Below are 72,089 nucleotides of genomic sequence, written 5' to 3'. Positions count from 1 at the left end.
CCATAAATTTTTCTCATGTTACGCAGACGGCACTAAATCTGTTCGAGTTCTGACCGGCCGAACTTGAAGATTTTTTAATTTTAATCAAGCTTATAGCGTGAAGCATTCATAATTCCCGAAAGAAATAAAAGTGCCAAAAAAGGTGCTAGGTGCTAGATCACTTTTTATGGTGCTAAACGTGTTTGAAAAGTGTATTTTTCGTTTAATTGCACATCAAAATTTGCACAATTTTTTGTTTAATTAACTGAGGAACCAATTATACGATACCCGCCTAATTGAACTGTTTGTTCAATTACAGAAATTATTGTGAAATTAATTTCTAATATTATTGTCAAAGAATTTCGCGAAACATAGCACAAATCATTCTAGACTAAATTTAGAAAATATATATGGAGGCTATATCTAAATCTGAACATATTTTCACGAAACTTAGCACACATCATTTTAGACTCAATTCAGTACGCTATTCCAAATTACCTGCAAATCGAAAGATATATAGGGGCTTTGGTGCACCATTTACCTAAAATAGGACGAAAATATATACGGGAGCTATATCTACATTTTAACCGACTTATCTCAATTTGAATAGGGTTCGTCCTTGGGCCGAAAAAATTGGTGTACCACATTTTTTCAATAATAATGTAATTAACCAGTGAAAAATAACAGAAAATTTATTTTCAATGACATGAATTTTGAACCAATTAAACGGGAAAATCAATTAGCAGGGATTAATTATCCGAGGAAATTTACATGTGTTTTCGTATGCAATATTTTGTTGCCCCATCATGTGGTTTAACTAAGCGGGGAAACCAATTAACCGTAGGGTCAATTAACCGAAAAATACTGCAGTTAATGCATTAGAAGGTATTTTAATCAATCACGAGAGAATAGAATCCGTAGAACCAAACACTACCAAATTCCATAATTGTTTTCTTCACAATAAGTTTTAAAAGTTCAGAGACCAGAAACTTCTGAGGAAGTTAAATTGATTTTAAGGGAGCCACATTAGTTATATTCGATAAAAGATGCACGAACACATTTTTATCGGGCGAATCAAGCTACCCCGAATTACGGTACTTCAATTACACACATAATATACGCCGTTTCACTGTAGAAAATCTAGCCGATAGCGACATACTTTTGAATCGAGGACATTCAAAAAGCTGATGGGACTGTTGAGGGAAAATCATACATTCTTAGGAGAAGATTGGGAATTACGATAAGACTGTGTTTGCGAGACGTGGGTTTGGAATTTGTTAATGTTAGATTTTTTGACCGACCGTTTGGCAACCCTGTCGTGATCGTTGATAAATTTTTGTCGTGCTCCTGTTTTTGATTAAAAATGTTTATTTTGTGTGTTTTTTTTTAACTCATTTGTGAATCTTAAAAAGTGTTAACAGTGTTTAAAATCTATTTTTGATTTGTCTGTGCTAATTGGTGTAGTGAGTTTTTGTGATAAATAATAAAAATCAATTTGTTTCCTAATTGGTATTCTGTGTTCCATTCCCTGTTTGTTTCCCTTGTTACATATCTTCATTTGTTTGTTGTAACATTATTCTTGTTTATTTTCTTATTATCTTCTCAAAACAGAGTTGCCAATAAGACTTTTTTGTAGAAATCAAAGGATTACAAATTCCAGCTACTTTTTTGAATTTTATCTTTTTTTTCAAATATTTAAATTAAACATTTTTTACAATGGTCTGTCCGTATGAATTGTGTAACAACTCTAAAGGGCTAAGCAGAATGCTCGCGTTGAGCCATCCGTCGCGTTATATGTTATCGAAAATACAACAACCAAAGGAAACGATATGCGTATATGTTATCGTTTCCTTGTGGTTGTTGTATTTTCGATAACAAATAACGCGACGGATGGCTCAACGCGAGCATTCTGCTTAGCCCTTAACGAAGATGAATTGTGCGTTACATGTTGGTTTTGTTTAAATCAGTGGCATGTTAAGTGTGCTCGTATCAACGCGAAAGTAGTTGATACTATTAGAGACAATGTTTGCGTTCGTTGGTGCTGTGTTCACTGTAGACAAATTTCTGCCGATTTTTATAATTTTGTAAAAGACTTGCAATCGGAGCTTGTATCCATTAAGAAAGACTTTACATCATTAACAAGTCGTTTTGAAAATTTTTCGAATTTGTTTAATAAGTACCAAGAATTTGATGAATTTGTATCGTCGCCGTCCGTTTCTGGGCAGAAACGAAAGCGGTCTTCGAAGAAGGCACCAACTAAAATGATGTCTATTCGTAAAGCCTCTGTTTCTGCTGGGAATACTGCATCACGAACAGCGTCAGATAATATTGATAAAACTGATGCTGTTAATGATCAGACTTATGCCAGTGACGCGTCTCATGCAACCATGGAATCTAGCAAGGATGTATTGGAAGTGACAATACCTCATAACGCTATGAGTATTGATAACAGTAGTCTTAAGAAGACCGCCAAATCTCCGTATTCCGAGGTTGTAGCTGGAAATTCCCCACTACCTACCCAAAGGCCATTATCAATGGCCCCTGTCATGAAAATGGTTTTTGTGTCTAGGTTTGCGCCTGATACCTCGCCTGAGGATATAAATTACTATATCAAATCAAAAATAAATGGTAATTATTTTCTAAGATGCTACAAGCTTCGATCGGCTTACTCTGAAAGTTTGATATCGCAAGATTTTTGGCCTGCTAGAGCGTTTGTTAAAGAATTTCTAGAAATATCAGATAATTTAGCTCATTTACCTCAGAGATCTGAACCAGTATCAAAAAACTCGATATCCTATTTACCATTTGCTATCAGAATGTAAGGGGGTTATACACTAAATTAACTCGTTTATTTACTGATAGCATTGGTTTTGAATTTAGCATTATTGTGTTTACTGAGATTTGGCTCAAAACGTCTGTGTTAAATAGTAAATTATGTGTTCAAAATATCAAATATTTAGAAAAGATCGTACTGGTAAAAAGGTGGCGGCGTCCTTATTGCAGTTAATGCCAAATTTTCCACTAATTAAATTAAATTGCTTTTCTGACATAGAATTTATCTGCATATCAATTGAATTGGGTAAATTTAAACTATTCGTTACGTGCTCATATATACCTCCTTCATCACATCTTGATATTTATAATCAGCATTTAGCAGCACTAAACTCAATTATTAATATTATGAATGATTCCGATAGAATTTTAGTTCTTGGTGCTTTTAGTATGCCATCTGTAAAGTGGCCAGACTCAGAAAGTTTAACGCCGTTGACATCTGAAGCAAATGTAAACCAATATACATTTGATATTGTTAATCGATTTTGTGAAATTAATCTCCTTCAAATAAATAATATTTTAAATTGTAATGATAGAATCCTTGATCTAGTATTTGTAAATGTTACACAATTTTTTGAATTAATCCGAATTCCTGCTATATGTACTCCAGAAGATAATCATCCAACATTATATATAACCATGAGCCATAATTCTACAATTAACGAAAGTTCATGCGACTCATTTAAAAATATTCCTAACTATAAAAAAACAAATTTTCGAAAGCTTAATTCTCTTATTTCATCTGTAAACTGGACAACTGCATGTCAATGTAAGAATCACTCCGATTTTGAATTTATAATAGATAAATTTTATAATACTCTAAATAAATTTATTTCTGAATGAGTTCCAACAGTTAGAATTAAAAATTCTGACAGATATCCATGGATTTCGCGTGAGTTATCAAGTATAAAAAAATTAAAAAATAAACTTTTTCGAAAATATAAGAAGTCAGGCTCATCTATAGACTACGCTAATTATTCTGTTGCTAGGTCTAAATATACCATAGAGTCCCGTAGATTGTATAATAATTACCTCAACCAGATCAAAAATAATTTAAAAACTAATCCGAAGTCATTTTATGAGTTTGTTAACTAAAAAGAAAAGTCTCCTCAAAACCCACAATTTTGAAATGCAACAATAAGGAGTTGGTAAAAAACTCTGAAATAGCAGAATGTTTTGTAAATTTTTTCGCCTCTACTTATTCATCTGCAGTTTGTCCAAATATAAGCTCATGTCCTTATGAGCTATCGAAAATAGATCTAATATATATGCCTTTTTTACAAATTCAAGATGTTGCTAAAAATGTACATACTCTAAAACCAATTAAACTTCCAGGTCCAGATGGTATACCTAGCATAATTCTCAAATATTGTTCTGACACTTTAGCAACGCCTCTTACGTTGCTATTTAATCATTCCTTAAATTTTGGTTATTTTCCCACTATATGGAAGAAATCTTTTATAGTACCGTTGCACAAGACTGGTAGTCTATCAAACTATAGAGGAATTGCAAAATTAAGTGATATCCCAAAATTGTTTGACAAATTAATTACTGCTGTTATTTCTCACAAAATTAAATCCATTTTAAGTCCATATCAACTTGGCTTTCGTAGTGGTCTTTCAACTATAACAAATCTTATAGAGTTTACTTCAATTGTAATAAAGGGATTTGTTCAGCGAAATCAAACTGATACCATTTATACAGATTTTAGTAAAGCTTTTGATAGGGTTAACCATGAACTCTAATAATATAAATTAGATAATATGGGTTTCAGTATAAACTTGGTCAAATGGATATCATCTTACTTACAAAATAGATCACAGCTAGTTTTGTTTGAAGGATGTCTCTCAAAATCGATTAACGTACCTTCAGGTGTTCCACAAGGAAGTCACCTCGAACCGGCTCTTTTTCTATTGTTTATAAATGATTTGCCAACTTCTGTAGTAAATTCTAAATTGTTAATGTATGCAGATGATGTCAAGTTATTCATGACCCATAATTCTGAGAAACAAGCCTATTTACTCCAAAATGATTTAAATAGCCTTTTTCAGTGGTGCAGATTAAATTGTATGGATTTAAATTTGAACAAATGTAAACATATGTGTTTTTCTACAAATTCTTTATTGATGAGGCTATACAATATTAACGGTTCGGTTTTATCAACAGTTGAAACATTCGTGGATCTTGGTATTTTAATGGATCCAAAGTTAAACTTTAACAATCATGTTATTTCTATGGTAAATAAAGCATATGCTGTATTAAGTTTTATAAAACGGTGGGCCAAAGAATTCTCGGATCCTTATACAGTAAAATCCCGATAATTCGTAATGTCAAGGGACCGAATGTTTTATACGAATTAACGAGGTTTTCGAGGAAGAAAGAAAAAATACGAATTAACGAGGTTTTTATTCAATCGTGAGTATACATACATATTTAGGTACGTATATTTTTTTATTTTTTCAAAACAAAATTTCTTAAAAACAATTCATTGTGACAAAAAATCTTAATTCACCATGGCACGTATCACCCTTCAAACACATTGTTTTCCTGAAAGTTATGCCTTTTCTTAAAGCGATCGAGTCATTCTTCGCTGACTTTGAAAGTGTGTAAGCCCAATTTAGCGGCAAACGTTCTAGCCTTTTCTCTCATAAGCACTCCTCCAATTGGGATATTCGATTGACGGCTTTGCCAGGCACATACAAAAACGTATGTATTCCCACTTCAGAGCAGAGAATCACTAGTCAGTGGTTCACCGTTAATGACTTCGATGAGCACAAGAAACTGGGGTTTTCTACAAAGAAAGCGGCGTTCGCTACTTTAAAATGCACGAATGAAGAGAAAGAGATAAACAAACCATTTTATGTTTACGAATTATCGAGGTTTACGAAGAAAAATTACGAATTATAACAGGTATTTAGGCATTTCGTTAGAAAAATTTTACGAATTATCGAGGGGACCGAAATGTATGGGATTTTTACGAATTATCGCGGTTTTTTCAAGGGACCGGCATTTTATTACGAATAAGCGGGGTTTACGAATTAACGGGGTTACGAATTATCGGGATTTTACTGTATAACAAAACAACTATACACGTCTCTTGTTAGACCTATATTACAATACGGTTCTGTTGTATGGGATCCTCAATATGCAATATATTCCGATAAAATCGAATCAGTGCAGAAACAATTCTTCCTCTTTTCACTGAGAGGTTTACATTGGAATAGTGATTTTGTGTTGCCTTCTTACACCAGCAGGTTAAAATTAATTCGGTTACCTACATTAAAAAGTAGACGTGTTATGTTGAACACTATGATGGTACTAAAAATATTAAATGGTAATATACCCTCTGATTTCCTAATTTCATCTATTAGAATAAATGTTCCTTTTCGATCTAGTAGATATTATGAACTATTATATGTAGATTTTCATCGCACAAATTATTCTATGGGAGATCCACTCAGTAAAATTTGTATTGATTTTAATTCTGTGTACTCTAATGTAGATTTTAGCAAGAATGTTGAACTTATAAAATCTAATATAATTGTATTTTGAAATGAGTAGTGCAACTTAATAATAAACTGGCTGTTGGAGTAGATTCTGTAGCTGGTTTTCTATTCCCTTCTAACATTCCACCATGATGCGTATTATGGTGTGTACGCGATCCCTACGAAAGGGGAGGTCGCCCCCTAGGTCGGCAGGGGTGGGAAAGAGAGGCGTGGGAACGTTCGAAAAAAAATCGTTATCTCGCATACCATGGAGACACATGAGTGTTTGAATCCGTTCCGTTAAAAATCCATCGAGGTCTTCCCAAAGCGAAACAGATGACTTGTCTTTAACACTTTGCTCCCACAATGTTTGTGTAATTTTTGGAAGCCTTTGAAGACAAATATAAACTAAGAACGGATCCCAATTATCCGTGCGAACGTCGTAAATGGACATTGCAGACATACAACCATTAATACCACGCTGGATTTGTTTTAGACCCGAACTTGTCTCAACTTGAAGTACCGGAAGAGCGAATAATATTTTAAACTGATTATGAATCAACAACCGAGGATTATCGTATGTGGCTTTTAACGCTTTCCACGCCAGACCCAAACTGCGGTTCGTTAAGGGGAATTTGGAAACAATCTCGCGAGCTTCCCCTCTAGTGTTTCGTGTCAAATGACAAAGACGCTCGATATCACTTAATCGAGAATTGTTTATATAGACCGCGCTAAAAAGATCTCTAAAGGTTGGCCACGAAAGAAAATCACCCTCGAAAATATCAATATCGCAAGGAGGCAACGCTATATTATGAACAATGTCTAAATTGTCTGGCTCACCATTAAAACTCGAATTACCTCTAGCCTGAGTACCCACATTTCGACAAGTGTGGGTGGACGAGTTCGTTTTATTTCAATCAGTATCGCTAGCCTGGACTTCCCTAGAAGGTGAAGACTGTGTCTGGACTTCTTGAGGAATATCAGACGGATCCTGATTTACTAGAACGCTTTCTTGGCGAAGTTTGTGCAAGGCCCGGTTTATCATTGTTAGAGAATCCATATACATGTCATAAACGACCTTCTGTTTCGATTCTACAGATGTTACATGCGCTGTAGCAGGGGGGTCATGTCCATATGGGCTCCGACTAGCTTGGTCGCCTCTCTGGGTGTGGTCCCAACCCTTCACCCCTACTACTGACATGCAGCAATTAAAATGAAGACACAACACTGAATACTACATTAACACAACGATGCATCACCTCCTATACTGGATCCCCAACCGATGACCAATATTCTGCCCACCCAACCATGATCAGTACCTCCTCTTCTTTACCTTACTGACCCCACAAACCGCCCACATCCATCACTTACCTCGTCCTTAATTCCTCTTTAGCTAACTTAACACATCATCTTTTTAATCTTGACAAACATTCAAATAATTTTTTATTATTATTAAAAGAATTACTAATACTAACAAAAGGTCGTTTATGCTTACAACAATAAAAATACAATAAATATCTATATAAAAAATTATCAAATAAAAATTTAAAATGGTTGTTTTTATTTCCTCTTAAAGGGTTGTTAGAAAATTTTTAATTTTAACGGCTATTTGCCAAATTAAATAAAATAATCGAAAGGTCTTTTGACCATAAATTGTTTCCTCAAAAAGGGTTTATTTCATGTCTAATTCCATAAATATTACTAGACAAGAAACACACTCGCAAAGCGATATTTTCCGAATCCACAATGAACGTGGTTTTTTTAACTATATACTTTCAAACCCACCCTAATAACCTCGACAAAAGAGCTCTGTTGCGAAGAAATTTGATGGGGAACAAATAAAAAAAAACTACACTGAAACCTAAGCTTTGAGAATGCTGAAAATTTAGACATGCAACAAACAAATAAACATAAATAATAATACTAATAAATTAAGTCAATACAAATAACTAAATCTAAATATGAATAATATTTTGACAGGAATAATAGGAATAATTTTTGATTTTAAATGTGATAAAAAAAAATTTAATATTAGGTCAATAAAAATTGTTTTTAGATGAAAATTGTAGTTAAGAATAGTGACGCCAGCTTCTTATTCATTAATTTTATTACTTGCGCCACTTATAATTTTGTTTCCAGGCTTTTTCTCCTTTTCTGCACCAATCGTGGTAATAGCAAAAATCTTCCACCTTGGAAACACTGTAAAATTATGACAGTTTGTCAATATATGTGTGGATCCTATTGTGTCTTGGATCATTAACACAGTCAAATTTTTCTTTATAGGAATAAAGTGGTGCTGAACCGAGATCACGTGGAATGCTTGTATAGCCACTGTCCCGTAGATGGCGGTGGAGCAGATATACTGGTGCTATAAAAAGTTGGGAAATTATATTTTCCTACCTTACGCAATACCGGGGTAATGTCTGTGATGTTTGGTCGTCACCCAAGAGATAGCGCTATTTCTTGTCGTTGCGCTGTCGTGTGTAAACGTGGCTGGCCTATCCAAGAAATAATAATTTTAATAATTGGCTTAAAAGAATTTAGCCACTTTAATAATTACCTCAATGGCTTTCGCCTCACACTTATTAATTAATTTATCCACTGGGTTCACAGTAAAGACCAAGAAAATCACACAATCCGCCAAGCAAACCTAATTTTAAAGAATTGGTAATCATTTTTTTCATTTTTCACTAATTTTCACACAATTATCACCTTTTATTTAAATTTCTAGTTCTTATTTTAATTTAATATGTTAATAGTCATGAATATTTTTACATTGAACTTCCAACTTTCAGTATGAACGTTTTTTCTCGTTCCGCACCAATTTTCTAACTATTAACCTCTCTTCATTGGCTACTCTCTTTTATAACCTTTTCAGTGCGCAGTTGTAGCTTTCCACTGATGGACATTTTGTTCTTTAGACACCAGTTATCCTTATCTAAATTAAATAAATGGTCCCTTTCTAGTGAAACTTTCATACTCATATTCGCCCAAAAAAATTAAGAGTCACAATTTTTCTCGCGACTGCTATCTAAGAGTATTTATCTCCATATCGGCAACGCCGCTCTACTTTGCTTAGTTCCCTTATGATACCAATTTCATTTGGGATATCACTTCGTAGTGAATGTCATTCATAGCCATCTGAGGAACAAGTCTAGTTTAGGGGCTCCACTCGGATCGCTTTGAAATTTTTACCGTAAGTAGTCCTCGTTGAGCTGATTACAGTGATATATATTTTATGTGGGGGAAATGCATACTTCCCGAGATATGGGCCTTGAAAGTTCGGAGAATATCTTGATTAAAACGGCCGTTTTAGTAATGCCACAAAGGCAATATGGGTATCATTTTAAAGCTTACAACGAATGCGCATACATGGCTACGCAATCCAAATCCTTTTTTAAGAGCAATTTTTAAATCAAATTTAAGGTTATTTAAGTAGCCGGCCTTCGGCCGGGGCTTAAGACTTTCACCTATGGACAGGCGCATACATGGCTACGCAATCCAAATTCTTTTTTAAGAGCAATTTCCAAATCAAATTTAGGTTTTTTTAAGTAGCCGGCCTTCGGCCGGGGCTTAAGACTTTCACCTATGGACAGGCGCACACATGGCTACGCAATACAAATCCTTTTTTAAGAGCAATTTTCAAATCAAATTTAAGGTTTTTTAAGTAGCCGGCCTTCGGCCAGGGCTTAAGAATTTCAACTATGGACAGACGCATACATGGCTACGCAATCCAAATCCTTTTTTAAGAGCAATTTCTAAACCAAATTTAGGTTTTTTAAGTAGCCGGCCTTCGGCCGGGGCTTAAGACTTTCACCTATGGACAGACGCATACATGGCTACGCAATCCAAATCCTTTTTTAAGAGCAATTTTCAAATCAAATTCAAGGTTTTTTAAGTAGACGGCCTTCGGCCGGGGCTTAAGACTTTCGCCTATGGACAGGCGCATACATGGCTACGCAATCCAAATCCTTTTTTAAGAGCAATTTTCAAATCAAATTTAAGTTTTTTAAGTAGCCGGCCTTCGGCCGGGGCTTAAGACTTTCACCTATGGACAGGCGCACACATGGCTACGCAATACAAATCCTTTTTTAAGAGCAATTTTCAAATCAAATTTAAGGTTTTTTAAGTAGCCGGCCTTCGGCCGGGGCTTAAGACTTTCAACTATGGACAGACGCATACATGGCTACGCAATCCAAATCCTTTTTTAAGAGCAATTTCCAAACCAAATTTAGGTTTTTTTAAGTAGCCGGCCTTCGGCCGGGGCTTAAGACTTTCACCTATGGACAGACGCATACATGGCTACGCAATCCAAATCCTTTTTTAAAAGCAATTTTCAAATCAAATTCACAGTTTTCTAAGTAGCCGGCCTTCGGCCGGGGCTTAAGACTTTCACCTATGGACAGGCGCATACATGGCTACGCAATCCAAATCCTTTTTTAAGAGCAATTTTCAAATCAAATTCAAGGTTTTTTAAGTAGCCGGCCTTCGGCCGGGGCTTAAGACTTTCACCTATGGACAGGCGCATACATGGCTACGCAATTCAAATGTTTTTTCTTTCAATTTTAGTTAATATTATATAATTTACAATGATATACTATATTTATTTTTAAAGCACTATTCAAACCCTTTAAAATGATACCCATATTGCTTTGGTGGCATTAGTAAAACGGCCGTTTTAACCAAGGTATATTCCAAACTTTCAAGGCCCATATCTCGGGAAGTATGCATTTCCCCCAAATAAAATATATATCACTGTAATCAGCACAACGAGGACTACTTACGGCAAAAATTTCAAAGCGATCCGGGTGGAGCCCCTAAACTAGACTTAAGCCCCATCTGACAACTGTCATTGTTTTTGGCATTCGTATTTGGCAGTGGTAGTATAAGCTTGCGTCGTTCCAATTTATTTTATTTCTAAAATTAACCCAATTTATATTTATTATCTTTTATTTTTCTTTTCAGCGGTTTTTCTGGTGGCGGAGTGTCTGAGCTGGCCATATTTCTCGTGAACACACATCACTTTCCTTGGAATGTAATATGGGCTCACTGCAAGAATTTTGGCTGCCCCGGCACTCTCCCACCGGTAATGTATTTGCCGAAATATAAGTCCTGGCCACCATTCCCAGGCAATACTAAACACAACGATCCCCCAAAGAAAATTAAACGTGGCCTCAGATATTTTGCCAGCCACCAATCAACATCACAGGCATTTTAATAGCCTGCATACCAAGAACAATTCTAACATTACTAACAAGGCATGGCTAACAATGAAATGTGTTACCCGCAGCAAGTGCCTACCAAAACCTAAATATTAACCCCCTTGCTAACATCTAGACCACCCTAGCTTCCCCATCTTTAAAGGCACATCGGAAGCTAGGAATAATTTAATTCAACCGTGGTTTTGAGACCGCCACGAAGGCAAAAATGGTCTCCCCTAAAAAACCCTCCACGCAAATTTTTTTTTTGGGTGTCCAGGTGCGGACTTGGGCATTTCGAGGGCCTCGCAACACAGACTCGATATCTTCCTGACACGAATCCTCAGATTCCAAGATTAAAACACATTTTTCAAAATAATTTTCCACGTTTGCCCATTTTTTACTCAATTCCGTACTTCGAATTTCTAAAATAAAGATATCTACATCTTCTTCCTTCAAAGCCCGAAGTTTTTCGCACATTTTCACTAGATCATCCGAAACTCTAATGTAGGTGTTGACAGGAGTGGAAGGCATGTTTACAATTTTTTTTTTTAATCGCACGAACACGAGAAAATATGCAAAGGAACTAATGGTCAAGGAAAAAACTATTTAGTTCGAATTGAAACGAAAGCTTTTCCAATAAAAGCCGAAAACAAATTAAGATCGCTACGAAAATCAATTTCTTCCCAAAAAAAAAAAAAAAAACTGCAAAATTTGCTAAGATTTCTTTAGAAAATCGATAAAAATTCGAAAATTTACCGAAAAATATGAAAATGAAAAACTAGGGATCTTACGCGGGATCTTTGCTGTGCATTTACACACTAATTTATTAATATAGAAAGTAATCCTTAAGAACTAAGTTGTACAATATGACTTAACCTATCTTAGACTAATGTGTAAAAGAGAGGGACAGAGAGAGTGCATCTGCCATAACACATGGAGTGGACACACACAATTCTTTATCTCACATGTGGCAAGCACGCTACACATGCTTATCAGTCTGTAGTGAAGATAACTCCCCGTAATCTCACCCAAACATACCACATGTGGCAATAGAAAACTCCTATCTTATTATTGTGTACAAATATTCAACCAAAATAATCTCTTATCTCAAGTGGACTGTATACAAAAATAGATCCCTGTTTAACTAAATATTCTCTCTTCTACACAAGAGACCCACAGCAAGACATTCACTATCTTTATTATTTAAAAACCATGTTCGCTACGTGAACAGAAAAAGATTCAATAAATTGCAGAAACAAACTTACTTCCTTCTACAAAGTTAAATAAAATTCACCAAAAGTATAAATTTTCGACAAAATCTCAAATTTATTTGTTAACGCGTTGGCATTTTATTATAAAAGTAGTCAAATCATTGATTTTCGAAACGTGATACACTCATTTCTGCTATTGTCTTAGTTATATTTTGTTATGTTTAAGCTTGTAATTGCAGTAACAGGCGGTGTCGTTGGTAGTAGCACATACCTCACAACTGATTTGGATGTTAATGTTTTTAAATCATATTTTACGGAGAACAATAATATTAGTAATGCTTATTTAAATTTACCCGATATCGAGACAGGGGTGTACTTTATCATTTAATTGTGTGTTTGAAATATATGTTTTTAAAGCCTTTCAGGGGACTAAATCCCAATATGTGCTCATATTGATGTTCTCTACCCCATAGTAATAAACATTCTTCTCAAATTATATACAACTGAATTGCATATTCCACTATTTGTAAAGGAAATCTCGCTTATTCTATGCTAATATTGTTAATTTCTTATGGTATAGAAGTTGTGTCTGGTACCACACATGAACATTTTTATAAAATAGAAAAATATGTGTAAGGTACGTTTATAATTTACGTCGATCAGACCATATTTCAGCTTATGCAGCTGACTTTCTAGAAGTACCATTTTGTATTTTTGTAAAACAAAGATTTGTTTCATTTCTATATAAATCTGCCACTTTAGAACTTCACGTGATCGACATCTTTTCTCTAGGTCTACCAAGAACACTCAGTTAATTTTCCAACGCTATTCCACATATTGACGTTCTCTACCCCATAGTAACAAACATTCTTATCAAATTATATTCAACTGAATTCCATATTCCACTATTTGTAAGGGAAATCTCGCTTATTCTATGCTAATATCGCTAATTTCTTATGGTATATAAGTTGTGTCCAGTGTTGCCGAAAGTGGGCATTTATGCCCAAAAGTGGGCATAAATAATGTAAAATTTACGACTTGGGCAGATTTTGGGCATTTGTTCGTTCCCGGCACATTTACATTTTTATACCCTTCACCACACTGTGGTACAGGGTATTATGTCTTTGTGCGATTTATAGTTTCGTACGATTTAATGTAAATAGTGCACCAAACTCCCAATAGTGGACGACTAAAGTAAAATTGTGCACAGAGTACTGAATGTATGTAAAATTTTGTTGTAATCGGTACAGAGTTATATATAGTTTCGTGCCATTTTATGTAAATGAAGCTCCATACTGCCAATATTTATTCGATTGCGACAAAATTTTGCACAGCGTACTATATTAGGTCATTGATGAATGCGAAGTTTAGTTGAAATCGGTTCAGATTTAGATATAGCTCCCATATATAGTTTCGTCCGATTTAAAGTAAATTGTGCACCAAGCTCCCAATATTGTTCGGATTGAAGCAAAATTTTTCACAGAGTACTGAATTAGGTCCCGACTGATGTATAAGAAATTTCTATATCTACAGGATATTGTATATATTAACATATCTTGCATGTACCCATAGTGGTGAAGGGTATCATATAGTCGGCCCCGTCCGACTTTTGATCTTTCCTTACTGGTTTTCTATATTTCTATATGCCCTACATAAATATGTTGTGAGAAATTTTATTGTCCCAAGAGTTTGTAAAACAGCGAAATATTACTAAAAGACTACCGATACATTTCGACTAGCTGATTCGATTTACATATGTTTTTCCCCCGTCTGTCCATTATAATTTGTATTTATGGATTAATAGCCATTTGTATGTGAATTCGGTTCTACTCAAAGACGACTACTACACTGCGTATCATAACTATATATGAACCTTTTATTCAATTGGTATGTTAGTTGATAAATACAATGGACCCATTCAGTTATTGTAAACAATAAAATCATCAAACTCTCCCTTATTTTGAATAAGTTCAAAAAGTCTGTCCATCATACTGTCTATCAAATTTTGTTCGCAAATATTCATCAATTTACCGCCATTCATCAATAATCAATCCTTTGGGTTAAACACAGTTTGGTATTGGCGGTTTTCTGCATCGACAAGAAGAGTCAAGATTCCCCATATGTTCTCAATCGGATTCTGGTAGGAAGTTGGAATATTTTTTGATTTTAACCATTCTTAAGTATGGCGACTTTTATGAACTGACGAATTGCCCTGTTGAAAAACGAGTGTTTCATTGTTACTGCTTTCCCAACGTAAAAACGTACTCCATTGAATTCATTCGACAACAAGGAAATGTCAAATCAAAATGCTCCCATGACCATTAAAGAACCCCCACTGAAATGTTGTTGTAAGGAATATCGTGATTCCTTCCGTAGATCTCTCCAATAACAATTTAAATCATCTGGGCCATCAAGATTGAATTTTTTCTCATGTTCAGTCGTATTTGTGAAGGGTGTTGTATGGTCAGTCCCGGTTTACTGGGGTCTATGAAACTACTCTAGTGCCAAGGTGGAAAATTGATTATTATATTGTGACCGATAATTGCCCAAAATTTATATTAAGAATAAGTATTAAGGCCTTTCATTTTTAGACCACACAGTATTTACCATTCTCTTTATATAAGGTATATGCTTTTTTCAAAGAGTTATGCCCTAGAGGCCACATATTCGGGTTTAATTCAGATTTGGTAAGATATTACGATGTGCAATCAATGCATGAAATCAAAATTTACAACCTTCGAACTTGATATAGTTTTGGTAAAAGTAGGTGGAAAGATTAAATCAGACATTCCGTTCAACAGATATTGGATGGAAAAAAAAATAAAAATTTCGACGTTTTGTGGGGTGGTACTGGAAGGAGTGGTTCCATGTTCTCCATCTCCGATCTTGATTTAAACATTAATATGTGCTAAGTTTGGATGAAATATGTTACTTATTTTGAAAGATATCGTGCGCACCAGTCATCCAGACAGACAGAGAGAGGGTCATTTGTAAATGGACTCCAAATTGTCGAATCGGATTTGGTCCAAAGACACATGGAGTCTAAACAAATATTTCGATTAGGGAATTTTGCCGCAACAAAGTACAAATTTTTAAATCAAATACATCAAAAAAACTAAAAATCAATTTTTCCATACTTCCATGCTGCAAAACAGTGTACTTTTCAGCCTTTAAAAAAATATAGAACAAAAAGGACCCGCTCTTTTAATATTTGTATCTTTTCTTTAACGCTTAAATTTTTGGGCATAAATTATTGATTTTGGCACTTTTTAGGGGGAATTTTGGGCGGAAATAAAATTTTCAAACGGCAACACTGGTTGTGTCTGGTACCACACATGAACATTTTTACAAAATAGAAAAATATGTGTAAGGTACGTTTATAATTTACGTCGATCAGACCATATTTCAGCTTATGCAGCTGATTTTCTAGAAGTACCATTTTGTATTTTTGTAAAACAAAGATTTGTTTCATTTCTATATAAATCTGCCACTTTAGAACTTCACGTGATCGACATCTTTTCTCTAGGTCTACCAAGAACACTCAGTTAATTTTCCAACGCTTTTCTACATCTTTATACGTAGCTTTTCTTGTTCAATATAAAAAAAAAAATAAAATTTTTGCTTCGATTTTGTAACCGACAAAGGGAAAAATATATTACAAAATTTTACGTAGTCCTAAATTTTATATAATACCGTCAAAAACGACAACGTCTACGACAGTTGGCGTACTACTAAAGAGTTAAAATCAGCACATAAGTGATTCTAAAGTCAATTTCTGAGCGTAAGAAGCAAACATCTACTCGCGAATTCTTTCAATGATCTTAATAACAAAGTGTATAATGTGAACAGGCCTCGCAAAATTACTTTACTACATCCATACATGACTGTATATGAAATTACTACATCCATACATGACTGTATATTAAATATGAAATTGTAATATATACAGCCCCTGAAGGTTACAAGGCTGGGCATCATTGTTAAATATATTTACTTCATACAAACCTTAATATTGAAGTCAACCAGTAAAACTATATTTTATGTGTTTTTCAAATTGTTAGAATATAATTTCAATTTTACACATTTTGTATAAACAAATGCTCTTTATTAAAACTAATACACAATATAATTACAAATTGTACGGTAAATACTTTTTTTCAAGAGACATTCAGAAAATGTATAAGTAGTTTCGCGGTAATTTCTCTATAAGTTTGCTGTATGTATTTGCTTTCATATACTGCTTAATTTTCAAAAGAAAAATACATTAAATACTAAAAAAAAATTGTGTGGTGGCTTGCGAATTTATTAAGTGCGTTTTGGGAATGTTTCGCACCATTTCATTTTGTATAGGTTATATAATGTGTACATGGCTGCATAAATGTATAGGGTTTAATGGGACTTTCAGTCCGTAAATGTACAAAAATATGTCCATAATCCAATTGAAAATACAACTTACATATGTTTTTCCCCCGTCTGTCCATTATAATTTGTATTTATGGATTAATAGCCATTTGTATGTGAATTCGGTTCTACTCAAAGACGACTACTACACTGCGTATCATAACTATATATGAACCTTTTATTCAATTGGTATGTTAGTTGATAAATACAATGGACCCATTCAGTTATTGTAAACAATAAAATCATCAAACTCTCCCTTATTTTGAATAAGTTCAAAAAGTCTGTCCATCATACTGTCTATCAAATTTTGTTCGCAAATATTCATCAATTTACCGCCATTCATCAATAATCAATCCTTTGGGTTAAACACAGTTTGGTATTGGCGGTTTTCTGCATCGACAAGAAGAGTCAAGATTCCCCATATGTTCTCAATCGGATTCTGGTAGGAAGTTGGAATATTTTTTGATTTTAACCATTCTTAAGTATGGCGACTTTTATGAACTGACGAATTGCCCTGTTGAAAAACGAGTGTTTCATTGTTACTGCTTTCCCAACGTAAAAACGTACTCCATTGAATTCATTCGACAACAAGGAAATGTCAAATCAAAATGCTCCCATGACCATTAAAGAACCCCCACTGAAATGTTGTTGTAAGGAATATCGTGATTCCTTCCGTAGATCTCTCCAATAACAATTTAAATCATCTGGGCCATCAAGATTGAATTTTTTCTCATGTTCAGTCGTATTTGTGAAGGGTGTTGTATGGTCAGTCCCGGTTTACTGGGGTCTATGAAACTACTCTAGTGCCAAGGTGGAAAATTGATTATTATATTGTGACCGATAATTGCCCAAAATTTATATTAAGAATAAGTATTAAGGCCTTTCATTTTTAGACCACACAGTATTTACCATTCTCTTTATATAAGGTATATGCTTTTTTCAAAGAGTTATGCCCTAGAGGCCACATATTCGGGTTTAATTCAGATTTGGTAAGATATTACGATGTGCAATCAATGCATGAAATCAAAATTTACAACCTTCGAACTTGATATAGTTTTGGTAAAAGTAGGTGGAAAGATTAAATCAGACATTCCGTTCAACAGATATTGGATGGAAAAAAAAATAAAAATTTCGACGTTTTGTGGGGTGGTACTGGAAGGAGTGGTTCCATGTTCTCCATCTCCGATCTTGATTTAAACATTAATATGTGCTAAGTTTGGATGAAATATGTTACTTATTTTGAAAGATATCGTGCGCACCAGTCATCCAGACAGACAGAGAGAGGGTCATTTGTAAATGGACTCCAAATTGTCGAATCGGATTTGGTCCAAAGACACATGGAGTCTAAACAAATATTTCGATTAGGGAATTTTGCCGCAACAAAGTACAAATTTTTAAATCAAATACATCAAAAAAACTAAAAATCAATTTTTCCATACTTCCATGCTGCAAAACAGTGTACTTTTCAGCCTTTAAAAAAATATAGAACAAAAAGGACCCGCTCTTTTAATATTTGTATCTTTTCTTTAACGCTTAAATTTTTGGGCATAAATTATTGATTTTGGCACTTTTTAGGGGGAATTTTGGGCGGAAATAAAATTTTCAAACGGCAACACTGGTTGTGTCTGGTACCACACATGAACATTTTTACAAAATAGAAAAATATGTGTAAGGTACGTTTATAATTTACGTCGATCAGACCATATTTCAGCTTATGCAGCTGATTTTCTAGAAGTACCATTTTGTATTTTTGTAAAACAAAGATTTGTTTCATTTCTATATAAATCTGCCACTTTAGAACTTCACGTGATCGACATCTTTTCTCTAGGTCTACCAAGAACACTCAGTTAATTTTCCAACGCTTTTCTACATCTTTATACGTAGCTTTTCTTGTTCAATATAAAAAAAAATAAAATTTTTGCTTCGATTTTGTAACCGACAAAGGGAAAAATATATTACAAAATTTTACGTAGTCCTAAATTTTATATAATACCGTCAAAAACGACAACGTCTACGACAGTTGGCGTACTACTAAAGAGTTAAAATCAGCACATAAGTGATTCTAAAGTCAATTTCTGAGCGTAAGAAGCAAACATCTACTCGCGAATTCTTTCAATGATCTTAATAACAAAGTGTATAATGTGAACAGGCCTCGCAAAATTACTTTACTACATCCATACATGACTGTATATGAAATTACTACATCCATACATGACTGTATATTAAATATGAAATTGTAATATATACAGCCCCTGAAGGTTACAAGGCTGGGCATCATTGTTAAATATATTTACTTCATACAAACCTTAATATTGAAGTCAACCAGTAAAACTATATTTTATGTGTTTTTCAAATTGTTAGAATATAATTTCAATTTTACACATTTTGTATAAACAAATGCTCTTTATTAAAACTAATACACAATATAATTACAAATTGTACGGTAAATACTTTTTTTCAAGAGACATTCAGAAAATGTATAAGTAGTTTCGCGGTAATTTCTCTATAAGTTTGCTGTATGTATTTGCTTTCATATACTGCTTAATTTTCAAAAGAAAAATACATTAAATACTAAAAAAAAATTGTGTGGTGGCTTGCGAATTTATTAAGTGCGTTTTGGGAATGTTTCGCACCATTTCATTTTGTATAGGTTATATAATGTGTACATGGCTGCATAAATGTATAGGGTTTAATGGGACTTTCAGTCCGTAAATGTACAAAAATATGTCCATAATCCAATTGAAAATACAACTTGCAACAAAGAAATAAACTTAAATATTCATAACATCGCCTATTAAATAAGGTGTACCGGGAGACGAATTCGAAGTCTTCATTGACTGTTAATTTTATTGTTTGAAGAATAAAAAAACGAAAATTAGTTTTATCCGAACCAAAATATTCGTGCACATTTTTACGTTTATTTGAAAGATATTTAGAATTTTTATCCTGTTCTGGTTGGTATTTCGCGATTAAAAAGTTGACAGCAGAGGAAAACTTAGGCTTGATTTATAGAACTTCTTGTCTGTATTTTTGAATTTATTCATAATTCCAATTATAGTCAAGTTTCATAATCTAAATTAGCCTCTCTGGCTATATACAAATCAATATTTCGGAACAAATCTTAATAATGCACACATCAGTTACTTGTATACTTTCTAAAACTAATGAAAAATACAAATAAACTGGTAATAAGTTATACTTCTACGTGAAGCTAATAATGTTTTCTATATTACATTAATAAACTATAAATTGGTTTAAAAAATCAACAGAAACTGAACAAATAAAAACAAAACAATTTCACTATAAACGTCCTACGGTAGCAAAATAAACATAATTTGTGGCTACAAACCGAGGAAATAATCACATGTTACGTCTGGTCTGTCCCAGTTATAATTTTCTAAAGTTTTAGTTGTGTATGTACATATACATCTGTATGTATATATGCTTAAAAACTAAAAAATACAATACATGGAAATGTTAGCGAAACATAAGTTCAGCCAAGGTTTTTTCAGTCTGAAATGATAAAAATGCATATAATACGTAAGGAAATTATAAATATCAAATAAAATAGAACAAATTACACGTAAAGCAAAAAATAAAAAGAAAAAAATTCAACTAAAGAGATATCGGGAGTACACAAGCACGCTGCCAACACACAAACAATTTTTGTTAAAATAATATCTTTTCAATTGGGGTTTCCGAAAATAAATTCTTCTCGTTATTACTATAAATATTGTAGTAAGTATGGACTTTTCCCTCGTATATACATTTACTTATCTGCTAAAAACTAGTATATATATTTAGCAACTTAATATTGAACTAAACCATCCTTTAAATTCATTAAAATACAATTGTGGTAAATAAATGCAAATATATTAAGCCTCGTATATTTTTAATTTAGACTGGATATTATCTAGTTTTTTTGTTATAAATATATTGATGTAGTTATGCAGCAAATTCCGAAATAAATCTCAATGTAGAATATGTCAGCTATAAGTTTGTAAGTATTTTTTAAATAAAAGTAACAAAATTGAATGCACAACCGGAGATAGCTTTTATTATTATTATATAAATAGCTTACAAATTAAAAAAATGGTCATCTTTTTTGAAATGGATGTAAAAATCGGACGGAATATAAAAATGTTGGTATATGAAACAAAACATACAAGTCATCGGCGAACAAACATTCGCAAAAGTTATATTACTTTGTGCAGTACCGCTCATTCCATTAGCACATATTTATAGACCGTTACGGATTTAAATGTTACAGTAAAAAGCGAAATAAAAAATCTAACCTTAAACTCCAAACTCACATTCAATTATTTGTTGGTATTTAAAATAAAAACACATTTCATTACATCTACCAGAACTGAAGGAAAAGTCCATTGGATAATTTGTAGAAAATGTTATAGTGTTATACAATTATGTAAATTAAAACTCATCACTAATTCGATCAATTTGTTCAATTATATTATCATTAGGCAATATATTTTGGCAAACAATGCTCACCTTCTTTAGTAACTCGATTGCGGTTTGTAAAACCGTATGCCACTTTCGTAGTTCCGTCTCGTGCAACATTTCCTGTTGTCGCAAGAGGTCAATCCAATCCTCATGGTTGTTGGGCAATTTCCTACAAACAAAGACATAAGAGTTTATGAAATATACGTGTATAGAAAATGTAGCAGTATACATAAATCAGATCATACTTTAATGCGGCCAAATTAGGCAGACGTGCTCTATTTAACATATCTTCCTCTAAGCGATCCTCTAATCTCCACAATTTAAGCAATAATATGACATTAACAATTATGAGGAAACATAATAGAACAAGAACAAACAGTGACAGCCACCTGTATTTATTCGTGGTATCAGCAACCACAGCTGGGCATTCTGCAGTGCTGCGTGAGCTAACAGTTTGCGTGCCAATTAAGTGGTCTAATGGTTCTGGTTTAGTCTGCATTTGTGGTGTGTCCTCCAGGGGTCGAATTGAAACAGCAGTTCCTTAAGATCATACATAAATAATTCGTAAACATCTCAAAAAGATTTATTATGTATGTTTGCTTACCTCGCCGCGGTCGCCTACCCTTTCCTTTGGCTGGTGGGATACATGTTTCACTTTGTAGTGCCTGAAGTAAAGATCCATAGAAATCCTCCAGGCCAGCCCAGGTATTTTTTTCTATAAAACCCTTAACAACACCCCAAATTGATTTTTTGTACTTGATTTGGGCGTGGACAGACAACATTGTATGGTCGTCAACAGTTCTAAATATACGAAATATAGCAATATACTAATGTCAGCCACCATAAAGATATTTCGTCTACTCACTTTACTAAACAATAATGGATTAAAACACTAAAGCTATCTGCATATGGAATGCCGGCATTAACATTATTTACATCTATGGAATATAGCTCGCCTTGTTTGCTGCAATCACGCATTACTTGATATTCTGTAACCTGAACAATAGACCGTACATATGTATATGTATCATTGCGAAATAAAGTGATGTCTTGTTACCTTTGAGGTTTTGGGCCCAACAGATGCTGCCAGGGTCACAGTCACATTAACTGTTCGTGTCCTTTGTCCTTCATCATTTCTCACCCAATCGCCGAAAACAAGATCTGTGGATTTTCGCATTGCATGGAAATCCAATAAAAATTTCGATTTAGAAAATAGTAAATTGAACAATGTTTCTATATTGATGGGCAGAATTGTGTGCACCAATTGCCGTCCCTCATGAGGTGATGTACACTCAGTTGTAGCAACGAATCTGAAATATTAATTAAATGGAAATCAATGGTTGTTTTGCAGTCATCAGGTAGATATATAAGGTAGCCGCATCGACGAATTGGTAACATGATATGTCAAAATTTGTAAACAAAGCGATTATACATTAATTCGCAGTGACATATAACATTTGAGGCGAATTATTTCCACCAATCAGAACACAGAATTAAAAATATTTGTTTACATTTTTAAAATTCCATAATTTTTCTCAAATAAAATATTTATGAATTAAATATGAAGCAAGGAATAAAATCTTTTAAAAATGGCTTGCAATGGATAATTTTTTGGTACGCAAAGAACTGGACCCATAATCAACATAGTTCGGGAAGTTTTTTAAAGCATCTGAGTGGTCAAGACTTAACAAAATATTGCATTGTATTCAAAATTGTTAAATTACAACCGAAATCGAACGTATTACTACATGGAAGCTGGAGCAACTGACAGATTTTTTAAAATACCAAATTCAAGAAATATTGAATTCTGCCTGATTGATGTTCAATAATAGACCTTCATGGTTGTATCATAGACCTTATATGGTTGTATCATCTTTATCAAAATAATGTGTGGAAGCTATCGTCTCGGATCGGAATATACCCTCACCGCCAAATAAACGAATTAAACTCTCGGTTCAATATAGGACCACCTGACCATGAAGGATATAATTTTATTTGAAATGTACCAAAATGCATTTGTATAAAAGATTATAATGTATAATTATAATAAACCAAAATATCTATAGAAGACAAACATATCTCTTCATAAAATCAGAACGCCAATAGTTCAATCAAAGACCACAAATTCTTTTTATGTAGTACCGAATGTTATTCATAATTTTGTCTTAGGGACCAAAAATTCCTCTTTACTACACAACATAAACGTGGTTCTGTAGCATATTAAATACAGCAGGACATCCATTCTAGAAGGCAACACGTCTTCCTATCGAAGACTTTATGATTTGTATTTATTTAAGAATTGTCTTCCGAAATAGTTTTTTTACGGCGAATTCAAACATCAACAAATTGTTGTGACATATAATGTTACCATAACCTGGCTCGATACGGTTACCTGGTTAATATACCTTGGCAGTCATATTTCAATAATACAATGCAGTGTTTGCTGAGATGAGTAACTACTGTGTTACTATGCTAGCTCCAATAGACATAAAATAAATGTACCCAACTAGTCTTTGTGTTTATTTTGACTTTTTTCAATATATCGTTAGCTAAAATGCAAAAAGGCGTAACTAACAAAATCATAATTGTGTAGAAGATGCAAACTGTTTTGAATGAAAACTAAAAACATGCCATGTGAAATGAAAAAGTATGCCCGACAGGGTGATATTGCATATGACGAATAATAGACTATAATTTTTTGTAACAAATTTAGTTATATAGTTTAATGGCAGTCATAACAATTAAGTAAAAACGTGAATTTTTTGTTAGTTACGCCATTTTGCATTTATCAAATAAACCCACTTGTAGTTACGTCTTTTTGTTTTTTGTTAATAGAAGCTCCTCTTTTGACCGCAGACGTGTAAAACTTTGTCAACACATGTAGTTTATTGGCATTCACAATATTCATTCAAAAAGCCAATTTTCAATTTTTTTTTTTTGTTAGTTACGCCTTTTTGCATTTTAGCTGACGATATGACTAGACACGAAAAATGTATTACACGTCATAATTTCATTATAAAATCGAACATACAGTCGAAATAATTTATAACGACGGCCAAAGGGCCGCCAAAATTGTTCGTAATAAGCTATATGTCATTATAAACGACATCAAAATAAGGCCGGACGTTTCTCGGGACTTTTGGTTAAGTTGTTATAAACGATTTTGACAGTATATTTGAGTAATAAACGATAAATTTCTTATTTCTCTTATGTAATGAAATTGATTTGAATTTATTTCAAACAATTTTAATTATATTCAAAACACTGTCAAACCCCAGCTGATTTGATTTCAACGTACCAGTCCTACATAAATTTCGACTAGCTCGTTCGACGTTATTCACCACAAAAGTAAAATATATGGATTTATATAAATTTTACCGAAATACGTCGATGCATGGTACAATAATACCAGGTAGGGCAGTTTGAGGTGAATAACAAAAAAACAACTATGTAAGTGGTGGCTTCTTCTGCCAAATATAAAATTAATATACGCAACAAGTGGCTCTGTTTATTTGACTAACTAACTAAAAACGCGAAAAATGAATGAAAGGTTATGATATCTTCCCAAAATCCAGTAGGGAATGCCAAGAAATATTTGTTTCATCCATAACAAAGTAATTACTTCCAGACGGACGCGTTAAAAAAATAATTTTCATTTCAATTAAATTTGTATATATTTCAATCAAGGTCTATATATTAGGTCACCCAGTAAGGACAGCTGATATTTACATTTTTTGTCAAAATATATTGACAATATTATTAAAATAAAATCAGTGCTGTGTTTAAATTGAGCCTTCGAAAAGTGCAAAGTAATTCGAAATTGTTTCAAAGATTTTTTTTGCCAAAACATCAACTTTTGAAAGAAAATGTAGTTACAGGGTTGTGCATTTCCTTAAATTCGCCTTCTGGATGACCTGATACTTATTTATTTATTTCAATCTTAACATGTATAACGAAGCCTTTAGGCCAATAAATGTAATACATAATGCATAACAGTATGATTTAACTACTCAAACAAAGGGATATTTCATAACATGTCCAAAAAAAATAAAAAAACTTATTCTAATATGCAAATTTAAGTTAAAAAAATAAATTAACAAACGTAAAATATGAGATCAATCAAAAAAAATACATTATTAAAAGAAAAGTATATATCCTAACATCCACCAATAAGTGCAATAGGAAATGTTGTATGTCAAAGCTCAATACAGGTGGCGAACAATTTTTTTATAGAACGTTGCGGGGGCAACACTGAAATTTTTAAGTTCACTGGGTAAAGTGTTATATAACCGTGCCACACGAACAATAAATGAGTGAGCCAATAGATGGTGAACAAACGGAATTTGAAGTTGATTGCGCCTAGTAGAAGAACAGAAAACCAATTTATCGACTAAAAACAAGGGACATTGTTGTTTAACTATCTTGAACAAACAAAGAAGCAAGCGAGAATCCACATACGACTTAAAGGAGCAACCAAAAAAATCAATAACATAGGCACTAATATGAACATGAGGATTTAACCTATACACAAAACGTATAATTCGTTTAACTGCAATTTGGACTAAATGAAAATTACTCAAAGTGGAAGCCGAGTATACTTCAATACAATACAAGAACACAGGTAAGACTAATACATGGGCCAAACGCTTCCTTAAGAAAAACGACAAGGATAGATCAGTCGCGTAAAGAGCACGAAGAGAAACATGCATTTTGGAAACAACCATATTTATATGGTTATCAAAACAAAGCTTGTTATCAAGCACAACGTTGCAAAAAACATAGATTTCGTCTTGGACGGGTTAATGCTGAGCGAATTATTTGACATCCAAGTGTGCAAAACCCCCATAGCGCTATCAATCTTTGATTGAAACACTGACCCAAATCGAGAATCTCCTTTAAAAAGCAACTGGACATAATCAGCGAATGCATATGGTACACACCAGAACTGTAACTCTGGAAACATATCATTAAGAAATAGGATGAACAGAAGTGGCCCTAAAACCGACCCTTGCGGAACACCACTTCTAACGGGTAAGACAGAGCTATATCTATTCTCAGAACATACCAATTGCTTTCTGCCCAATAAATAAGATGACATAAGTAAACACGCACTAAGTGAAAAACCATACAGGGAGTGCAACTTTAGCAATAACTTGTGGTGATCAACTCTATCGAAAGCCTTTTCCAAGTCAAGCGATAATAAAATACAACACTTGGTGTTACCAAAATTAGCCCGAATCGAATCAGTCAATCCCAACAAAAGAGATGCAGTACTTCTATCCTTTCTAAAGCCACATTGAGCATCATTAAGCATATTGTTGCGCTGCAAATACGACATAATCTGGGACTTTAAAATATGTTCAACTATCTTGGAACATATAGGTAACACCGAAATCGGACGATACTCTTGCGCCGCACCAACAACATTTTTCTTTTTTACTGGAACAATCTTCGCTAACTTCCAGCTAACAGGAAAAATTGAAGAGGTTAATACTGTATTAACCAAATGAAGAAAGTGTGAACCAACAAGAGGGAGCACAATCTTCAAACACTTTAAGGAAAACCCATCCAAACCTGACGCATTAGATGTAATAGACGCGAATGCTGCCTCCAACTCAGAGCAATCAATGCATCGAAAAGAAAAAAACATTATCACGAAGGGCAAAATCACTAACATCAAACAAAATATTGGGATTATCAAGTTGGTTCTTAGGGAAATCAGCGTTCAATTCATCTACATTTCCCGTATAACCATATGCTTTATCAGAAGAAAAACCATTTGACTTAAGTATGTTCCACAATTCCTTATTACTTCTTTGGCCCTCAAACAGTGATGAATGAGCAATACTCTTAGCCTTTCTGACGACAGATTTAGCCCTATTACGGGCCTTGCAAAAATTTCTCCAATCCACTAAACTCCTTGTGCGCATATACTCTTTAAATGCTAAATCTCTAATGGAGTTGTAGTAACAAATTTCAGAGGACTCATACCAATCATTGTTAGCATTAACATTATTTATTAACCTTCTTTTCTTAGTAGGGAACAAAGAGAGAAGCAAATTTAGACATGAATCAAAGCAATCCCATTGAACATTAACATTATTCGTAAAATACGTAGTACGAATAATGTTAAAATAATCAAATCAAATGATGATATGGTACCATGTAAAACATCATGACGCACTGAATTATAATCAATGTACTCAATGTATTGATCCACACATGCAACAGAGATGTTAAGAGACAGAAATATAAAAGCATGGTCGGATATTCCAGGACAAATGAACTGGTTAGATAAAACAAGTGAATCTACATTACTCAGTGCAAAAAAGTCCAGTAATGATGTGGAATTATGAGCAACAGAATAATGCGTTGGCCGAACATTGTGAATTACAGATACACCAAGCCTTTTACAAGAATCGCGCACTTTCGAAGCAGACAGAGAACAAAACAGCAGGAGGCGTAAGATGGTCATTAAGATAAACACGGGAGGTCACATGAGTATTGATTACATTACTTAAAGCAATATACCCTAGACGATGGTAATTAGCCATAACAGTATCTCTGATGTGGACTGTAGTGAACTTGACCAATACTGAATTTCCTCCAAACACATAACAACAATGTTGGATCTCACTGGCCTTAAGCTCAACATTACACATTTTAGCAATATTTATAATCGGCTCTTGGAGATTTCGAATCGACCTCGGCAATCCATTAATTAAAATCGGTTAAGACGTCGTTGACGGACACAATTCTTCCTTTCAATGTCAACAAGTTGCCTTTTCAAATCACTTACGTCGTTATGCACCTTAGCCAATTTCTCTTTACATACAACTAAATCCGAATCGAATAAAACCGAATCCGAATTTCGTATAAATAAACTACAAAACTCAGTTCATTATTATTAATTTTTTCCGCGGAACAAAAAACTTAATCAGCTGCTCATGACCAGCTGATTTGGGCCATGGACAGAACCAAAGTTTATTCATAAGGTTAACCGGCAGTCGAATTCATGCCTTAGGCTTCTCTTGCTGTCAACTTTTTAATAGCGAAATACCAACCAGAACAAAAAAACGCAATGATAGTAATGTGCACACATATTTCGTTTCAAATAAAAATATTTTTTGTTTATTTATTCTTCAAACAATAAATTTGACAGTCAATGAAGACGTCGAATTCGCCTCCCTGTTAACCTTATGAATAAACCTTGTTCATAAGGCTAACAATTTGTCCAATTCTATATTTTGGATAATGATTGAATAACAAATCTCCCTACCAAAAACTATCAATATTTTTCCAGCCAAATAGCAACAACATAAGAAAATCCATCAATAACAATAACTAAAAACTTAACAGCATTAATAACAGAGTTCACTGGTTCGTCAAGTATAATAATAATATATAAGAGCTCTTGATTTCCCTACATTAACCGATTACTTATGACAAGCAAACAATTATCGAGGATAGAAATTTTTAAAGGTATCTTAAATCCTTCATAGTCATCCAGCTTATTTATTATTTTGTATTCTTGACCGATTATACTTACGGTATATTTGTTCCCTCCGAATCGCTTGAATCGGAAATATCAGTTGGTAAAGTTTCGGCATTTTTACTTGTAGTTTCCTCGCGTGCTCTACTATTTTTCGATACTTTTCGTTTGTTTTCACTGGCGGCATTATTGTGTTTTACTTCCTTGCCGGGAGTGCTGCTACTATTGCGATCCGTATTGCCATCATGTCCCAGACCACCCGCGTTATTCTGTGCGGGTGCGTTGGTTGCAGTACCCTCCTCGGGTTTTGCTGAGATCAAGGTGAGTTCTTTGGCATTCGATTTCATTTTGGTTTCTCTATTGGTACGATATATTGCTGCAGTACCACCACCACTGCTACTGGTACTGTTGCTACTGTAGTTACTGGAACCGCTATTATTGCTAAAAGACCGAAATATGTATATATTTGAAGACTCCTGGCTTCCTAAGCTAAACGAGTGTGTATCATCTATAGCAGAAACGAAATCCAAAATGGCACAGCCGTCGTTTTCATCTGCTATTCGGGGATCTACGTAATCTTCGTCATCTGTGGTTAATCCTAATTCATCACCGTAATAACTATGTACTAGTTGCCACACTTCTTGAGCTAACATAGGTTTATTCATTAACGTGTTCTGCCATACTCTGAAGAGTATAAGAAACGTCTTGTCACGCGTCGTAAATGAGGAAAAAAAATAATTTTCGGTTACAGTAGCAATTGAAATAGCATTTGGTATGACTAGAGCTGTTTTCTCTTTTGTTATTGAAGTAACGTCTTTCCACTTTATTACCAAACACGTTTCCCAGCCCAAGATATTGGCATGAAAACAGACATAATTTTGTGATATATACAAACGACCTTGAATAAGTAAGTCTCTATAAAGTGCACAGGAATAATCTGAAAGTACGAAAATAAGTAATATTATTTAATGTTAATTTTGAAAGAATAAGAGATTCTACTTTTACAAACAGAATGCAAAAATGGCGTATTTTCTGTAAAAAATGTACAAGGCTCGTACATAATTCCAAATGTATACATACGATTCGCATTTCATAAAAAAAAATAATCTTTTCGAATAGTCAGACGCATTTTTATAAAACTATTTATGAGTGGGGAAAGTAAGCATTGTCCCCCAACATTCGGGTAGTCCCATTTCCGACGAAATCCATTTTTTATTATATTACACAGATTAAAAATAGATCAGATTTTAGCAAATACGTACAGGTTCCAAATTTAGTTTCATATAGCACTTTTCGACCACATAAGTACACATTTTTTAGATTACCTCCATACCATCACCACCACTAAATTTAGTACCAATTACTTCCAATAATCCCTTGGTACTTCTTTCTAACTCTCCGTCTGTGACCGACATTCTAAATTTTAGGTATCCAACTCTCTCCGTTACCCAAATCAAAATATAGTGCATTTTCTATTCTATTTACTATTCGTACACATAAATTTGATTGTCTAAAATTGTCGCCATAACTCAATACTACACTATAACAATAATCCAAATTCCAAATCTCTGGGTTCAACCAAATCCAAATATAGTTCCATTTAGTACTTTTCATACTACTAAGTAAGAATTTCTAAAACTACATCAATCTTACACTCTAACAGTGATCTTAATTCGACCAAAGTCCAAACCGTACCAAATTTAGTACTTTTCGTACTCATAAGCGTAAAATTCCAAATGTACCTCAATCCTGCTTTCAAATAGTAATCGTAAGTCCAAATTTGAGCGTTCCACCCTGTCTGTTCATTAAAATCAAAAAAAAATTATACCAGATTTGGTACCATTTAGTACTTTTCGTACACATAAGTACGATTTTTTAAAGCTACCTCAATACTGTACTACAATAGTATTCCTAATTGCGATTTTTAGGCTTTCATCTCTATACACTCATTTAAACGCAAATAGTACTAAATTTAGTATCACTTTGTAGATTTTATATAAATATGTACTAATTTCATAAACCATTTCCATACATCAACACCACTTCCCAACCTTTATTCCATATAAAATTTCGAGATTCTAGCTATATATGTTCAATACATATACAATTAGAACTAAATTTAGTAATGTTTAGTACTTTTAGTACACTTCTAAATCGAATTTCCAAAAACCCTTTTGTACATCATTCTAACTTTTCATCAGTGACCTACATTCCAAATTTCAGAGCTCTAGCTCTTCCCGTTCGCCTAATACAAAGGGTACCATATTTGGTATATTTTAGTACATTTCGTACACTTCTAGTTCGAATTTCCAAAAACCCAGCCTTATCTCATGCCTACACACCAACAACAACCCACACTCAAAATTTCAAGCTTCTAGCTTCAGCCGTTTCGTCTGGGCGATGATCTGTCAGTCAGTCAGTCAGCCACTCACTTAACACTAAGCTCTTTTATATATAAAATATATAAAGTAAAATTATGAAGATAAGGTCCTTACATATTTGAGTTATACGTACAATGCCATGCACAAACGGACGTTGTTCGACCCTTAATTATGAAATATTACTTACTTAATTGACCTTACAACATTTTCTGAGCGAATATCTCGAGTTGAACAATGTACATAGATATGTATTAGTCCCATCCCATCCATGACAACTGAGAGTATGGAAACAAATTAGGATAAATCCCATGGTAGAATTATATAAGGCAACGCCATGTTTTGACCAATTTTTTTGCATTTGAACACGTTGTTCTTTCTCAGAATTACATACATGAATTAACAGTATTCACAGTTTCTGTCAATAAAATGTATTTTTCCCAACTTGTTGTTTCATATTTTATAAAAACATTTTAACTTAATCGCGAATAATTCAGAAAGCTACGAAAAAGTTCGTGTAAATCGAAGAAATATAGGTTTTTACATAAAATCGGACAAAAATATATATGGGATATACATGTAAATCTGAACCGATTTCAACAAAACATAATATAATTTTAGACTCAATGCAGAACTGTATTCCAAATTTCGTCTAAATCGGACAAATCATGTGAGTTTAGTTCACCATTTACATAATATCAGAGGAATATATCGGATTTAATACACATCATTCTATACTCAATTAAGTACGCTATGCAATCGGTCAAAATATCTATGTTTCGTGCACCATTCAAATCATATCAGACGAAAATACATATCGGAGCTATATCTAAATCGGAACCGATTTACACCAATTTCACTGGGGTTCGTCCTTGGCCCAAACAAATGAGATGTACCAAATTTAATCCTAATCGGATCAGAAATGCGACCTGTACTTTGTATGAAATTTAACATTAACAGCCACACGGACGGGCGGACATGCTTATATCGAACCAGAAAGAGATTCTATGCATATTCTCAAAAGGAACCATGGGTCTATCTCGTTTCTTTTAGCATGTTAAAAAATATGCACATAGACATAATACCCTGTATAACAGTGTGGTGAAGAGTATAAAAAGTAAGAAAAGAGTAAAATGATGGCATTAATCAATAATAGTGTTGTATATACGGGTTAATTCATGTATGTAATTCCGCGAGCGAACAACAGGTATTAAAATGCCCGCCAGAGCATTATTATTCTTTTAACGCTATTGGGATTATATATGGTAGCACTGGTGATACACTTCGGCGTTAACTGTTAATTGTATCTATAACTATATATTCGTGATCAGCGTCATTGCTACGTTGATTTTATTGATTTATGTTTTTATGTAGTAGTTCATGTATTGTTGTTTATGATATGATTAAGTGATATACTGTTATTTTTAAGCTTTTGGAGTAGTCCATGTAAAGAAGTTTTTGGAATCGCTCATGGCCCTTTGGGCTAGGTTCACTTTTATGAAATAAATTGAATTGAATTGAAAAAATATTTATATTGTTCCCGATCGATCGATTTTTAGTATTTTGATGAATTGTTAAACATCATTCATACAAATAAGTATTTTGATATCGAATTCATTTTTTGCAACTGGCAATGCTAATAATACAATACGACTTACCAACTATTAAGCGCTCATCAGCAGGCACATCCTTAAATAACCTCTTAAATTCCTGTGAACGTGTTTTATAGTTGGGGTATAACACGTTATACCACGACTTTTTCTTTGCTCTTTCAGATAAACGTGAAACGTTTTTTGCTTTATCCGACGACGGATCTGTCAAATTATATGCCCGTATAAACTCGGTAATACTTTCACTTGATTTACTTTGAGAATCCTAAAAAAATACAAGGAAATTTAGAATCTCAAAGTTCTGTTTTTACATTTAATATAGTAGTAAACAAAACAACAGTTCTAGAGTATTTTAAATCTATGCTAAACCAAAAATTCTTAAAACTGTCAAACACAAAAATTTCCTACGAATGACACATATGTAATCAGTTGTTATCAATATAGCCACCAAAAACGTCGAAATAGGAAGGCTTATCAACAATAAATTGAAAGCTCCTATATAGTTTCTTATCAAAAAAAAATATATATATGAATACAGTCAATATCAGGCTGCAACAATAAAGGCAATAGTATTTCATACACAACACACATTGGGATATATGTGATATTCGTTAGTAAGCATGTAACATGTTTTCCAAATTTTTTAATAATGAAATTAAATAAGCTTGACTGGCATTAAAACAGACGGTACCTGGAATCATAAACATATTGATGTAGAATAAAGTTTCAATCTATACGAAAACCTGAAAAACGTTTGCATATTGGGGGTGAAATGCTACTATTATTCTTGGTTCTAATAGTCTAGACAAACATCGTTAATTTGCATTAATCGCATTAATTCAAATTAATTTTTACATTATCCCAGTTTATATGTGTCCTTAATGTGCAAAATAAAACTGAATTTAATAATTTCATTGCCATAATGCTGTCGAAAATCAATTAATTGATGCCAATTTTGTTTATGCCCGGCATAAATTGCTAAATTTTGGAACTGAACACATGTTGTGTAGGTTTCAAAGAAAGGTATTTTCATTCAAATTTTGAAAACTGAATATTGTCAAAAGTAAAATTATAAAAAAATGGAGTCGTATGTCTGCTGAGACAACCTTGGATAATTATGCCATAAGGAAAACATGTAAATTAATAATTTGATATATTTTAGACATTATTATTTTCTTTACATAAATTTATGCGTACATAAATGTATGCGTTGGTAGGGCTTATTTTGAATTTTTTTTTGGTTTTTTGAATATAGAATTGCAATCATTGAAACATTTGTGTTTCTATAAAAGTAAAAATATTGTGTTCTTAAAAAAATATTTTCATCCATTTTCGCCGTTTTCAATTCACACACTTGTAAATTTATTTGGGTATTTGTACGAGCCTAATTATTAATATTCGTAAATATTGGGAATTTTTTTATTATGATTTGGCCACATATCCTACAGAAAAAAGAACAACTAATGGTAACTTTTACATTATATTAAAACAATTATTTGCACTGAAATGACGTTAGTAAACGTAGAAGATTAATATAAGATTCCGGCTATAACTTACCTCTTCGTTTCTTTCTTTTGATAGAGATTCAGCAACAGAAATGCAGGTCTTTGATGAGATTACATCTGCTGATATATCCTGGATGTTTTGTAAAGTTGTCGTTTCGTCCCCAGGGGGCCGTGGTTCAGTAGATTCAGAGGATGGTTTTGGACTACAACTTGCCCTTATTTCAGTATTTTGAACTTCGGAATTAATGGTCTTTGCACATTGGCCAATTAAGCTTAATTCCCTAAAATACCAATTGTAATTTATATTATGTCACATTTATAATAAATATATAAAATACACACAAGTTTAATTATTCAGAACAAACTCCACGTCACAATTAGCGCGATCCTCATGTACGATTTTATAACATTAGCTTAACCATTTTAACATTAGCTTAATTATTACCTTATATATTGACAATATTTGCAAATTTTTTAATGTCCGAAAAATTATACACAAAGAATTTAATCCTCAATGTGTTGGCTTCAACTTCTACTTTGGCACAAAGGTCAGACATTTGAGAAAATCGTAAAAAACTGGTTTGTCTCATACCATTTTTATAATGCGGTCGAGTACGGTTATAGCGAACTCGTAGGGACCAAGCAAATAAGTTCGTTATATCCAAGGTAATGCAAAACATAGACATAGTAGAGTTGGAAATTGGTAGGTTTTGCATCATTTGTTAGTTAATTTTCTTTGATGAACCTGATATTCAGCTGACATTTTTTGTAAAGGTTGCCAGCATTAGCCTAAAAAAACATTGTCATCGTCCAGTATTACGGATATTTGCAACAAGTTCGTCATAACCAAATTAAAATGTATGAAGTCGAGTTTGTAAGAAAAATAATTTAAATTTTGAAATTTGAGTTTTATTCGGTTGTTCCTGGCTATATTTAAGTAGCAATATATTCTTGGTGATCGTTGAAAGGTTTTCTGGCTGGGTTTTCCGTGTTGCTGCAGTTTTTTTTTTTTGGCTTTTATTTTGCTGAGCATGACGTCGCAGTGTATTTGCAATGTCAGCAATGAACATATTGCAAAATCTAAATACAAAATTGGATACACCGGCTGGGCAAATTATTTCCACTTGGATTGTGTGGGTGTATCTGAAACTGAGGCTCGAGTTAATAAGGCTCTTAGATATACGTGCATTACATGTATCCGTGCTTCTGGTGGTGATGGTGGGGCTGGTGTTGTTGATCATGGCGCTAGTGTTAGTTCGGTTGCCGATGTAATGCCTGTTTCTAGTGCTTCTGTTGATAATAGTGCTGCAATTGTTAAAGCAGATGCCTTACGTAGTTTGCAGAATTATATGTTATCCACCATGAAACTAAAGATGGATGCTTACATGGCACAGTGTATGCAGGAGTTTAAATCCCAAACAGATGCTCTTTTTGAATTGTACAGTGATGCATTTTCTGCGGTGAAGAGCAATATCACTGAACTGAAGCAGTCCGTTTGTGATCTGAAGTTAACTATCAGTAAAATGAAAAACACTGCTATTAGTGTGTGAAAGAAGTTAATAGATAGAGTCCATGAATTGGAATTATACAATGCTATGCTCCAGCGCAGACTGAATAGGTCGAATGTCATTATTAGAGGACTGCCGGACAATATAAAAGACCTTAGAGCGCTAACTGTAAATATTGCTAAGGTTTGTGGGATGCAAGTGGTGCCTAGAGATTTGCAGCACTGTTGTTACATATCTGACCGTAGAGCGGTGTTGGTAAAATTTAACTCTGTTCAGGATAGAGATTCACTGATGCGTAACTACTCTAAAAAGGGTCGTATTCTTCTGAAGGAAGTAATTGAGAATTGCATTGTGGAGTCTCGTGTGTATATAAATGATCACTTAATTAAGTCGACCTCCAAACGTATCTATGCCTGTAGAGATTTGCTTAAAAGGAAGCATATTAGAAAATTTAAGCTGCTTAACGGTGACCAACCCTTGGTTGAAGTTCTTCTGGAACGAAAACTAGGTTCGAGCAGCAGGGACTTTTTAATTTTGCCAATCGATCCCGAGATACGCAGATGCGGAATGTATTGGATATATACCTGTTATTGTTTATATTTATTATTGTTAATTTTTTATTTTTTTTGAATTGCTATATACTTTATTGTTTAATTTGTTAATTTTTTATTATATTGGTGTATTCGATGTTCAATCGAACGTTAATAATTGTGCTCCCCAGTCTTTTATTTAATTTTTATGTGCCCTGATGTGAATCTAGGGCCTGTAATTAGCGATGCTCAATTCTTTAGGCAGAACATTCATTGCTTACGTATGCCCATTTGAACTGTCAGAGTATTCGTCCGTCTAGATTCAATAACAAAATGGATGAGATAACGTGTCTACTTATTGGCAGGGGAATTGATTTTTTTTTGGTGTGACTGAGTCTTGGCTTAACCCGTATTCGCCGTGTAGGGTGCGGTGTTATGTTGTATGTATATGACAGATATAAGGTGGTTTTATAAATCGGACCATTATGGTGTATGCGAATCTTTGTGCGTCGAGCTGTGGCATTTAGGTTGCTTGTTGCCGTTGCATACCTACCGCAGGGAGATGTGGATTCCTTGCATAGCATTCATGAAGGTATTTTTGACTCATATGCAAATGTGTTTGTCTGCGGTGGTTTTAATTGTAACTTATTTAAATCTTCGAAATCTACATTGATGCGGGGCATATGTAGGTCTCTTGGGCTTTCTATTGTCCACAATTACAAGCCTACGCACTTTGACCTTGCTCATAGTTCTACCTCGCTGATTGACTATTGTTTGATCAGTGATCCCATTCGGCTGGGCTTTTCCTCGCAGGGACAATGCCCTAGCATATCTCACCATGCGCTTATCATTGGGACGATTGATTTGCCTGTAGTTGTTGAAGAGAAGGTAATTGAGTTTCTTGATTTTTGTAATGCGGATTGGGAGGGTATTTGTGATTTTGTGTTTACTTTTGATTTTTCTCCTCTGTATCTTACCAGTAACGTAGACAGCCAACTTGCCTTGTTTGAGACGTAATTTCAGAGTTTGCTGTTTTTTGTTCCTCTTGCTACTCGTCATGTAAACCCCAAAAATGATGAAATGATGGTTTAATTCTGATATGGTGAAGTCAGCTCGTTCGTTTCGGGATTTAGCTTACTTTGAATGGCGCAGAAGGCCTACTGATGACAATAGGCAGAAATCGTTGCAAAGCTGTTATGCGTAATGAAAGAAGAAAATATTATGAAAACTTGTTCAGTCGTATGAACAGTAGTAAATTATGGAAGTCCCTTAGGTCTTTTGGTTGCCTAGATTGTGGTGATGGTGTTCCTTTTATTGATGTTAATACTGTTAATGATTACTTTTGTAATGTGGGCAAATCTAATACTGGTGTGAATGTAGGAATTGATGGTGCCTTTGTTCAAGAGCAATTTAGGTTTTACTGCATGTTTATGGAGGATGTTGAAAGTGCTCTCCGCAAAATTAAGTCTGGAGCTGTAGGTTTTGATGGCATTCCTATTAAAATAAGAGTGTTTTTCCATACATATCTGTTTACTTTTTGCATTTTGTTAATTGTATTTTTATGACGTCATACTTCCCGCAAGCTTGGAAGGTGGCTCGTGTGGTGCCTGTTCAGAAGAAAGGGTCGTCATACAGTCAGTCTAACTTGCGCCCAATAAGTGTTTTACCGGTCATGTCAAAGATAGTAGAGATGTCAAAGAAAGATGCTATTTTGGAGTTTCTTGATGATCATAAATGCCTGAGTAGTTCTCAGTATGGGTTTCGGCGTGGCTGCAGTACAACGGTGCACTTATTATCCCTTACTGATGTTATTCTCCATGTTTTTGATGGTTCTGCTGTTGGTCTTGATTTGTCTAAGGCATTTGATTCTATTGACCACGCGCTGCTTATTCGCAAGCTTAGAGTCAAATTTGGGTTTTCCGTTTCGGCCCGTAGACTAATTTCGTCGTATCTGGAGTACAGATCCCAGTTTGTTGTGCACAAGGGTGTCCAATCTGATTTTGGTCTAATCCAGTGTGGAGTCCCGCAGGGTTCTGTGCTAGGCCCACTACTTTTTAATATGTTCATTAATGACATCATAGATTCTGTTACTGCTAGTTGGAAAATCTGGCTAATCTAATCGTTGCAATCTCTCTCTCTAATCGTTGCAATCTCTCTCTATGTGGATCTCCTCCAATGGTCTTGATATAAATTGGAATAAGACTGAGGCTGTTTTGTTCAATTGTTGCTATGACGGTTCTATGCCTAATATTTGCGTTAGTTCCTTTACTATTAATATTGTTGATGAAATGAAGAGCTTGGGTGTAATTATTGATGCCAAACTTAGTTTTTCGACTCACGTCGATCTTCTGTTGTCCCGTGTGCGATTCCAGCTTAGGAGCCTTTATAGTGTCCAAGCATATTTGCCTCTTGGCGTTAGGGTGAAGGTGGCTAGGTCGTTGTTGATGTCTCAGGTAAACTATTATTTGGAGGTAATTTCGGGCTCTAACTGTGGTCATTTGCATCGGCTTCAAAAGGTTGTTAACTCCATTGTTCGGTATGTATATGGTTTGGGTCGTAGTCATGTTTCCCAATTTGTTGTTAAATTTCTTGGCCTATCCTTTGATAAGTATGTTGAATATCGTATCCTTTTGTGTTATTATAGAATTATGAGAAATGTTGATTTACCGCTGTGTAGTAGGTTTGTGATGTGTAGATCCTCTCCTAACCCTCAGTTGTTGTGAAAGATCATTTGTAGTTAGAGTCGTGAGATTGTGGAATCAGCTCCCTTTGAGCCTTCGTAAGTTTACCTCTTCCACTTTTGCGTATAGGAGGGAACTGTTTGTGTATTTGTCTCGTATTTGATTAAGTTGGCTTTGATGAAATCGCTGATTACAGGTTGCATAGTGTTACATTGTTTTTTTTATTCTTGGCTGGGGAGCTATCTTTATTTAAGTTCGTTAGCATTTATATTATAGATTTATACATATGCGCTTGTACATATGAAATTTAATGTCTGTGGTGCTAGTATTGCTCTTGGGCTCGAGAGGGATATATAGTTTATTTTTATGTAGGGTTCCTTATGCTTCCTTTCCCCTCCACTTTTCTTAGCGAAAGTTAAGTAAAGTACAGTGGGTCGGGGTTCTTTTTTTTTTTGGAAAAAATTAAATTTTTGGGAAAAATTTAAATTTCATTTTGTAGAGTTTTTTTATTGTTATGTATTATTAATTTTTTTAGTTTATTCTTTGTTTGGATTTTTTTATATACGTTATTGGCCATGCTGGCTTTTTTATATTACATTGTATGAAATAAATGAAATGAAAACAAAATGTAAAAAAAAACAAATTTAAAATGTAAGGAAGGCCCCGGTTAGACCTTATTTATATATAAATTATATTTTGTTTTCTACACATTCTTAAGCTCACACGTATTCAGGGGTTCATCGGCGGTAGCATGGGCTATAAATAAGGTCTAACTGGTGGCGAAATATATATGTCAAATAAATCTTCATAAAGTAGGTTAAAACGCATGGTAAAATTATACAAGGTAAAACGACATGTACATTAGAACCTTTTGCAGGGTTAACCTACTTTTCGAGGATTTATTTGACAACTATGTAATGGAATTGACAATTAAAACCCATGGGTTAACTTAATCCGGTACATTATAAACGTACTTTAGGTAAGGTAGCTCAGCTGATTTGATAGTAATACTCGTTTAAGTTCGATATGACATTTTTGATTTATGTAGAACGTCCAAACAGGAAAAATTTGTACACATTTGGTATGTTCCAGTACTTTTTTAATAGTAAATCTAGTAAAAGGGAAACATTTCAAATTGCTCTCAGAGTACAAAATAATTTCAAAAGTTCGGGAACGCAAATCAAGTAAATATGCCAAAATTAAATGGCAGTACTTCAAAATCAACATAACAGCCAATCAGAAGTAGGCATTCCTGTTTACCATTTCTACTCGGCCAAATTTCTTGAACATATTTTGTTTTGTGCTCTCTTACAGTTTTACCAATTTTCAGAAAAAATTGCAAAACATGTAAAATGAGTAGATTCTTTTAGGTTCTGGAACGGAACTATAATATTTGAAAAAAAATTAAATGTTTGACATATATCTTTGCTATATTCCCAAGTCTGCAGACGATGGAAAAATATAATATTGGCGTTTAATTTTAAAGAGGACTAAGCGCGGGTTAACAATTATACATTTTCAAATCAAATACATCGCAATGGAAGTTCGTTACACTTTGGTTTACAATTTACTTCAATTTCCTAAGATTTGAAGCAGCAAAACCTTTTGCAATGAAAAATTGCAATTTTCAACGCTATTTTTATGAGTTACCTCTAGATATGGCAATGACTCAATGGAAGCGATCGAAACATAAGTTTACAAGGTTTTTATTCATGTTTTTAAATTCTATTCAGAAAATTCAACAATATTATATTTTGATAATAAATCAAATTTATTGATATTTTTTTATTTATAATTTTTTTATGGAGACATTTGCTGCCCCATAAGAACTCAAAGTACTAAATTACAGCCAATTCGGTCGATAAATGCGATTTCGGCTGAAAGACGCGCTCAAAAATTGGAAATATATACTCAAACATACCACATGTGACAATAGAAAACTCCTATATTATTCTAGTATACAAATATTCAACAAGAAAATGCTCTTATCTCAAGTGGACTGTATACAAAAATAGATCCCTGTTTAACTAAATGTTCTCTCTTCTACACAAGAGACCCACAACAAGACATTCACTATATTTATTATTTAAAACAATGTTCGCTACGTGAACATCTTGCGGGCCAGAAAATTAATATAAAAATATAAAATATTTCAAAATACAAAAATTGTAAAATATAAGAAATTTAATGATGAATCAATCAAAAAAAACAGCTAGGTGATAGCATCTAGGTACCACCGCCATCTCTCCAACCAGCTTTTAATATCGGCACCTCCACCTTTGTCTGCCGGTTTCATCTTCCAGCCAGAACCATTGGCCATAGTCTTCGTCAGCTTCTCGATCATACGGCTTCCAAGTGGCTTATCCGCATATTTGGCCGGCAGCATCATACTCCAGGCTGTGTCATTTGCAAACCTCATCATAGCCTCGGCTTCCTTTTTCAGCTTGTCCCCCTTCTGACCCCAGACTTCGTTTTGTTGGGAAACCCTTCCCCTTCTGCTTCACCATCCTTCTTGGCACCAAATTCTTTCTTCTTCCGTAGAACTCCATCTTTATTACGTGGTGCACCATCTAACGTTGGCTGCGTATTGAATGTGACTGCTGAATCCAACTTCCCGGCCGAATTTCCACGATTTATATCGACAATCTTCCTGGCCGGAAGATCCATAATTTTCGGCTTTCGCTTACCGTTCCAATCATCTTGTATTGTTGGTTTATCGCAATTGTCCGTCTGCTTCATCTTCACGTCTGCCTTTCTAGCCGTAATTTTCCTCGTCGGAATATTAATAACCACCGGCTTTTGCTCACAGCGCCAATCATTTCTTGCTGTTGGGTAACAGTCATTGTCCGCCGGCTTTACCTGGCGTCTTCACAGCAAGTCTTCCTTTATGTACCTGCTCCTTGTTCGCCGGCTTCAACTTCCCATCTGGACATTGTTCCATAACTAGTTTCTACGCACCAGCCTCCGCATCGTTCTTTTTCATAGCCAATTGCCGCTCATTGGCAACCATTCTTATCACCAACTGGTCACGTTCGGCCACTGCTGCTTCCCGAGACTTCTCCCAAAGATCCAGTTTTTTCAAGAGATTCCTTTTCTCTTCTTCCCAGGATTTTTCTGCTGCCTGGGCTTTCTCTGCAGCCGCAACCAATTCACCTTTAAGCTTGAGCTCTTGAAAGGACAAGTCAATGTATCTATCTTTCTTGAAGGCAACCATTGGCGTCTTCCGATCGTTTTAGAGCAACTTCTAGCTTTTTATTCCTTGCCCGTAAATCCGCCACGTCGCGGCTTTTCTCCTCCAATGCTCTTTGAAGGCTGCCCATTTGTTCTTGGACTGGCCTAAAACCTCCTGCCATATTGGATTTCTTCTCCAATATCTCCATCCACCGATCCCGCACCACCGGATCGCCTTTTACTTCATCGGATGCGTCCCTCACTAGACTTTCTATAAAGTCATATAGGTCCGGTACCACAGTCGCAGATAGTCGATCGATATTCTCTGCGAACATGTTAATATTATTTAGAAGATTGTTTATCTCCCACTCCAGGGTCGGTGCCGAGGCTCTGCCTAGTTTATCTTCATCTGCAGCCGCTATGCTCAGAATCGAAGCTTCGCTGGCTAAATGTCTCGCCGTCACCGCCTTGTTCCTCACCGCAGTCTCCTTTTGACTCGGCATTCTGAAGGTTTGCAATGTACTGCCTCGTACTTCCACTGCATCTCCTTCTTCTTCTCTGCTACGGCAATGAGGTCTCGCATTCACCACCGTCTTCCTTGTCGCAGTCTCCTTTGGACTCAGCATTTTGAAGGTTTGCAATGTACTGCCTCGTACTTCCACTGCATCTCCTTCTTCTTCTTTGCTAGGAAAATGATGTCTTTCATTCACCGCCTTCTTCCTTGCCGCAGTCTCCTTTTGACTCAGCATTTTATTTTTCCAATTGTTTTTTCTTTCTTTGGATCTTTCACCAAGCTGACCGAGTTTCCTTGACCGTTAAGGTAAATTCTTCAGCATATCTTCCTTTACTATCGGCCACTGATCCGGCTCGAAGGACCAATGAAAAACTAGGGATCTTACGCGGATACTGTCCGCGGAGTGAAAGCACTTATGTATTGTTTGTGGTGCATTTACACACTAATTTTTTAATATAAAAAGTGCTCCTTAAGAACTAAGTATTACAATATGACTTAACCTATCTTAGACTAATGTGTAAAAGAGAGAGAGAGTGCATATGCCATAACCCATGGAGTAGAAAAAGCAATTCTTTATCTCACATGTGGCAAGCACGCTACACATGCTTATCAGTCTGTAGTGAAGATTACTCCCCGTAATCTTACTCAAACATACCACATGTGGCAATAGAAAACTCCTATCTTATTCTAGTGTACAAATATTCAACAAGAAAATGCTCTTATCTCAAGTGGACTGTATACAAAAATAGATCCCTGTTTAACTAAATGTTCTCTCTTCTACACAAGAGATCCACAGCAAGACATTCACTATATTTATTATTTAAAACCATGTTCGCTACGTGAACAATATATATATATATATATATACATTATGGATGATAATGCAAATTAAGGCTGCAAGTACAACTTTTGACAATAGATGTAAGTGCAGTGTTGCCCTTTTGAACGAATTCGCCTTTTGCAAATTAAACGAAATATTTTCCAATTGGAATGAAACCTTTTCCAAATTAAATGAAACCTTTATTTTTGTCCAAGGAAATATAATATTTCCAGTAGATTTAAATCAGTATTTGAAATTTAAATCAAATAATATTAACAAATATACTCCTCCCCAGCATTAGAGAAAGCTATCCAGTTGCGGATCATCAACATGGATTCCGTAAGCAACACAGGACAACATCAGCGTTGCACGCCATTTCCACACATATAAGTAGAGGACTTAACCAGAACCGGCCGTGCGATAGAACAGTGTTGGTAGCGCTTGACCTATCAAAAGCCTTTGATACTGTCAACCATGCCAAGCTGTTTGAGGATATTGAGAGCACTTCCCTTCGGCCGAGTTTGAAACGTTGGATAATCAACTACATGTGTGGACGCCAGTCGTAAGTGGAGTTCTGGAACAAGAAGTCCTCTTATTTTGGTATTAGGACGAGAAATGACTAAATTTGACATAAAATATTGCTGGAGAATGTATTGAAGTTAACTGTGAGAAACTACTTTCGAAAAAAATCCGCGGTTTGTTGGAATCGTCACCGAATCGCTTTTAATATATGGTTATCCTTAATGGTAGTTAAAGAAAGACCAAACGTGCGAGGTGTAATGATTTTTTCTAATAAAATAATAAAAAGCAAAATAATTTTTTGTGATAAACATTTTTGGGTTGTTATAGATTTTAGCCGATATCTTCGAGACCAATAGGTCTTTCGCAGTGATTCTTGCAGAAATAAGATCTAAACATGTCCACAAACATATTCCATCACACATAATTCAATTTACATCTTTGACGTATATATTGGAATTTTGTCAAATTCGTATTGAGGCAAAATACTTATTACACACGACGAACGAATTTTCAAAGTTGAACAAATTCAACTATGACAGAACGTAGTTTTGTGTTTTTTTTTTTTCTTTTGTTGAATATTTGAATACATTATATTATTTTATAATTTTGTTTCGCGATTTTGTTTAGTTCACCAAGAGATATCGATTCGACGTATTTGGGTAATACGGCCGTACAAAACATTTTGCCATAGTGGGGATGTTGAATATTATTGTACGCCTCGTTTAATTTTAGGTAACGTTGTAATGGTTTCATTTAATTTGGAAAATGTTTCATTCCAATTGCAAAAGGGTTAATTCCATTTGTAAAAAGTTTCATTCCATTTGTAAAAGGTTTCATTCCAATTGGAAAAGGTTTCGTTTAATTTGCAAAAAGTTTAATTTAATTTGGAAAAGGTTTTATTTAATCTGGAAATGCTATACATGTATTTCAATGAATGTTGCCCAAATACGCATTGCACATAAAAATATCAAGTTGAAAAATTCCAACATTGACAATGCGTATTTTGGATTTTTTTTTTTTTTTTTTTTTGAAAATAGAATTCCATTCATTGAAAATTTTGTTTTTCTATAAATGTAAACATTTTCCGATTAATTAAAAAAACGTTTTCATCCATTTTCGCCGTTTTCAATTGACACTCAAGTAAATAAGGTCCTTGCGTATTTGGGTAATACGGACGTTCAACAAACCCTGTAAAGGTGAGAAGGTGGGTATTTTAGTCCACAACGCACTGAATTTGATACGGGCCACATTAATGAAAACATTTGTATTGCCTCTGCCCGAAAATATTCTTTGAATAAGTTTTATTTTCCTTTCAAAACTATATGTAAACTCGTAATGTTTGTAATTATAAAATATATGGATAAAACTAAATGTTTTTCATTATCACTCATCGATTACATTATACATTATATGGATAGTGTAGAGGAATATATTATTTTCGTAGGACATGCAGCGTGTTACGGATAATGATTACATGTTCCCACTGGGTTGTAGTGTAAAGTGGGCCTAACACAACTTTCAACTTTTCTCTCGCAATTCGCTCTCTTTTACTGGACATTTGCGTAAACGAACAAAATTCAGTAACAATTTCGATAAATTTGTACAAATTATTGTAAGGGAAGAATCTACTGATTTGTTATAATGCTTTCATAAAAAAAATGTTACAGTAGTAAAAAAATTGTATATACTTGCGGGATCTTGAGCTGGCATACAATGTATTATCCTTTATTTCATATCAAGTACAAATAGAAAAGCGCCGTCGTAATATAAACACATAGAATCTTCTGGCAAGGACATAGTATACGTATGCAATGATATTTATGTACACGTTTGTTCTAAACTTACTGTAAAGTAAATGATGAAGTGGCCGATGATGTATTCAATTCCGATGAAGACGTATTCGAAATAGGAGTAGCAGCGGAGATCAATTTACTTGACGTCGAGGTTAAAAGCTCAAAGCAATTCTGTGGGGTTGTAAAAGTGTTCGGGAATCTTTGTTTTTTCGCTATTGCTTGCCCAGTGGACGTGTTGACGGAGAATGAAGTGCCCTCCGTGTCCAGTGTGTCTTCTTTTAAGTTATTATCGCTAGACTTAGACGTGGAGCTCTGATTTACACTAAAACTCATGACAAATTAATAAATTTAATACACGTAAAAATGTCGGTCTCCCCATTAAGTTGAAACATCGAGCACCCAAAACAATAATTTGTCAATTGTTATTTTGTATCCAAATATCACAAATTCTTCACAACATTTTCAACTTCAATTTATTTGCCACATAAACACATTGCAGCATTTATATGCCAATTAATGCAAATTATTCCCAATTTTCTTTAAAAGTTACATGAATTAACCAGCTAAAGTTCAAATGAATCAAATGAACGATTCCGTAAAATGAAATGTCTGAACTATTTTGCAGCTCATTCGTTCATTTTCTTTAGCGTGGTTTTATATTTGTCGGGATCGGTGTTGAGAGTTTCTCTCTCTCTCTGCGATAGAGCTGCGATATTTTTAATTTTGTAACAAGCGTACTTTTTGTTCACAAAAGGTACGAATTGGCATAAACGTACCAAAACAAAAATTAGATTTTTTATTATTCGTGAATACATTTACGCTTAAATTATAACATATATTATTTATGCAAATAACTGGTATAAATATTGGCCAATATTTCTCGATAATTATGATTTATTATCATTTCAAGTAGAATTTTAGGTACCTTTTCGTACTTTTTTGTTCCTACCTGTGGTAATGTTTTCCAACACAATTCACAATTTACCACTGAGAGAAGGAGAAACTCTCAACACCGATCCCGATCCCGACAAATATAAAACCACGCTTAATAACATTGGACAATTTAGAGTCCTTATTTTTTGTCGGATAGAGTGTCAAGGGGAATAGAAATAGAGAATAAATGCATTGTACCCGCAATTTTCACATCTGCTGATTATTTGTTGACATTCTGTATTAATTTGAAATTTCAATGTAAAAAACTATTTGCAACAAATAATAATGGTAAAACGACGTAATATAAAAACTGATTGTTTGTGTGCAATAAAATCCATGTTTAATTTAATTTTGTTTGTTAAATTTTTATTTCCACAAAAATTTAAAAAAAAAATCACAAAATGTAAAAAAAAGAAATATATTTGAAACCGGTTGAACGGTTGAAACTAGTTCGAAAGAGGACGATAAGAATTGCCGCAAGTAAACTTTCTTAATCTAAATCAAGAGTTTTTTGCATGTTGACAAAAAAGAAGATATAAATGCGTATGTGAACGCGCTATAAGCATGGTACATACATGTATGTTCAATACGTGTTTAGAATAGGTAGACCGGCATTTTATATTTATTGAAACCAAACAGAATAATTTTACTCATTGTCTTTGATTTAGAGCGGAAGAGTTCAAACTCAAGTCTTTAATTCGATTTCACCATGTTGCAATCATTCTACGAGATGCCTTTCCATTTGCTTGTCCCCCCAAACATTAAATTGAGAATTCAAATACCAAAACCTTCACCATTTTTCATTTTTAGTTGGATACTTGTGTCCTATTTTCTGGTGACTGGAGGTGAGTACAAACCAAAGCTATTAACCAGAGAGATAATACCATAATTTGCATATTTCAGGAATTATATATGATGTTATTGTGGAACCACCTAGCGTTGGTGCAACAGTGGATGAAAATGGACATTCTCGACCCGTAGCATTTATGCCTTATCGCGTCAATGGCCAATATATAATGGAAGGTCTTGCTAGTAGTTTTCTTTTCACAATCGGCGGCATTGGCTTTATAATTATGGATCTGAGCTCAAATACCCTTGGAAAAACAAAGTTAAATCGGATGTTGTTGTCTTCAATGGGATTCATATTTATTCTGGTTTCTTTCTTTACAACTTGGCTATTTATGCGTATGAAACTTCCAAGTTATTTGCAACCATAAAATATAATGTAGCAGACACATTTATTTCATTTCATTTTTTTCAGTATTTTTAAAATCAAAAATATTAAAGTATATTTACCAAGTATTGTATTTATATAGATAAATGACTCGAATTCCGATTAAATTAAAATATAGTGCGCACACATTGCCCAATTAAATGTTTGTGTTTTAAAATCATTCATTATTCGTATGTGCCGGATTCTTAAATATAGTCTCTTCGAAGCTAGAATTCCTTAAAAACTGAAAACACATATTTTCACTCAATTCAAAAGGAGAAAACCAATTTTTATCTTAAGTACGTATTCTAGTCGATTTCATTATTTTTCCTTTCGTAATTTGGGCAACAAAAAATTTACACAAGTAAAACGTAAACGTCTCCTACAAGACCTGCCTTTTTTCGTCCAGGATTTTATTGAAAAATATGGAAAAACAAGCACAATACCAAAATACTAACGTTATGCTAAAATATTTAGTTGCAACTATTGATATACGTCTCTACTCTTTATTTATTGGCACCCTTCTCTACGGACGTTACATTTACAGAAACTTTATCGTTTCCTGTTGTCGCAATTTTTTGTGGAGGGGCGGGTGGTATAAATCCTAAACGTGCACTTGATATCATAGTCCCAGGCTTCACAGGATTAAATGACATCAGGGTTCCAAAAAGAACGTGTTGTATTATAGGAAATTTTGACAATATCTGCAAAAAGTATCGTTAGTTCTCTTTTTTTTGTAGAAGAATAAATTTAACAATCTGAATTTGTATAGGTACATCATTTTGTAAAGTGTAATCTGTTTTATCACGAGATAATTAACATATGGACCTATAAAACCTGCTTGGTTTCATTTTGCCGATATACACTTACAATGATGTTTGGTATCTATACTTACTTCTTTTTGATACATTTTAACAAGTCCCGAGTTTATTTTTGCCCATGAAGGTACTGCCGAAATGCTCCATAACTGATATGAATGTTCAGCAAAATGACCCTTTTTCACCTGCATCTCATTATAGTTTGTCTTTAATTTTCAAAAATCTATACCAAAATAGGTCTTACCTGCCTAATGAAGTCAATACATGCAATAAACATATAATCATCTTTCATTGTATTTATAACTTCATCGTCCAAAAATTTTTCAGGAGGTATAGGGCTTTGGACTGAAAAACCATTAGATGTCACCATTAAAGCTTAACCAAAACAATTTTCATTGTCTTACAAGCAAGTTGGGCACTGCCCCAAATGAACGGCACAAATTGATAATCATCTAACGACCATACACCCTGACTACCAGCAGGCTCCATTCTGTAGGTTTTTTGTAGGCGCCTTACGAATATCAAGTAGGTGTTGAACAGACGTAGAGCACATGCAACATTGTCCTTTTCCTCTAGAATGCCGCCTTTGAACAACGAGCACATAAAGAAAATAAACGACAGTTCATGCCCTGTGCCGTAGTCAATACGGACTGAATTTCCAAACGATTCCGAAAGGTAAAATCCCAACTCAGTGACAAGGGCGCATTTATCGCTCGGAACACAATTTTGTAATATTAGAAATATATCCTACAAAGGAATTTACAAAACTCTGGATGAAAGCATACGTGAAATCCGATGCTTACGTGATTCATTCTGCGGGACCATGTGCGGAAAGCTTTGTTTCCAAAACGCTGCGGCTGGTCAGTGGGTGGAATCTCATCGACCATACTATTTAATTTTACAAATATATCCAATAGTTTTTCCATTTGTGGCGAAACGTACAAATCATCTGAAATTTTCTTCCCCTGAATGGCCGTGCTAATTCCATTGATGAATCCTATCAAATCATAGTACGCTTCAGAACGTAGCCATTTTTGCAGATCTGCCTCAGACTTGACAAGTTTTACCGGTTGTGCGGCCGCAGATAATTCCACTTCAGGAAAAATAAACATACATAAATGGGTTATTGATTGAATGGGACTCACTGGACTGTCTTACATGGTATATTCTTCGGATCCTGTACCACCATATCCATTATGCATTCGTTATTGGTTACTACGAAATCGGTATTTAGATATTAACAAACTGATCTAATACTAATGCAATCTATAAAGTCTCTTCCCAAATATCTGGATATTCATTCTTATTATTGTTGGTTGGCTGTCTTCTTCTTCTTCCGACATATGTCAATTCCACCATAATTGGGATCAAGGTATATTTAATAAGGTAGCCGCATCGGGCCAGCTGTTGGACAAATAAATGTCAAAAATGTTGTTGTAATGTTGAACCAAAAAATTAAAAAACAAAATTATAAATGAAAATCTCCGAATTTCTAATAGCTTTTTTGGCAATACTTTTATTAACATTTTCTACAAGAATTTGTGTAAAAAAATCTTGTCAATCTGTTTGTTTTGGCAAAATATTTTTGACATATCAAAATACAACAACCGATGTTTGTTGTAGAAATTCGCCGATGCGGCTACCTTGTATATCTACCTTGCTACCTATTCATTGTGCCATGGGTAGTCCATTTAGAGCAGCTGATGTCTTGATTAACTATCAAAGTGGTCAATTTTACTTGAATTCGATGTGCAATGCTGCCAACTTTTTGAAATATTATAAGGAATAATCAGGTGATGTATCAAAATAAAAACATTTTTTTTGTCTCGATTATCTGTCAAAATTTTCCTTATAATATTTCAAAAAGTTGGAAGCATTGCACATCGAATTCAAGTAAAATTGACCACTTTGACAGTTAATCCAGACATCAGCTACTCTAAATGGACTACCTATTCATTGTGCCATGCCTTGGGGTGTAATTAAAAGTGACATGAGACACAAAGTTTATGCTGCCACTTTCTGGGGAATTTTGTAGATTATATCACGGGTAAATGTGTGGGAATTTTGATTTGAATTTTTAAATTTTGTATTTTATAAATTAAATTTTTTTTCATATTGTGGCTTGTTATGCCAAAGTCATATACAAAATGTGTGACTGTGTATGTAATGTTTTGAAAAATACAGAAAAAATATATTCTGAAATCCATTTATTTAAATATGAATTTTACAACATTGGTAAGAAGAAATGTATGACTTGTGAATGAATCTGTATGTAAATCAAATTCGCAACTCGATTTTGAAAAGTAATCCTGCCATTCCATTCATTTTTCGCGTTTTTAGTAAAGTTTTAAAATTATGTCAAATGCATTTGTTTTTATTTATTCTGGCATTATAGCCCAAAAGGTAGAGACATGGTGCATTAAAAAGTTGATATATCTGTCAAAATTTTCCTTATAATATTTCACATGAGTTCAGAACCATGAGTCCAGAACCTAAAAGATTCTACAATTTTTACAAGCTTTGCAACTTTTTACTCGAAAAACGTTCATTAACCCACAAAACTGGTAAAACATTGAACCAAATTTAAGAGCACGCAAAACAAAATGGCATTCTCTTTGTAAACTTTTTACTCGACAAATTTGTCCGAGTAAAAATGGTAAACAGGAATGCCAATTTCTGATTGGCTGTTATGTTGATTTTGAAGTATTGCCATCTAATTTTGGCATATTTACTAGATTTATACGGCGTTTACATTAGAACTTTTTACCGGGTTAACCTACTTTATGAGGATTTATTTGACATATATGCAAAGGAATTGGCAATTGAAACCCACTGGGTTAACGAAATCCGGTTAAATGTAAACGTACTATTACGTTCCCGAACTTTTCAAATTGTTTTATACTCTGAGAGTGATTTTGAAATGTCTCCCTTTTACTAGATTTACTATATAAAAAAGTACTGGAACAGACCAATGGTTGGCAACATTGCAAATCAAATTCAAGTAGAAATTACCCACTTTGACTACCTATTTATTGTGTGATGGGTATAACAATATAAGGTAACAGCAAATGTCGTTGTACAATAAACGCATGGCACAATAAATTTTAAGGTAGTCCATTTAGCACAGCTGATTAACTGTCAAAGTACGTAATTCCTACTTGAATTCGATGTGCAATGTCAGGCATAAGTCAGAAATATTTGTCAATTATATTTATGTTTATGTCAGCTATATTTATGCATACTGATATTATGTAGTTTATCAAAAAATTATGGCAAAACCAAGATTTACTTACGAATATTTTCTATAGCCATTCTGTAACTTATATATGCGTTATCGGTAAAATTAAATAAAAAACATATGTATTTCTCATGTAATATTTAGAATTTATGTCAACTACTTCATATCTGTCGTTAGGACTTAACGAATACTTTATTATGATCGGTAACTTACCAAACAGTTTCGTTAATTAACGAAACTATAAGCTTATGAAAAACATCGTCGAAAATCATCGGTAATACTGTCTTCGTCTTCGATTTGCCTATTGGTATCAAGCTGAATTATAAATTTAAATATAAATTTATTTATATAGTTACAGAAGTAGCAATAATAACAATATTATCTTAAAAGTAATATGCGTATATATTATGGGAAAAATCCGTTCGGTGTAAGAACAAGGCTAGAGTTTCCGCTTTTTAGAAGTCCTCGAAGAAGCGCCAAATCATCTGGAGAAAGAGCCCACCCACTTAATTGTCCAACTGACTGTAGTTCGGGGCATTCATTCATTAAAACCTAAAGTAAGTAAAGGTATACAATTATTAAAAAAATCGAATAACATAGTTATTTCGAGCCATTGTGTTAGTTATTTAATAATAATTAAACTTTAAACTCCTGAAACATTGATACCTAAACATGAGTTGTTTGAAAATACTAATATATATATATATATATATATATATATTGGCGATACTTCTTATTGTTATTGTGAATATTTTTAATAGACTTGTTTTTTTATACACAACGGTCGAATTTTGTTTGAGCCCATATTATGTTTTTGAGATTTTGCTATGAAAACACCAAAGTATAATAATAGAAGGTAACAGCAAGTGTTGTTGTACAACAAATGATACAACAACCATATGGAAATTTGTTGTTGTAAGTTATACTAGTGTCAACGTGATTTGATAGAAAAATGTATACAAACAAGCAAATTATCAACAAATTATGTTTATTTTGAAAATGTAATATTTTCGAATCCTTAAAATAAAATTGAAAACATGAATGAAAACCTATCAAATGTATATTTCTATCGCTATCGCTTGCACATCTTTCCTATAACTGAGCCATTGCCACATATATGTGTAACACATATGAAAATGCTGTGAATGGCGAGTTATTCATTGAAGAAATATTTGCTTCCTCAAACTTTCCCAGCAGGCAGATTGAGTAAATTGAATACGGGAGGACATTTAATAAAGAACAATTTCGAATTGTATGCGTTCCCAATTTTCCTGTTAGTTGGTTTTTAAAAACATAATGTGTAATATTCATATTAACACTAGTATTACGTTGGAATCTGCTGGGTTTTGCTGTTACCTTTTATAATTGTACCATGTGAAAGCACCAAGGTATATTAAGAAGGTAGCCGTATCAAAGCAGGTAATAGTAACATTAAATGTCACAACATTTTTTTTGTTTTTAAATTTGCCGTAAAAATAAATATAATTTCAAATAGAAATTGGAAACATTTAGAAATAAAGAACAAACAACTAAGAACAAGAAACGAATTGAAAGGAGACATTGGGATTTCTAAAAGAAGAGAATTTGGTGGTAAAGAAGACTACGGATGGAAACATGACTGATAAGCTGCCTATAAAAGCACCAACTTTTATAAAATGATCTGTTTTACTTTGAAAAGAAGACTCTTTTGGATATTTGGAAAATTAAATATGATATTTAAGTCGATAAACAGATCTTTTGATTTTATAAAAGCATTTTCCGGTTTCTATAAAATGTCCCATTAGAAATTTATTAAAATTTCTATTGGCCTAAGAAGAAATTTTGGTCTCTATAGCTCTTTTATCTTCTGAAAAAATACCATTTGTTATTATGTATGTAATGTAGGTCTTATATATGGTATGTTCCCGTACTGCAAGAATCTACGAGCTTTTACTATTTTTTTCGATATCATAAAGGAAAAAAAGTGTTATCGTAGTAAAAATAGTAGGGGAGAGGGGGACGCCTTTGAACACTTTTTTCTTTGAAGCCTTATAAAATTTTTTATTATATAATTTTTGGTATCTTTTAAGTTTTAATTAATAGGTACATATGTAACCTTTAAAATGAATATACATCTATATATATATATATATATATATATAAATGGAGCCAAAAAAATGTATACTAAAGCATCAATTGAGAACGGCTGGACCGATTTGACTCAAAATTGTTTTCAGTTGTCGGTAATTACAGTGGGAAGGTTTTTATGAAAGAAAATTTTGAGAAAAATCCGCGAAATTCTTGCAAAAATTATTTTAAAGAAACGGCTGGACCGATTTGACTTAAAGTTTCTGTTAGTAGTCTGTAATTGAGAGGAAAATGTTTTAATAAAAGAAAATTTTAAGAAAAATCCGCGAAAATGTTGCAAAAAATAAAATATTATGAAGCATATTTGCATTTCCACGAATTTAGTATCGAGCTATTATGATTGCCCCACGTCGTAGTTGTTATTTTGATAAATTTTGGGCAAAAATTGATAGCGTATCAATCCTTTAAGACTTCATTTGTCAATTATTGAAAATTTTGATTTTTTTTTTCAATTTGATTGACATTGTATTGAAAAATTTTTTTTTGTGAAAATTCAAAAATTAATTGAGAATATATCATTGAATGGACACGCGATCATTGTATGTACACGTTGTCCATAGAATGCACGTACATTTTGGGACAAATGCAGGGATGAAAATCAGAAGATATTCGCAATAGTTTTGATTCTAAGATCCATTCTCTAGATCATTTTCTTAAAATAAGAATAGAAATAGTTCCGTAAGGACACGTTGTTCTTTAAAGTATTTAAAATGTGTTACGTGACCCTTTTACGCCGCTGGGAGATGTTCAGGTAACTCCAACCAGCTCCGCCGCCTCTCATAAGGGGGGGTCCCATCCCGCATTCCCAGCACAGGAACGTACACAGTAACCTAGATGATAGGTTTACATCTACAAAAATACTAAATTTAAAACTTTCCAACTCCATCAAATCCAAACCCGTATGACCTATTTAGCCGCCCTCCCTACCTTGGTCAAACCTTTCCATCATTATCATTTTGACCCCTAATCCCGCTCCATAACATACCACTTACCTCACCTTTAAGTCCCTCCTTCCTTCTTCAATCAAAAGTCCATTATGTTCTCTTAATACTATTTCACATGTCTTTTATTACAAACAAAACTAAACCTAATCATATCTCCGCTATTTTTGTATATCCTATGTTTTCTATTTAATACTTTCCAGTTAAAAGTGATAATTTATTCATGTATGGAATTACTGTATAACAATTTCTGATTACTACGAGTAAATTAATTCTATTTATTTTTCTTATATTTATAGGTATTCCGAAGGATAAATCGAAAGGTCTGTTGACCCAAAACAAAATTCAAAATTGAAGTCAAATTTTATGGTCTTTAGAACCCACTAAAGAGTTTTAGCGCACGCCCAATTCACTGGACTACTGCGGGTAAAGCCAATTCCTAATCGTTCCTAATAGAGCTCTATTTGTAACTTTTAGGTGCTATGTATATAACCCAACTGTGGTTTCTAACAGTAATAAAAATTAACTCCAATATTATTATAAATAAATATCATTAAAAAAATAAACTAATTAAGATACAAATAAATATTCACTTAAAACCAACCTAGATACAAAATAAAACTAGTCACAAAAATATGTCATACAACAATGATGAACTATAAATTAAAAAAAATAATAAATAAATATAAAAATTAAGTCGTTAAAATTGGGTTTTACTGTCGTTTGAATTTAAATACTGGTATGCTTTTTGGTGGTGTGATCGAAATTCGTGGACGTTAGCTTCTGTTGTTACCGCTAACTTATACCATTTTTTCAGAGGTTTTGCTTTCATTACTTTATATATCAAACACACACCAATATTCAGTATTATTAAGTCCACGTAAAAGTTAATATGGTGCTGAGCACCGTGGTATAATAGAGTGAGTCTCCAGTTTTTCTGGGAGCAAAGGTCCTTAGTTACCGGGTAGTAATAATATAGCGGTACAATATATTTGGTTGGATCCTACCTCTTTTCGTAGTGTCACCGTTACAAATGCCGGCCTTTACTTATAACTCGGACTGTCCTTTTTATATGGTTAGTCCCTGCTTAATGTCCGACATTTGAAAATTTTAAATAAATCCGACATTTTCTGATTTTGTGAACATGCCATCTACCTTACTTGCTTCCACTTACAAGACGTGTTTTATTCATGAATGAATTAGGTTCCACTACTAAAAAAGTGGTTGGCAACGCGGTTCGCCATTTGCTTCACATCAACAAAGTTTCCTAGAGCTAATAGCACATTTTTTTTGTAATTTTATATAAAACATTTTATTAATCTATTTTTCTTTTCAGGAAAAAACATTGGATTATTCTCGGCCATAAGGTATAACGTCATCCGTGGACAAGTTGGCTGACTTTTTGTTATTACTTGGCCGAGAAAAACAAATGTATTTTTCCTGGGCTGTGATCATGGAGTAATTGGGTTCGGGGACAGTCGCGTCAAAACCCGGACGCACAGGAGGCTGCCCTGCCTTTATGGATGAATCCCAATAAAGGGTCATCCCAACGAAAAAGAGCACACACCAAATATTGTGCTAAATTACTAACACCACCCTGGCAAATATATACTAACCCCTTAGAACAAACATAATGGACACGGCAGGCCAAAAAAGGCATTACAGTGGCTTGTCATCCCGGGAGTGTCCATTGTAGCTACCTCCAGCTCCCCCAACTCTACCGCATAATGGGAGCTGGTGGAAACTCGTGGTTAGTGGCTACCTCGTAGGCGAAAAAAGCCACTTCCTAAGGCCCCTCCACGCAAAATTTTTTTTGCTTTCGACAAAAGACTGCGTTTAAGCAACCCCGCAACAAATGTTGCTATGGCACGGGAAATATCAAATCGGTGGTACCATTATATGGTGGTTATACGCCTAATCGTTGGCCAATGCCTTTGAACTTATAAACACAACACCTCTCATATATCCGATACCACAAATGTGTATCACAGAAAACTAATATACGATGCAATTTTCTGTGCAAAATTCATTAAGTTGATATAAAAAAGTGATGTTACCTATTCGTATTGAACTGTGACTATAAAATTGCAAATACCTTAATATATCAACTAAACTAAAACATAAAACTAACTTTTCATATTTTCTAATATGTAGATTCCTTAAATCGGTCGGGACATTTATATGGGAACAATGTTACAACACTATGTGATAGTAGGTTGCCCATGCTCTTAAAAAATAATGTACAGACACTCAGGTTGAAAAAAGGGGGTAAAAACTTCAAATATGTATGGCGCCTTTTTAATACGTTAGGCCAACTCTATGATTGGGTACCGTTATATGGGAGCTACCTCAAAGAGTGGATCAATATAGATACTTTCAGTACGATTCATTCTACCAAATAAAACAACCAAAATTATATGAGGGATATTTAAAGGCTTGGGCGAATAAAAAATTTCAGTCAAATACCGAATATTAAGGGATACCGTTATAGGGGAGCTATCCGAACACTTCGGTCAATATTGAAGTTATTAATTAGGGAGAGTATACCTACTATTAAATTAGAAACAATACCTTTAAAAGGGAACCAAGGTTTAACATTTTCAATATCAACTATCATATAAGTAGTATAAATATATGTGCAAATTTCTAAGTTGTATCTTAAATCATGTAGGTTACAAAAACTAGCTCTAACGTTATATGGAAGTCTTATAAATATACTGAAAAAATGAATTATATTCGAGAGTCAAACTTATATGTGCATTTAAATTTACTTTCCACGAATTCAATAATTCATAAACTTTTATTCACCGAAACTTTAGAAGACAAAAATAGCAAAATTACTCGCTCATTAACCTCAAATTGTAGATTTTCAGTACTGTAATATTACTTTAAGTGTGATCTGATAAATACCAAGATATTACACAAATTTTTACAATTCACCTTATGGTGGAGGGTATAAAAACAAACCTAGAACGACGAAAATTATGCATCAACAATATTGCTAGGCAAGACAACGTTTGCCGGGCCCGCTAGTGTGACATAATTAGACCTCGGATTTTTGCATATTTTTTATGCTTTATCCGATTGGACTCAAATTTTGTATTTAGGCGTTTCATGCTTTAATTGATCGATATTTGGGGTCATGTCAAAAATATGCAAAATATATGCAAAAAATATGCAAAATATGCAAAAAATATGCACGGTATGCTAGGTCGATATGCGATAAATATATGCAAAAAATATACAAAATATGCATTGTCGATATGCAAAATATGCAAAAATATGCAAAATATGCAAAAATATTCAAAATATATGCAAAATATATGCAAAAAATGCAAAAATATTCAAAATATATGCAAAATATGCAAACATATGCAAAAAATGCAAAAATATTCAAAAATCATATGCAAAATATGCAAAAAATGCAAAATATATGCAAAATATGCAGAAATATGCAAAATATGCAAACATATGCAAAATATGCAAAATATATGCACGGTATGCTAGGTCGCAATATTAAAGATAGAACTTTGAAATTTTGCACATATATTATTATTACTACTAGGATGTTTGGTATTGGAAATGGGATATATCGGTCCACGTTTTAGTATATTGCCATATAACGGTTATATATGTTTGCATGTTTTATACATATATTTAGCAAATATTTCTCGCATATCGACCTAGCTTACCGTGCATATTTTTTTGTATATTTTGCATATATTTTGCATATTTTTGCATATTTTGCATATGTTTGCATATTTTTGCATATGTTTGCATATTTTGCATATGTTTGCATATTTTGCATATGTTTACATATATTTTGCATATTTTGCATATGCAAAAATATGCAAAATCCGAGGTCTAGACATAATTTAAGCTTTATAAATATATTTTATTACTGTTTTAATGGCCGAAGTCAAAGTGTTCAAAACTGCCCCCTAGGGGGGGCAGCTTTGAACTAGGGTGAGTATTTTTGAAGGGCATGGTTTTTTACAGTGTTTATGTTCAAATATATATGTATTTTATTCATAGATATCAGAAATGCATTTATTTATTAAAAATATATACAAAAAGTTTCGAAAATTAAAATCAAAATTTATAAAAACATAAAATGACTTAAAAACAAAAATTAATATCGGGAAAAATACAGTTAATTTCATAATCTTATTAACCCATTTGAAATTTTGAGAAATCGAAGCCAAAAGTTAAAAACTCCGTTTTTTACTGGAGTTTGTTGCGCATGTTCAACGGTGCCCAACCTGTGGCATTTTACGGAAATTTATAATAAATTGTTGGAATGCAAAAAAAATTGTTTAACGAAAGAAAACTATCACCGAATTCTCTCTGCGCCCTTACAACCAAAAAATTAAAAGTTTACAATGGCACTGCGAAAACATGGTCACCCATGTACATTTTGTCGACAACTCAAAAAGGTAGCCAAAGTGGTTTACGCAGATAGAGAACAAGATTGCCATATACAAAAATGTGGTTACGTGTCGGAAAAATGTTAAAACGAGATTTTAAGAGCGCTGTTCAAAGGTGCCCCATTTTAAGAGCGCTGTTCAAAGGTGCCCCCCTCTGCCCTAGATTCTTGCAGAAAGGGAACAAATAAACAATCTTTGGGTCTTTTGTTATTCAATAAATCTTTTAGGCTTATATAAGAATATTTCCAGATCATATAATAGTTTGATCCATACAAAAATAACTTATTCTCGTCTGACAATGTGATAATTTAAAATTTATTTGTTTAATCCATATGCTTTTATCGAGTTCCACTAATTTTACTTGTAAGCGTTCGTAAAACGTAGTTTGGTCATTAGTTTAGTCCATCTTATTTAAGAAATAGACTTTAAATGCCGTGAAATGGCACGTATTGTAATAGATAGCTAAAAAATTGCCCTAATTTTGTTGTTGGAATATCGATTTTTAGCTGGTTTATTTCGAATTCGTCCCTTATCTCTTAAAGTAGAATTGGAATTGTCCTTTATTGATGGTTCTACACCTCATTTTTTCCTTTTTTTTAGACCCTTAATCTAATCACACACTCTGAATGATTTATTAATTTTCCAATTTTTGTATTATAATGTAAATATTTTGTCATAGAATTCATAATATTTATCTCCGTACCATATAATAGCTTAACCGAACCCATTTATGCAAAAAATATGAGTAATTTCCTCCTTTTATATATTTTTTTGTTAAAAAAATATATAATAACAATGTGTTTTCATAGTAAAATCTAAAACATATCATATGCTCTCAAACGAATGTCCACCACTGTATTTACAGTTATTTGTTTAATAACATGCTGTTGTTAATTTGTAAAGTTTGAATTGTCAAATAACAGTATATTTTTAGAGAAGGAATGATATTGCATCAAGGATATGGAAAAATTCCACAATAACTGGGACAAAAGATATTCACAGTAAAAATGTGATTAGGAGAAAATAACTTGTTTGGGCGCAATGTCAGGCGTATGTGGTTTATTACGTTCGAAATTATAAAAGGTAACAGCAAAACCCAGCTGATTTGATCAATTATAGGAAAAATGAGGAAACGATAGAAATATAATTTTGATAGATTTTCATTCGTGTTTTTCAATTTTATTTTGAGGATTCAAAAAATGGCATTTTCAAAATAAATATAATTTGCTTGTTTGTTTACATTTTTCTGTCAAATGACGTTGACACTTGTATAACTTACAACAACAAATTTATATGTGGTTGTTGTACAACAGCACTTGCTGTTACCTTCTATTATTATACCATGGAAATAACCCGAGCTATCCTTGTAAAGACCCATTTATAAAAAATATTTTCTTACTGGAATAATGTACTAATCACTTTTAATTAGGCAACAACAATATAAGTAGTTATTATTACGTATTTTTAGCGTAATATAGTGAATTATCTCGATTTAATTGCTGAATCGATCTGAATTTAAAAAAAATAAATTACTCCTCATGGTCGAAATGATGTGCTAAATCAAATAATCTGAAATACAACATTGCTTTTGCATCAAAAAATATATCACTTCTCCTTGTCTAACAATAAATTGAATGTTTGTTTAAATTTGTAATGAATATTACTATAATTTAAGAAGAACAATTCCTATTAGAATTATGAAAATATTGGAAGCTACGTGGAATTGGAAATATCAGCTGACTGCATCAAAAATACATCATTTCTCCTTGTCTAACAATAAATTGAAAGTTTGTTGTTGTAAAGACCCATTTATAAAAAAATATTTTCTTACTGGAATAATGTACTAATCACTTTTAATTAGGCAACAACAATATAAGTAGTTATTATTACGTATTTTTAGCGTAATAAAGTGAATTATCTCGATTTAATTGCTGAATCGATCTGAATTTAAAAAAAAAAATAAATTACTCCTCATGGTCGAAATCATGTGCTAAATCAAATAATCTGAAATACAACATTGCTTTTGCATCAAAAAATATATCACTTCTCCTTATCTAACAATAAATTGAATGTTTGTTTAAATTTGTAATGAATATTACTATAATTTAAGAAGAACAATTCCTATTAGAATTATGAAAATATTGGAAGCTACGTGGAATTGGAAATATCAGCTGACTGCATCAAAAATACATCATTTCTCCTTGTCTAACAATAAATTGAAAGTTTGTTTAAATTTGTTATGAATATTACTATAATTTATGCCATGTACAGACGAGCGTCGTTCGCTCTCTCATTCGTTGTTCGACCCCTAATTATGAAGTAATTACAATTACACCGACTTTTGTACGTTGTTCAATTCGAATCACTCTCTGAATAACCAAGAATTTTGTCCCATCCCTAACAAATGAGAGAATTTGTCGAAAATAAATTAATTTTGACAGCATGAAAATATTTATAAAATTTTCAAACTTTTTCAGTATTGTGGGCGTAACAAAGGTAAAAAATAAAAACAAATTGTTTTCACAACATGGTAGATTTGTTGGCTAATTATATTCCAGGTCAAAAATTATATATATTTGTCCATAAAAATGTTATTGCATTATATTTCAAAAAAACTCTAAACTGCAAATAAAAATAACTTGGCGGGTAATGTGGACCAGTATGTGTGGGTAATGAGGATCAGTAAGTTAAAGGTAGGTTGTGGATTAATTGTGATAAATATCAATTTATTGCACTCTTGGGTAACAATTAATGCAAAAATATATGGGTCCATGTTTTGGAATAGCCCCCTTTTAGGGGTACCACCACATTTGCGGTATTTTGAAGGTCCTTGCTTCATTATCCAACCGAGGCACCTATAATTTCGGATATCGAGTTTTCAGAGGATAGAATACCTCCTCGCATATTAAATGCGTCCTTGTTTCGAGCTCGTCCTCATGAAAATGTCCCACTTTTTTATAGTGGTCCACATTACCCGACATTGAATATTTTTATTTAAAAATAATTATCGGCTTCAAAAACGAATAAAAATTTAAAAATAACCGATTGTAATTACAGATGAACGTGTATTTTTGTTAAAGAAAACAAGAAAACCACATAACCTCTTTATATTCGAGAAAACAAAATGTTCGACTATATTACAAAATCGTTCGACTATTGTGCTAAACAATTTTCAAATCACACTTTTACAATCAGAGCTACATTTTTACCTACTAAATTTTCAACATTGCAATTATTTATTAAAAACCAAGTTTGATGTTTGTTTTCACCAATTGCGAAAACATTTATCAAGGCGGCATTGACATATTTCAAGCATTTTCTTAGATATGGGGTGTGGTCCACATTTGACGCATGGTCCACATTACAAGAAGTTACTCTAAAATTGAAAATGATGAATGAAAAGTAAAAAAATTTATAGTTTTTATATATGCAGAAGGTAGTCAATTTTGTAATCTACTTAATGGAATATGCATTTCTTTCCCTTTTGTTCCAATTTGCGTACAAAAGAAAATTGAAAACATGAATTAAAAGTAAATAGATATGGGTTCATACTATAGTCAGGAGAAAGAGAATTATTTTTTCTATTTAGATCCATGTGTGATTCACGTAAATATGTTACAATTTTTGTGTTAAACAAGAAACCAAAAGTGCTACCGTTGTGCGACTGCAGGGTTACCGTCCTGTAACACTGTTTGCAACTTTTTTAGCATTGTGCTACTTTCTTCCCTTTTTATGTATAAATTCCATGGTATAATAGAAGGTAACAGCAAGTGTTGTTGTACAAAAAACAACCACATGGAAATTTGTTGTTGTAAGTTCTACTAGAGTCAACTCATTTGACAGAAAAATGTAAACAAACAAATAATCATCAAATTATTTTTATTTTGAAAATAAAATATTTTCGAATCCTCAAAATAAAAATTGAAAAACATGAATGAAAATCTATCAAATTTATATTTCTATCGCTTCCACATCTTTCCTATAATTGAGCCATTGCTATATACAGTGGCTCCATCGAATAATCGGACAAGTTGTTGTCAGATATAATAATGCTATGTCTGCTTTTCCACAGGCAAATTTTTATTTGGCAAATACTGAGTTTGTAGGCGAGAGGGGTGCGAGGAAGAAAAACAAAAATTTGCCTGTGCAGAATTTGCCGTACTCGCAAATTCGGCTTTGCTCTGTTCGTTGAAAACAATTTTGTTGACATTTCCTTTTGAACCTATTCGCTTTACTGACACACAGCCGGCTTTTGTTTACAAACCTGTTGCTTTAATTTGTGCAAATGAAATTTAATTTTTAATTTTTGCAATTTATATAATAAAATATATATAAAAATAAATAAAATATTTAAAAAAAAATCTTTAAAATGCAAACATTTTTGACTTTTATTTTCTTTCTTTTGTATTTTGATTCGCAAATTTGGCAAAGTAAAATTTGCTAATGGAAAAGCAAGCGATAATTTCAAAAGAGAAAACAAAAAATTTGCCAAATAAAAATCTGCCTGTGGAAAAGCAGACTATACATTTCAAAAAAATTGTCTAAATGTTTAGTTTTTTTTTCGCTTTTATTTACACATTACTTACTTATATTTCTGAACAATACAAAAAAAAAACAACAACTTTCCTAGTGATAACAGTAAATTTCGTCAGAAAAACAAAATTAACTCAATTTATTGTGTTCAACGCAAAATCGGACAAAGCAAAGTATCAATGTTAAAAAATGCAAAAAATCGAGAAATTAACATTTAGTTGCATATTCTTTGTTGTAAACGCTTCTGTATTGATTTGGCAAAATTCTGGCATACCTCCGGCTCTATGGACTTCCACGATTCCAGTAAAGCCTCCTTAAGCTGTACTAAGGAGTTAAATTTTTATTCATACACTCTCCTAGCTAATTCTTCCCAATTTTCCTGTTGGGTGATTTTTAAAAACATAATTTGTCAAATTCATATTACGTTGGAATCAAATCAGCTGGGATTTGCTGTTACCTTTTATAATTGTACCATGTATAAATTCCAAATAATTTGGATTCGTCTACGTCGTTTTTTAGGTATTTCATGTATTGTCGGAACAGTTTTATTGACAAGTTATTCAGAGAGTGATTCGAATTGAACAATGTACAAAAGTCGGCGTTCGCTCAGTGTTTGTATGGAGAACTAAGTAATTACTTAAGGGTCGAACAACGAATGAGAGAGCGCACAACGCTCGTCTGTACATGGCATAAAAGTTAGGTTTTTGGTTCGATTACATTCTTTCTATAATAACATAGAATATATGTATAATTCTTTCAGAATGATATTTTTTTTCAAATAAATTTAGGTTTGCTACAGAAAATTTGTAATTCCCCTTCAGTTCTCCAAATTTCTACATACACAAGATAAATGTAACAAAACCCCAGATGAAATCATTAAAAAAATTGTTGTATTATATGCCATTCCACATTAAAAGTGTAAAGAAGAGTATAGATTGTGTAAAGAAGAGCATAGATTGTGGACAAAATGTTAAAAATGGCTTAATATTTAGTTTTTTTCTTATACGAGCAAAAGTTTTCGAATTGATTTTCATTTTAATTATACACGGCCCGGTCCGGGATTCTTGTATCGCATATTCAGATTTAGTGAAAGGTGCTTTTTGTACAAGTCGGCATCTTATTTTCAAATAAAGGAGGGTGCGGAAAGGGCAAGCACTAAGTGCCAAAATTACTTCTGTCACACCCTCTGCGATGATGAGGACTCAGGACTTTATACCAAGAATAAAAAATGTTTCTAAACGTATAGAACATGTTATGGACAAACAAGCTTCAGATATATTCAATTAACAAACGTATACAGTTAAAGTGGACATTGAGACAATTTTATTGTGTGAAAGGGAATATATCGCCTTGAGGGGAAGAATAGACTCCTGAATACTGTCGTTAGACCTAAAATGTTTGGAGAGTACACCCAAAAAATGCAACATACCCAGAAATCCCAGAATTCAAAACGAGTTAATACAAATAATTGGAAAGTACATCCAGAAGTCTAATGTTGAAGAACTGAAAAGTGCTGTATTATTTTCAGTTTTAGCGGATGATATAGTTTAATCCGCTAAAATGTATAAGATGTTTGAAAAGGTATCTAAAAAAGTCAAATAACGTTTTCTTTGCTACGTGAATTAGTAGGATTAACAGGAATTAATAAATAAACACAGTAATCAGTTTGGGTTTGGATCTAACATTTTTGAGAGGTCAAGGATATGACGACGCGGTTTTCTCCTAGAAGAGTAGACAGTTTTTAAATAGAAGGCAGGAATTTATCGATATAGAAAAGGTTTTCAAGGTTTTCATTTTGGATTTAACTGCCCAAAATCCACATCTTAGACACTTTTTTCAGATTTCCTCTCAAATATTTCGCTCAAACGCATAATTCATACCTGCTCATTTATGATAACAGCTCAGAAAATTGGCTCTTTTTCACTTTAATTTTTTAAACACAAGGTCTATTGTTTTGAATGCAATAAAATATGTAATAAATATGAATCTTCCTTTAAATGTTTGGAAGAAAGTTGAGATTTCATAGTTATTATAGCCGCAAATGATGTGTTGTCAAATATATTGACAACAGCAGAACTTTTAAATTTAATATATCTTCTTTTCCTGAACACATTTTGGAATTGCCACAAATATATATATATATATATATATATATATGTATAATAAAGAACAAATTTTATTCATACTAAACTTTCCTTTTGGGTCATTTTTTAAAACATAATTTGTCATAATCGTATATTAACATAAAACTGTTAAAATTTCTGTCGTGTGATTTTAAATTATGTTCGAATATATTAGGCCTGGAATATATTAGTCCTGGTTGAAGCTAACGTATTTTTGTGTTACCAATCGATTAACTCCGCAAATTACGTCTGGTCAAGGAAAAAATTGGTCGGCATATCCATTGAATTGGGTAAATTTAAATTATTCGTCACTTGTTCATATATTCCTCATTCATATTAGCAATACAATCCATAATTAATAAAATGAATGATTCGGACCGAATATTAGTTCTTGGCGATTTTAATATGCAATATGCGAAGTGGCTTTCATTGCCAGAGTCAGAAGCTCTTACTCCATTGGCATCTGATATAAATTTAAATCAATTTACTTTTGAAATTATTAGTGGATTTTGTGACATTAATCTCCAACAAATAAATAATATAGTAAATAATCATGAGAAAATCATTGATCTAGTCTTCGTAAATCATACAGCATATTTTGAATTAGTTAGAATACCTCCTATTTGTATTCCTGGAGATAATTATCACCCCAATTTATGTATATACAGGATTTTATGTTACTCTAAACAAATTTATTTCTCAATGTGTTCCTACTATTAGTACTAGAAACTCTGATAGACATCCATGGAATACACGTGAATTGTAAAGTATAAAAAACTCAAAAAATAAACTTTTTAGAAAATTTAAAAATCTGGCTCCTCTATAGACTATGATAACTATTCTGTCATTTAATCCAAAGTCATTTTATGAATTTGTTAATCTAAAAAGAAGTTTCTTCTAAGCCTACAATTTTAAAATACAATAACCAAGAATTTTCGGGTTATTAGAATAATATCTCTTCTATTATATCTACGAGTTCAGCTCCTATCATATTTTCAATTGCTTGGGATCGCAGGAATGTTTGGGATTACCTGTATTGACTGGATGGTTAAATTCGGCGCCAAGGTAAACCAGACATCCTCGAGTGCATAGAAATGATGCTGTATAAATATGCTATTAAAACGTACACATTATATTGATTCAATTTAGAGCCGGCAATTCTTACCTTACAATGTCATCATCGGTCAATGACACACTGTCAACTGCCAGCCTCTTTAATTGGTTGGTATTGCAAATAAGGGATTTTAGTGCCGTATTTGCAATCGGACTACTTAGCATCTCGAGCCCCTCCAGACGGGTAAAACGATGTTGATTTGGACTAAAGTAGGACAGACCTTCCATCATATAGCAGTCTAAGTCAATGAGTCCTGGACACATATTTGCCAAAATTCCCAATTCTATTTCACCATTACCCTTGATCATTGTTAGATGGTCCAAATAACGACCCGTTTTCTCTAGTAGGTTTAATAACTCCGAACATGAGAATTTGTAGATTTTTAGCTTGCGTAAAAATGTATTGGAGAGTGCAATTAAACAACCCGCTTTGGGTGTATCCAAATATAGCGATTGTAATTGTGGGCACGTTTTAACGATAATGCGTAATGTCTCCTCATCCGTTGAAGTGTCGTGGAGATATTTCAGTTTGCATTTGAAGTTCGCATCGACGTTGTCGTACACAAACTTTAACGCCGGCCCAACAAACGAATAGGTTGAAAGTGTCTCCACATTCGGACAATGCTCCAAAATCAGCGCTATGTCTGAATAGCAAATATTTTCCTCTCCCATCATTCCAACATCGATTATGGTCAAACGGTCCGCACATACACCTTTACTTAGGCTTTCGATGCCGATTTCGGTAATATCGGTCTCGCCCGATATATCCAATACTTGTAGGTAATGACAATGCTTGGCAATCACTTCCAATAAATCGTCATTCGCTATAAATGGCACATACAGCTTGGTGAGGTATTTACATTTCTTTACTATCTCAAACATATAGAACATATGCTCTTCCTTGACCCAGACCCCTTTGAGGTTAAGCACACGCAATCCTGTGCCTTGAGCCGCAATTACTTGTAATATCTTTTCGTTGTATGAGAATGGAAAGACCTCCGTTACTAGAAACGAAACACCACAATTAAGCAGCATCTGCAAACAAGTGAACCGCATATTCGCATCCAAGTAATTGGAACTCAGTATCACACGCAACAAGTCCTGATAAATGTTGGAAGTAGCACCGGCTAACTCCAGATATTCGTTAATGTCCACCATTACTATGTTGATGTCCATATCGACATCAGGGCCATATTTTGCATAGCCCAGTGTCGACACAATAAGATTTGCTAACTCTCCCAGAGCACTGTCGCTCAGCGAACGTACCGGGCACTTTTTAGCCATTTCTTTCTCCGCACAATAATTTTCCGTCTCCCCTCAACCCTTCTCCGTAACTGGCTGTTCTTATACACGAACTAGAATATGTTTGTCGGTGTAGTATATTGTTTGTAAACAAATTGTTCGGACACTTCTCTCTATAATGGGCTTAAGTATAATATATATATATATATATATATATACAGACGACGATACATCCATATATCATATATTAAAAAAAAAAAAAACAGCAAGAAACCACAAGTATTTACTGTTTGGTACTTTTGAGTAAAATTACATCACATCCTTTAAAACTTTTGAATTTGATGCATACAATAATGCAAAAACTTTTTGGAGCTCAAATCACAATTTTACGAATATATTTTTTTACCGCTATGCTGGTCGTATATATGACATAACTTCATACACTTGTTTCCGTTTGGACGAGCAAAAAGAACTGAACATTAAGAACGATATTCGCAATACAACAGGGCATCCCGATCGTCTGCTTACCAAAAATACACTAATTCGAAAACGAAATGAGACTGGACGCCACCGATAGTCTCAGAGAGACAAATGTGTTTCACCACCGGCCGAATACATATGCTGATCAATTAAGTAATCGAAAATTTGGTTTCCAACTAGAGGTGTTTTGCGTCGTTTTAATATCAAATAGAGATGATCAAATATTATTGCATTTGACAACAAAGATTTAAGTAAACATTATGAATTGCAAATCGAAATTTCCCTTTCCCTTAAGATACTGATTGGCAAATCGTTTATAGTCGGCATTCCTTATAACTAAGATTAAAATTATTAACATTTACTATAAAACTGCTGTGTTTTTCAATTAGGTTCCGTTAATATAAATATCTATGTTAAATATACATAAAAAGTATGATGATAAATCACAATTTTGCTGTTATTTCCCATTTATGTAAATGGACATATCCATAAAACACGCTTGGAATTATGGAAGGTAGTCTCATTTGTGAAATTGATAATGGTAATACTTTTTAATATCTATTAATTTCAACTAATATGAAAAATAAATTCCATTAAGTCTTCGGGTAAAAATGGTTGAAGCATATGCACGCATTCCGCTGAAAATCTATCCTACAGATTTTCATCCTTTTTACCCTGCAGCGTGGATCCGCTAATGCTAAAAAAGGTCCTTTCTCCTTGCCTTCCACAATGTTGCAGAGAACACAATAATAGTTCCGTTCCAGAACCTTAAAAGAATCTACTAATTTTACAGGTTTTGCTACTTTTTACTCGAAAACCGTCCCTGAACCCACAAAACTTGTAAAACATTTAATAGAACACAGAACGAAATGGCCGAGTAAAAATGGTAAACAGGAATGCCAACTTCTGATTGAGTGTTATGTTGATTTTGAAGAATTGCCATATAATTTTGGCATATTTACTAGATTTGCGTTCTCGAGCTTCACAAATTATTTTGTACTCTGAGAGCGATTTTGAAATGTTTCCCTTTCACTAGTTTTACTATTAAAAAATTACTGGAACAGACCAAATTACGCATTTGAATTTTATAAATGTAACTTGTCATATGCCGTTGTATCAGGGACATACGCAGGGAGGGGGTCCAGGGAGCCCGGCCCCCCGAAATGTATTTTCTTTAAATAAATTTGGGTTTGTAACATACATTTTTAAGAGTAAAATGTAAAATGCAATGTAACAAAATCCCAGATAAAATCATAAAAAGTTGGTACAGAGTATGCCAAACCACATTAAACGTGTAAAGAAGAACATAGTTTGTGGATAAAATATTAAAATCGCTTAATATGTTGATTCTTATATGTGCAAAAGTGTTCGAATTGAGTTGTTTTTCAATTTAATTATACCCGGCATCGCATATTCAGATTTAGCAAAGGTGTTTTTTGTAAAGTCGGCATCTTATTTTTAAATAAAGGAGGGTGTTGAGGAGGCAACCACCAAGTCCCAAAATTACCTCTGTCGAATGAAAGATGTTTCAACCCGTATAGAACATGTTACGGACAAACAAGCTTCAGATATATTGAATGTGACCATTGAGTCAATTTTATTGTGTGAAAGGGAAGACATCGCCTCCTGAATACTGCCATTAGACGAAAACTGGAGAGTACACATAAAAATGCAAAATACCTGAGTTCCGGTACAGAACGAGTTAATAGAACTAATTGGAGAATACATCCAGAAGTCTATTGTCGAAAAAGTGAATTGTCGGTTTTAGCGAATGAAAGAAACTGTACATGTATACAATTTTTGACAAGGTATTTAAAAAAGACAAACAATGTTTCCTTTGCTAAATAGAATTAGAAGAATTAAATGGAAAATAATTTTTGACCGTCATAATAAATACAGTAATCAGTTTGGGTTTGGATCCAACATTTTTGAGATGTCAAGGATATGACGGCGCGTCTAACATGCCAGGCAATTATAATTGAGTGTAGACCATTATTAAATCAAAATTCATTTCTGCGGTATACATTCATTATTAATTAATTTTAAATGCAGCTGAAGTATATTTTCTACTATATTTTGGAAATTTGCTCATACTTTGGAAAATCCAATAATGTCTACTACTTTATGCATAATATTTCCAGAAGCAAATAAATCTTTCAAACGACTACATTCATATTATGAAACACGATTGGTTGAATAGCATGATTGCGTACAAATATAGAATATATAGTGGAATCGTTGGAAGAAATAGGGAAAATGGTAAGGTTTAATTAGGATTTATTAATAGGAAGTAGAAGTTTCAAGTCATATGTAATGAATTCGAACTCCTAATATTTTATAGAATTACATTATTTCACACAACAAAAAAAATTATTGTAAAATCAATTAAAATCATGTTGATTCAACATTTTTCCTAACGATTCGTTTCATGTTGATTCAATATGATTTTACAGTAAAATTAAAATAAACTTTTTTCTCTTAAAAATAACACGAAATCATGTTAATTGACTGTGCTGTTCTAGTTGAATCAATGTGATTATCATTTTCAAATAGTGTGTAATTCTTATTAAATTAATATTTTTAAAAGTTAAAATAACACGAATTTATGTTGAATCATGAATGATATGAAAACCCCATTGAAACAACTTGGAATTTCATGTTGAAATAACATTTGTTCATGTTGAAATGTTATGTATATTTTGGTTATTTACTTACTATTTTGCTTTGGTAAAATTTAAGTTTTTATAAATATTACAAATATTTGTTTCGTATATATATTACCATCATTAATATGGAATAGATGTAGA

General features: G+C 33.3%; 4 protein-coding genes across 4 annotated transcripts; 1 reads left to right on the top strand and 3 right to left on the bottom strand.

Annotated features, from left to right (window-relative positions):
* Positions 1-20,564: 20,564 nt before the first annotated feature.
* On the bottom strand, positions 20,565-34,977 carry LOC133330177 (protein Aster-B). The gene is made up of 10 exons (XM_061538646.1): positions 34,964-34,977; positions 34,608-34,836; positions 33,099-33,315; positions 29,120-29,999; positions 22,628-22,880; positions 22,436-22,566; positions 22,175-22,371; positions 21,816-22,110; positions 21,619-21,739; positions 20,565-20,622 (listed from the first exon to the last, which is right to left on the bottom strand). The coding sequence occupies exons 1-10, from the start codon at positions 34,975-34,977 to the stop codon at positions 20,587-20,589; spliced, it is 2,373 nt and encodes a 790-aa protein (XP_061394630.1). The 3' UTR covers positions 20,565-20,586.
* A 12,759-nt stretch (positions 34,978-47,736) lies between these two features.
* Positions 47,737-48,244, top strand: LOC133330167 (putative oligosaccharyltransferase complex subunit CG9662). The gene is made up of 2 exons (XM_061538638.1): positions 47,737-47,872; positions 47,931-48,244. Exons 1-2 carry the CDS (start codon positions 47,737-47,739, stop codon positions 48,242-48,244), a joined length of 450 nt encoding a protein of 149 aa, XP_061394622.1.
* Positions 48,245-48,746: 502 nt separating this feature from the next.
* Positions 48,747-50,253, bottom strand: LOC133330176 (serine/threonine-protein phosphatase 2A activator). The gene is made up of 6 exons (XM_061538645.1): positions 50,217-50,253; positions 49,862-50,151; positions 49,463-49,805; positions 49,303-49,403; positions 49,136-49,243; positions 48,747-48,944 (listed from the first exon to the last, which is right to left on the bottom strand). Exons 1-6 carry the CDS (start codon positions 50,251-50,253, stop codon positions 48,747-48,749), a joined length of 1,077 nt encoding a protein of 358 aa, XP_061394629.1.
* A 2,447-nt stretch (positions 50,254-52,700) lies between these two features.
* On the bottom strand, positions 52,701-68,861 carry LOC133330166 (uncharacterized). Its single transcript, XM_061538637.1, has 3 exons — positions 67,613-68,861; positions 67,479-67,560; positions 52,701-52,848 (listed from the first exon to the last, which is right to left on the bottom strand). The coding sequence occupies exons 1-3, from the start codon at positions 68,842-68,844 to the stop codon at positions 52,702-52,704; spliced, it is 1,461 nt and encodes a 486-aa protein (XP_061394621.1). The 5' UTR covers positions 68,845-68,861; the 3' UTR covers position 52,701.
* Between the last annotated feature and the right edge of the window lie 3,228 nt (positions 68,862-72,089).

This window comes from Musca vetustissima, unplaced genomic scaffold (genome assembly GCF_032173495.1).
Source record: "Musca vetustissima isolate MV318-11 ecotype Yass unplaced genomic scaffold, APGP_CSIRO_Mvet_v1 utg10898, whole genome shotgun sequence".
In the NCBI taxonomy this organism is placed as follows: domain Eukaryota; kingdom Metazoa; phylum Arthropoda; class Insecta; order Diptera; family Muscidae; genus Musca; species Musca vetustissima.
This window is presented reverse-complemented; position numbering and strand designations above follow the sequence as displayed.

Coding starts and splice junctions, on each gene's coding strand:
- LOC133330177 (XM_061538646.1), bottom strand. Junction 22,111..22,174: donor GGGTAGGCGACCGCGGCGAG/GTAAGCAAACAT, acceptor TATGATCTTAAG/GAACTGCTGTTTCAATTCGA. Junction 20,623..21,618: donor CAATCGAGTTACTAAAGAAG/GTGAGCATTGTT, acceptor TTATCATTTCAG/ACTGAAAAAACCTTGGCTGA.
- LOC133330167 (XM_061538638.1), top strand. CDS start 47,737: ATGTTGCAATCATTCTACGAGATGCCTTTCCATTTGCTTGTCCCCCCA. Junction 47,873..47,930: donor CTATTTTCTGGTGACTGGAG/GTGAGTACAAAC, acceptor TGCATATTTCAG/GAATTATATATGATGTTATT.
- LOC133330176 (XM_061538645.1), bottom strand. CDS start 50,253: ATGGATATGGTGGTACAGGATCCGAAGAATATACCAT. Junction 50,152..50,216: donor GGATCCGAAGAATATACCAT/GTAAGACAGTCC, acceptor TTTTTCCTGAAG/TGGAATTATCTGCGGCCGCA. Junction 49,244..49,302: donor GTATTGACTTCATTAGGCAG/GTAAGACCTATT, acceptor AATGAGATGCAG/GTGAAAAAGGGTCATTTTGC.
- LOC133330166 (XM_061538637.1), bottom strand. CDS start 68,844: ATGGCTAAAAAGTGCCCGGTACGTTCGCTGAGCGACAGTGCTCTGGGA. Junction 67,561..67,612: donor ACCGATGATGACATTGTAAG/GTAAGAATTGCC, acceptor ACGTTTTAATAG/CATATTTATACAGCATCATT. Junction 52,849..67,478: donor TAACCATCCAGTCAATACAG/GTAATCCCAAAC, acceptor TACTTACTTTAG/GTTTTAATGAATGAATGCCC.